Genomic DNA, 72,089 nt, shown 5'->3' with positions numbered 1-72,089 from the left:
TCAAGAAAATAAAACTTGAGATCAATATCCCTGATGAACATAGGTGCAAAAAATATTAACAAAATTCTGGCAAATCACATAAAAACATATTAAAAAGATAGTACACCATGATCAAGTGGGAATTCATCCCAGGGATGCAAGGTTGGTTCAACATCCAGAAATCAATAAATGTAATTCACCACATCAATAGGCTTAAGGTTAAAAATCATATGGTTATTTCAATAGATGTAGAAAATTATTTGATAAAACACAGCACCCCTTCTTGCTCAAAGCACTAAAAAATACTATGGATAGTAAGAACATATCTCAACATTGTAAAGACTATGAATGCTAAGACCAAGGCCAATATATTTGTAAATGGAGAGAAACTAAAAACATTCCCTCTAAAACATGGAACCATAAAGTGATGCCCTCTTTACCACTTCTATTCAACATCTTCCTTGAAACTCTAGTCAGAGCAATTAGAAAAAAGATATTGAAAGGATATGGATAAGAAAAGAAGAACTCAAAATTATCACTATTTGCTGATATCTTCATTCTATAGTTAGAGGATACAATAAATTCCACCAGAAAACTTCTAGAACTAATAAATAAATTCAGAAAAGTAGCAGGATATAAAATCAACACTCATATATCTATTGTGTTTCTATTCAAAAGAGATGAATCCTCTGAAAAAGAAATTAGAAAAACCACACCATTCACAATAGGCTCAAAAAAATAAAATACTTGGGAAACAATCTAACAAAATAGACCTCTACAATGAAAGTTACAGAACACTAAAAGAAAGAAAGAAAGAAAGAAAGAAAGAAAGAAAGAAATGAAGAAGAACTTTTAAGATGGAAAGATCTTCCATGTTCTTGGATAGGCAGAATTAATATTGTAAAAATCACCTTTCTACCAAAAGTGCTATACAGTTTCAATGAAATTCCAAATATAATTCCAATTACGTACAACATAGAAATAGAGAAATTGATCATGAAATTCACCTGAAAGAATAAGAGAACCAGAATAGCCAAAGCAATCCTTAACAACAAGAATGATGCAGGAGGTATCACAATACCAGGCCTTCAACTGTACTAAGAGTAATAGTAAGAAAAATGACATGGAATTGGCACCAAAATAGATAGGCAGACCAATCGTACAGAATAGGAGACACACAAAAAAACTTCACGTATGAATACAATTATCTCATACTAGAAAAAAGTGCCAAAAACATGCAATGGAGAAAAGATAGTGTATTCAACAGAGGGTGCTGCGAAAACTGGAAATCCATATGTAGTAAAATAAAATTAAACGTCTATCTTTCACCCTGCATGAATCTCAAATCCAAGTGGATCAAGAAAATAGGAAGTAGACCAGAGATCCTGCACCAAATAGAAGAAAAGTAGGCCTGAATCTTCATCATGTTAGCTTAGGACCTGACTTCATTAACAATACTCCCAGTGCATAAGAAATGAAAGCAAGAATCAATAAATGGGATGGATTCACATTAAAAAGCTTTATCTCAGCAAAGGAAATAATCAATAACATGAAGAGAGAGCCTACAGAGTGGGAGAAAATCTTTATCCCACACACTTCAGATAGAGTGCTAGTCTTCAGAATCTATAAATAACTCAAATAACTTTACACCAAAAATACAAATAAGCAATCAATAAATGTGCTAAGGAACTGAGCAGACATCTCACAGAAGAAGATATACAAGCCATGAACAGATACATTAAAAAATGGTTAATGTCTCTAGTAATTAGAGAAATCCAAATCAAAACTACCATAAGATTTCATCTCACTCCAATTAGAATGACTATTATCAAGAATATAAACAACAATATGTTTTGGTGAGGATGTGGGGGAAAAGAAACACACATACATTATTGGGGGGATTGTGGATTGTTGCACCCACTCTGGAAAGCAGTATGGAGATTCCTCAGAAAACTTGGAATGGACCCACATTTTAATCCACTTATCCCACTCCTCAGTTTATAACCAAAGGACTTAAAATCAGCATACTACAGTGACACAGCCACATCAATTTTCAGCTCAATTCACAAACAACTAGATTTGTATAAACAACCTAGATGTCTTTCAATAGATGAATGAATAAAGAAACTGTGGTATATATACATAATGGAATATTATTTGACCACAAAGAAGAAGAAAATTAGAGCATTTGCAAGTTACTGGATGGACTTGGAGAATCTTATTTTACATGAAATAAACCAATCCAAAGAATCAAAGACCAAATATTTTCTCTGATAAGTGGATACTCTTACATAATGGTGGGAGGAAGGGTAAGGAAAGAATGGAGGAATATTGGATTGTGTAGAAGAAAATGAGGGGATGGAAACAGGGGCAAGGAAAGGTAGTGGAATGAGACAAATAACATTACCCTTTGTACATGTAAGATTACACAAATGGTATGACTCTACCTCATGTACTACAAGAGAAATGAAAAGTTGTACCCCATTTGTGTACAATTCAGAAAATGCATTTTGATCCAATGACAACCAAATTCATTTAATTATCAGTGGCACATGGAAATTTCTCTAAAATACATCAAATTTTAGGGTCTAAACAAGTGTAGCACATACAATCTATTAGAGATAGTCCCTTGCAGTCTATCAGATCATAATGGAATAAAATTAGAAAACAACAAGATAAAAAATAGAAACCCTTATATACCTTAAAGATTATATAATATATTTTTGAATGGAGAATGAATCATAAGAGAAATCAAGGGGGAAATCAAAAAATTATTTGAAACAAGTGAGAGGAGAGATATCACATACCAAATCCTTGGGAGAGTATAAAGGCAGTTGTAAAAAAAAAGTTTATATCTTTGAGTTCCTACATTAAAAAATAGAAATATCCCAAATAAAAAATTGCAACTTTATCCCCTATAAAATATGAGCAAACTAATTAAAAATCAGTAGAAAATTGGAGAAATTAGGCTCTGAATGAAATTAACAAAACTGGGGATAAAAATAAAATAATACAAATAGTCAATGAAACAAAGAGTTGGTTTTTTGAAAAGATAAGTGAGAATGCTAAGCTCTTAAGACAGACTAACCAAAAAAGAGGGAGAACTCTTAAATCACAAAATTAGACATGAATAAAAGATATCATCACAGATAATTCTGAAATTCAGAGGATCATTAGAAGATATTTTGAAATTTGTATTCTAATAAACTGGAAAAACTGTAAGATATGAACGAATCTCTAGATGCATATTACCTGCCCATATTAAACCAATATAAAAACTCACACTCTAGTATCAAGCAGTGATTTAGAGTAAGCAATTTGTACCTTCTAACAAAGAGAAAACAGGAACAGAGGGATTCTCATACTACTTTTGCCAGACTTTAAAAAGTATCCATGAAATTCTCAAGTTATTCCATGATGTAGAAAGGAAGGAAACTGTTATGGTTTGGATATGAGAAGCCCCCAAAAGCTCATGTGTGATACAATGCAAGAACTTTCAGAGGAGAAATGATTGGGTTGTGAGAGTTGTAACCCCATTAGTGAATTATTGCCCTGATAGGGACTGAGTGGTAACTGAAGTGGAGGATTTGGCTGGAGGAGGTGGGAATTTGGGTCATGGCTTTGAGGTATATTTTTGTATCTGTCAAGTGGAGATTTCTCTCTCTGCTTTCAGATCATCATGTGAGCTGTTTTTCTCTGTCAAACTCTTCCAACATGATGTTATGCCTTGCCTTGAGCTCCAAAGAATGGAGCAAGCCTTCTATTGACTAAGACCTCTGAAACCATACATTCTCAAATAAACTTTCCCCCCTGTATAATTGTTCTGGTTGGATCTTTTAGTAATAGGGGTGAAAAGCTGACTAAAACAGAAACATTCCCAAATTCATTCTGTGAAGCCATTAACACCAATCAGACCAATCAGACAAAGACATATCAAGGAAAGAAAACTTCAGATCAATATCCCTGATAAACATAGATGCAGAATTCTTAATAAAATATTGGCAAACCACATTCAAGAACACATTAAAAAGATAGTAAACCATGATCAAGTGTGTTTTGTCTCAGGGAGGCAAGATTTGTTCAATAATATGCAATTCATTAAATATGATTCACCACATAAAGAGAATTAAGGACAAAAATCAGATGACCATCTAAACAGATGGAAACCAACCTTCAACAGAATCCAGCTCCTGTTCATGTTTAAGCACCCTGGAGAAATTTACCTCAACACTGGTAGGGATAAAAGTAACTTATTTCATCACTGTAATGGGTGTATATGACAAAAATTAAACAAACATCTCACTGAATGGGGAAAACTGAAGAAATTTCCTCTAAAATTAGGAACAATATAAAAATGTCCACTCTCACAACCCCAATTCAAAATAATTCTTGAGACTCTAGCTAGAAAAATCAGACAAGGAAAGGAAATTAAATGAACACAGATAGGATAAGAAGAAGACAACTCATCTCTGTTTGCTAATGACATAATCCTCTATCTAAAAGACCAAAAAACTTCATCATAAGACTTCTACAACTGATAAACGAATTCAGGAAAGTAACAGGACACAAGAAAAAACAAGCATAAATAATTTGTTTCCTATACATAATATTGAATCTGCTGAAAGAAATCAGGAAAAATATCCCATTCACATTAACCTAAAATAACCTTGAATGTTAGTTTAAAAATGAGATAAAAGACCTCTGTAGTAAAAGATATAGAATATTGAAGAAATAATTTTAGGGAGACATTAGAAGATGGAAGGACTTTCCATATTCTATGATAAGCAGAATTAGTATGGTCTTACCACAAAGAACACTATACAGATTCAATGCAATTCACATCAAAATGTCAATGATATTCTTCACAAAACTAGAGAAAATTGTCCTAAAATTCATTTGGAAAAATAAAAGATGCAGAATAGCCAATGCAATCTGGAGAAAAAAAAGTGGTGCTAGAGTCACCACAACACCTGATCTCAAATCTTGCTACAGAACAACAGAGACAAAAACAGCATGATAATGGCATCAAAATAGGCATGAAGACCAATGGAATAAAACAAAAGACAAATCCATGAAGATATAGTCATTTAATACTCAACCAAATGTCAAAAACATGCATAAAATAAGAGAGAGCCATTTTAACAAATGGTGTTGGGAAAACTGGATATTAATATGTAGAAGAATGAAACTCCATTCCTATCTCTCACCCTGCACAAAAGTCAACTGAGGATGGATGAAAGACCAAGAGAAATTTTGCAAGTGCTGAAAGAATATGTAAAGCTCAATAGTCCAACTTATTAGCACAGACACAGACTTCCTTAATGATAAAGTTCAACTTAAGAAATAAAACCAAGATTCAATAAGTGAGATGGCATCAAATTAAACACTTTTGCACATCAAAAGAAACAATCAATGGCATGAATACAGAGCAAAGCAGAATAAGAGAATTTTTGGCAGCTACTCCTCCAACAAAGAATTAATATCCAAAATATATAAAGATTTCAAAAAATATAACACCAGGGCTGGGGAGATAGCCCAGCTGGTAGAGCCTTGTCCCACAAGCACAAGGCCCTGATTTTGATCCCCAGTACCACACACACACACACACACACACACACACACACACACAATATATATATATATATATATATATATATATATATATATATATATATATATATAAAACTCCAAAGAAGCAACCCAAAAAAGTAAATGGGCAAAATAACTAAAAAGACACTTCTCAAAAGCAGAAATACAAATGACCAACAAACAAACAAAAAGATATTCAATATCCCTAGCAGGGAAATACAACTACAATCTACATTGAGATTTCACTTCACTCGAGTTAGAATGGCAATCATCAAGAATTAAAATTTCATGTTAGTAGAATTTCTGACTGGGTTAGTATTATCACAAAAACATCATTTACATCTGATCAGACAGAACATTATATTTGCCATGGCAAAATTTAACTTAGTCACACTCTCCAACAATTTCCTCTGGAAACTGACCAGACTGTAGAAGGTAATTGCTCTTCTTACTAATGTACCTATTATCCAGCAGAGGACTCATAAGTGATTCCTACATCTGGTTGATCCTTAGGTCTCCAATCTACAAAACACGGGGATTTCAGCAACCATTACCTAACACCCCTCACAGCTCTCCATCCTGTTCTGGAATAGCTGGTTCCTCCCTCCTGAGACTAACTCTGGGCAGCAGGCCAGAGCTGCAGAGCTGACCGGGTAGGAATATTTGCTCTAAGCTCGAGCTGAGTTCATGTCCACATCAGCAGTGTCAGGTAAAGTGCCCAGGCTCCTGTGCCTGTGGGCTTGGACATTGGGGATCAATTAGAGGGAAGGGAGGACACATAAGGCCTGCTGGAGGAAGGGTCTGCACACCAGGTGCTGCAGGTCCTCCTTCTGTCCCCCTGTGTGGAACCTGAGTAACTGTGACATGTGTTGCTCTGTTTTGATTGAACAAGGTAATATCCAAGAAAAATGCATGAGAAAGGAATAACAGAGAGAGCCCTGCAGAAGGTGAAGCGCTTTGGATTTCAGCACAAAGACAATGGCAGAGGGGGCAGTGGGCACAGACTGTGTTCTGAGACTCCTTTCTGCTTAGTGGCAGGCCCTGGTGGCTTAGTCTGGGAGACTGAGCACAGACTGGTGTTTAAACATTTTGAAGAGTTCAATAAACTTTCAGCAGGGAATCTTTTAATTATAAACTTAACTTCTCTCAAAATACAAACTCAACAGCTTCAAAGGAGGTGAAGCAAAAGGACATTATTGTGCTGAGGTGCTGATTTGTGTGAACTTACCTAATGGAGACCATTTGGAGATGTAGCTTGCCTCTCAAAAAGGAACACTTGCTCAATGTCAGCCTCAGCAGCTTAGCAAGGAACTAAGCAACTCAACCAGACCTTGTCTTGAAATATACAATAAGAAGGGCTGGGTATGTACTGAATGGTTAAGCACCAGTGGGTTTTATCCCCAGTACTATAAAAAAGTAAAATAAGTTGATGTGAACTTTAAATTTCCACAGTGTTCTGCTCTCCAGGGTTGTGAGCTAAATTGAGATCATGTATTTCTCTGTGTCTGAGTCTCCTCCACTTTTGATGTATGGAAGGAGGAGAGGAGATGGACACACACCTTCAGACCTGCTGTGTGTTGGACACAGAGAGCTCTCTTTTCTCCATCTGCACAGCTCCCACCTGAGGTCATTGGGACTGAGTTAGCAGAGGCTCAAACTGTTTTCTTCTTGTTCCTGAGGTGAATGTCTGCAACACTTTTCAAAGTGTGCATTACTTGCAAACTTTGTAAGAGAAATTTAGGATTCTAGACCTGCTTCACTTACCTGTGTTAGGACCTGTCAAATAAGTTTTTTTTTTAATACATAATTGAGTAACATACCTTGAAAGATATTTAAGGGAGAGACTGATCTTAGTCATACTTTGTACCCATAGACACAATATGTAACTTGGAGAACCAAGTTATAATGTCACTACAAGGTAGTGTTTCATGTAATGCTGGTTCATGAAAATAAGTGCCAACCCCGTGAAGAAGCTTCCTGGTTATCAATGAAAAAAGACTCTCAGGACAAACTCCAACATCCCAGATTTTAACACCTTCAAATCCAAGATGTACAAGACACTGAAAGTAAATATTTTTATTAATTATCTGACAACAGAAAAGTTTTCAATTTTGAGAAAAATAATTATTGTATAACTATCATGTAATGCTTTTATGACACTGAATTATAAGTACTTAGCAGAGAATCTGATTGTCAGCACAGCAGAATGACTGGCACATGGAAGTCATAAACTTACAGCAGATTGTGTTCAGGGCTTGACTGTCAGGACTAATGACTTCTTTCTTCCTCTGAAATTAAACCTGGACTAACAAAGGAGAAAGTACCCTAGTTTCCAGGGTATGCATGGTAAACACAGATTTATAAAATGATCTAGTCACACTTTGTTAGTTTGGTCTATATTACTAATGTTCTCCTAAGGCTATTCTTTGTCTCAGTTAATCAGCAGATCTGCTGAGACTCCTGTGCAATAGCCCCTGAACAAGGGGGCAGAGAAAGAGGATTCAGTGGGTCACCCCAGTTCCTAAGCAGCACCAGCTTTGCTTATGTGCCCAGGCCTCAGGGCTACCTAGCAGGCTTGGCTTCCTCTGCTAAACCAAGGGCAGCCCCACTGTCCTCACTGCCCACTGCTCAGGCTCTGTGGGGTTCCTCCTCTCACCTCTGCTCAACCAGAGCCCCCTGTGGGAGCTCCAGGGGACCTGACCCTTGCCACACCCACTGGCTCTCACCTGGTCCAGAACAGAATCCAGTCCTCTTTCCTCCCACACACCTGCCCTGGAGCCTGGAGCTTGCAGAGCACTCTGTCTCTGTGCTGTGCTGAGGACAGGCAGGCTCCTCCAGGGCTGGTCCTGCTCCTCAGTCTGTGCACAGTGTTCCAGAGCCTGAGGCTACTAGGGCACCTCCTGGAGTGGTTGTCAGTGCCCTGCCCAGCTCTCCCTCTGTCCTTCCCCCTGCTCTCCTGTTCCTGCTCTTACTGATGTCCACGCACCTCACAGCATGTGTGTGAGTTGCTCTTGTCACCCACTAAACATGAACTCCAGATTATGCAATGTTGTGTATTTTAACCACTAAGGTAAGTTGATACCCAGCAGCATTGCCACAAAACAGCAGCACTGAGCATGTTTTTAAGAGATAAATGTATCACAAAAATGGTGGTCTGATGTTTTCTCAATTTCTTTGAGGTCATGTGTTTTTGTTTCTAAAAGTTTTTAGATGCAGAGCTGCCTGTAATCCCATCTGTCTCAAGTACCCAATGCATCCATGCACCTGTTCAATTCCCAAAATCCTGTTTTCACTTCTAATATTTGTGAATTAGAAAACTCTAAAAATGCATTCCATTTTTTATTATGCATTCCATTGTCTTTTTTCAAAATGTCATTCAAGTTTACCACAGTTATCTGAAGCAACAATTATTTTGTTATGAAGTGTAAATTGTGACAAGCTATTAATTACTGTTCTTTAGTGTTGAAAAATCGATAATCCAAAATGACCCAAATTCATATTTAAGACAGAATTCATTCCCAGTGTTTCTTTCAGATGGATGGGTACAGAAATGTAACACAGAGTATCTCATAGTGGGTTCAATATGGGAAGAAGTCCAACACCCAAATGGAAGACGTAAAAATATTATAATCAGTGTTTATGCAAATTTGGGAAAATGAGTGAAAGGGAAAACTTGTCACCAGAGTGAGATGACCTAAAAATAAAAAGATGGAGTATTAAGAGTTGTGTTTCAAATATAAATACCATATTTGATTGTTTTATAAAAATTAATCTACTAAAGACTTGAATATTTTTATCAGTTTGGAAATGTGTGTACCAAATATTAACAGTGGGAATAAATTTGAAAATATTGGGGTTAACTATGAATACCATTTCCTTAACCTTAGACAAAGTACATTATAGAGGAACGTAGACTTCCTGACCCTAGACTACCTGCTTAGCACCTGGGATTTGCTGATTATTAGTAATATGACTTTGAGTAAATTAATCTTTCTGTGCCTCTGTGTTTTCATCTATAAAGTATTAACACCTCTTAGGGTTGTTGCCAGAATTAAGTGAATTAGGATGTATAGTGTACTTACTTAAATATATATATATATATATATCAATTACGAATGGGCATAAAAAGTAGAAAAATTCATTAGGAGTGGAAAGTTACCCATTTTTCCCCTCTCTTTTTGGTTTCTTTACTTTTTCTCTCTTTTCGATGATGAACATCTAATTTTCATTACTTTATATATGCAATTAACTCTGAAGAGAATAATTAAAGATACATATAAGCTATAAATCCTGAATGAACCACAGTTAGGATTCTATGCTAGTTGAACAGCATAGCAGCAGATAAACCCTTCTGCCTGCACCTTATGGAAATCAAACTACAGGACTGGAAAGGAAATAAACATCCTCTCTAAGGTTCATGTGCTTTGACCTGCCTGAGAAGTGCACTTAGGCATGCTCACATAGGAAGGGTTAGATGGATCACACAGGACACACCACACCTTCACAGTTTTCAAACTATGCTTTTGGATGGTGACCCACTTTTAGGAGCAGCAGAGAAACTTCTGTTGAGAAGGTGAGCAGACAGCTCCTGGGAGAAGACCCAGTACTCAGCTGCAGTAGTGCCTGTGGGGAGGGAAGAGCAGGAACTAAAGATGTGGAGCAGGTTCAAGCACACAGGGACCTTCTGAGCCACACAACCAGCTCTGTGGTAAATAGGATTGCTGAGCTGAGGAGGGGAAGCAGGACCCTGGCTCCTCAGGAGCTGAGACTGGTGCTCAGTCCTGAGGAATGTCCTGCCAGCAGTCAGCAGGGAGGAAGGCTCCAGCTACCTCACTGGGTTTGACACCTGTGGTACTAGAGTTTACATATTAAGACCTTACATCTCTCTCCACTTGCTGAGATATTACCAGAGAGAACTGGGGCAGGAACATTCAATTCAGGAATTAACAGCAATTGAACATAGGCTGCAGTGTTGAAGGAAACAATTTATTCTAAACACTAATAAAGGCAACTCCTTTTCATTCTCCTCTTCTGTTTCATTTCATGTTTAGTTCTTATATTTTGTTTTTCTTTTTCTTTCAAGGGAATTAAATCAGTAGGTTTTCATGGGGCAATGGAACCAAACAACAAATGATTTTATTTTGTTGGGGTTGTTACCCCAAAACCAAACGCACTTCCTTCTCTTGCTCTTGATTATCTTTGTATGTTTTTTTACCTGTTTGGGGAACTCAGGAATAACCACCCTCATCCTCTTGGATCCTGGACTCCACACCCCCTTGTACTTTCTCCTCAGCCAGCTCTCCCTCATGGACATGAGGTCCATCTACACCATGATTCCAAGATGGTCACCCACTTCTTATGAGGTCAGAATAGCATCTCCTTCCTGGGCTGTAGTGTGCAAATGTTCTTCTTTGTATCCATGACATGTTCTGAAGTTTAGCTTCTGGCCTCCATGGTCTATGACCACTTGGTGGACATCTGCTGCTCCCTCCACTATCCTATACATATGAGTAAGATGATTGTGTGAAGATGATCCTGGGGTCCTGGAACTGGGGTCCATCAACTCCCTGCACAAACGGTCTATGCTCTTCACCTTCCATACTGCATGTCCAGGGTCAGCAATCATTTCTATTGCGACATCCCAGTTTGATGCCTTTGTGTGTATTGACATCTCGGTGTATGAGTGAGTACATGATTTTTGTGAGTTCATTCCTATATCTCCTCCTCCATTTCCTTGACCACCACTGCCTCCTATGGTGGGTCCTCTTTGCTGTCTTCCACGTGCACTCAAAAGAGGGAAGAAGAAAGGCCTTTATCATATGCTCCACACATTTGACTGTGGTGACATTTTACTATGCTCTTTTTGCCTACAATTATTTCTGGCCCAAGAGTCTCCATTCACCAGGAGAGGATAAGAACCTGGCTGTCTTCTACACCATTTGCACCCCATGTTCAACCCCATCATCTGCAACCTGGGCACCATGAGAAGAATGTGTGGGATGTTCTTCCCCAGGAAGCAATGTAGACCCTGCTCCTCTGCATGGCTTCTTTCCACACTGACTACAACACTCCAGAGCAGAGCTGACCAAAGGATTCACATATGCCATTGAAGGTTTCTAGTGACACATTCATAAGTAAGATTAATTTATTCAATATTACTTAGAACTATAATAATTATAATATAATTATTAATATAATAATTATATTTATAAATATATAATATATTATAAATTTATCGTATATATAATATATTATAATATATTATGAATATATAATATAATAATTATTATATTATATAATTATATAATATAAGAATTATATAATTGATTATTAGTAATTATAATTATTAATATATTTATTTGTGAAAAATATAATTAATGTTAATATAAGCAATATTGATATAAATTTGATACTCTATTGAATACAATAGATCACATACTTGTACATGGAATAATATCAAGATAATATTTTGTGGATATTGACATGTTTTCTTTTGCACATATTCTACATGAAATTATTACTGAACTTGCATGGCTTGTTTTCCTTCCATGTTGTCATAGCTTTGTGGAAGTCTTGGGATTACAGCACTTAATGACTTGCAAGTGCACACATTCCAGTGCCCAACAGTCACAGGGGGCCCACGTCTGCAGAAGTGCAAGACCTGGGGTGAGTAGTGACCATCTCCTCAGTGCCACGCATGCCACATGTACCTATTGTTTTGACCGTGACTCCTGGTCTTGGGACAGAACCCTGCACTCTGAACCTCCATTTCCTTTTCAATTCCAGTTGTGACTCTGGTGGACACACTGCATGTTAAGCAGCCCCTACAGGCCACGGTCACCCCACCTCTGACCATCCTCCTGGCACGTGCTTTGTGACGAAGCCCGCTCGGCCTTGTGGGTAGATGCTGTGCTTTTCGTTCGTTGTTGTTTTCAATTTCTTTGACCATCATGGTGCCTGGTCCTTGACTTCAATGAGAAATTCTCCTTGGCTCTGATCATTGGTGGCCACTCTGAGTTGTTCCTAATATCTGGACAGCCAACATAGTGGGCCCCTCTAAGGGGCATGGCTGTGCCCTCCCCATCCTCACAGGCAGCCCCGTGCATACAGGACCACTGTGTCTCATCCTTTCTAATCTATCCGGCTGGTCAGTTCCATGAGCCATCAGTCATGTGCCCAGCTCCTTCCTGGAGGGAATTCTCAACCACTCTCCTGTCCACATGTTCACAGACCTGTGCTCTGTGCTGTCTTCAGGTCCCTTTACCTGAGTGTCCTGGAAAGAGCTAACAATATATCTGCAGCGTGACCAGGTGACATCTCTGCATTCTTTGTTGTGCATGTGCTGGGCATTGCTCTTGGTGTGTGCACACCACCAATTGCTGTGTGTTTCTGAAGATTTTATGGTACACCAGGTATCTCTCAGTATGCTCCTTTTTTGTCTCCAATGCGATTAGATTTTTTTTCTTTCAATTAAGAACCCTGGCTAATAACAATCAGATCTCACATGTCAGTTTAAATGTGACCAGAAAATCTTATGGAAAATAAGGCAGTGATTGTACTGATGGAGGAGGATAATATATTTTTGAAATATTTAGAGCAAGAAGCATGAATATTTTATGAGTGTTCAGAGTGTGTCCATAGGATGAAGGGGCTCTGCCTACAGACCCAATATCAAATGGTATCTGATGTGTGGGAGGCTTCGGGCACCTCTGTGTCCCCTGCAAGGCTTTAAGTACACAGTATTTAGTGACTAATGAAACATTTGCTCCAGAGGTTAAGACTATTTTAAAAATGAACAGTAGGGTTGAGGTAACTTTTACGACAGGAAGTTAGTCATTTGTAAATTGAACATTACCCCACTATTGAACTACAACTTAGATTAGAAATAGATCCATTCTTCAAAATATGAATGAAAAGCCAGAGTGGTGGTTCATGCCTCTAATCTAAGCAACTTGGGAGGCCCAGGCAGGAGGATCATAGGTTTGAAGCCAAATTCAGCATCTCAGTGAGGCCCTAAGAAACTTGGTAAGACCCTGTCTCAAAATAAGAAAATAATTTAAAAAGGCCTGAGGGTGTGCCTTGGTAGTAAAGCACCCCTGGATTTGTTCTTGAGTACAAAAAAAAAAAAAAAAAAAAAAAAAAAAAACAAAACAGAAAAAACCAAAAAGATTAAGGATAAAATACTCATTTGTTTCCCTAAAGTAAACTTTCCTAAAATGTTATTTTAGAAAATTGTAAATGTACACAAATGCCTTGTAAATCCACTCAAATAGATTCCATGTGTTATAAAATATGAATCTCACCATTGGAGGTAAAAAAGGGAATGTGAATAAATGTGAAATAATGACTGCAGATTTAAAATTGCATGAAGCATGGCCACACAATGAGCAATGAACATGAAACTGGGGCCCCGGTAGGAGGAGGTGGATGAGGTCAATTCTCCCAAAAGGCATCTTTGCAACATGCAAGATTGTCTGCAGTAGTTGCTAATAAAGATGGTAGCAGACTGCAGAGATCTGAACAATGCTTCTTCTTTCTACTGCCCTCCTTGTGATGTGAGGGGCAGGAGAGCCTCCAGGTACAGTTGCATGGCAGGGGCCTCAACTTTATAATTCTCCTGAGCCAGGGCACCTACTAGAATTTCACAAAATCCTTTCTGACAGACTTGGAGTTCTCTATATTTGCTGGTAGTAAAGAACTACTGGCATAAAATATTACATTATCTCCGACCTTTGTAAGAATGTCACTGTGAAAATCAATCAAAAAAACAAAGATTGGGAGATGAATCACCAACAACAATTTTTATCTGGTCATGCATAACAGGGTTTCAATGCAGGATGCCAGCACACAGGCTGGTGTGGACTCTTGCATGTCGAGAACACAAGGAAGGTTGAGGAGTTCATTGCAAACAGCAGTCTGCACACATCATTCAGCAAGCAGGTGGGTCCAGCAGTTATTTTGCAAACCTAGTCTTAAGGTCATGGTTGGCATTTCCATCAACAGTTGCTATGAAGAAAAAGCATAGTCTTGATAAAAACACTGGTACAGAGAAGGTGACTCTACCCACGCTGGCATTGTAGATGTATGAGAACAGGAAGTAGAGAATTACACCGTCCATACAAGAGAATGTGGCATCCAAGGTGACTGATTGATACTCGGGATGAAAAGTTTCAATAGTGTGACTGAAGAAACTGCAGAATTGCTCTAGCAGTCTAAGCTTTGCTCGCCCAGTAGAGAGAATCTTCCTCTATTAATATTTAAAAATGCATCTGGATCTTCTAATTCAAACTTATGTTTATCCAGATATAATTATTGATTCTTAGATCTTTTATTTTTTCTTCTGGTGCTAGAGATTGAACCCAGGACCTTGTGCATGCAAGGCAAGCACTCTATCAACTAAGCTATAAACCCAACCTGATCCTTAGACTTTTTAAAACACTGCATAGATCCAATCAGATAAATACAGGGCCTCTCTTATGGAAAATATAAACTTGTCCCTTTTCCTACTTAGTGGTGAAAGAACTATTGAATCTCAATACTCCATATAGCTACAAATTATCCTTAGTATTAAAAATAGTTTGTATCACATATTTGGAGTAAATTTTCATAAAATAAGCAAAAGATTTGTAAAGTGTGTGGTCGTGGTCTGCCTTATGTGTAAATTATTTTAAAATTAAAAAGATATTTTTCAATTATTCATGGACATTACAATTTTAGTGTAATTTTATGATAATGAACTAAACATGGGAGAAAAAAATACTGTACAACCATTATGCCAAATAATTTCAATAGTTTCTACTTTTTACTTTTTCATTTCAGCGTGTCAACCAAATCCTATTGCCTTCATGCTATTGGAAAATACATGTCCATTATTTTCATGAGAAATAAAATACAATTATTCTGTCACATCTGAGTATTTCTAAATTAATTAATTTTGATTAATTTTAGCTCCTCAGCTAAATTAGATTAATTTAGCTCTGAAGCTGTAGTCCCTGGATAAGGTTATTCTTGGTGCTCAATCACTGCTGAGTGGATGGCCCCTGAGTTGTAAGGATTAGAGCAGAAAACTTTGACTACATTTTCATGGAGCAAGTTCTGTGAAGGACTCTGCTCAGGGCTCCCATCCCCTCCTTGTTCCTCAGGCTGTAGATGATGGGGTTCAGCACTGGAGTGAGGATGGTGACCAAGACAGTCAGAACCCTGTCCTCCTCTAGAGATGGGAGGGACCATGGGCATAGATAAGTGTAAGCAAAGGGCATGTAGTAGAAGGTCACCACAGATAGGTGGGCAATGCAGGTAGTGCAGGCCTTCTCTTCCCTTCCGCTGAGTGCACACAGAACCCAGCAAGGAGAACCCAACCATAAGAACACACAATGCCAATGAATAGAACCATGAGAAAGAAGGTGGTGCTCAAGAACACCATGTACTCATAGACCCAGGGGTCCACACAGGCCAGAGGCAGCATGGTGGGGACATCACAGAAGAAATGAGTGATCATCCTGGATCTATAGTAAGGGATATACAGAGCGCATATGGTGTGAGCATAGGAGTTGACAGAGCCCGTCATCCAAGACCCCAATATCATGAGCAAACACACTCTTTTGTTCATACGGATGGGATAGTGAGGAGGAAAGCAAACCACCACATAATGGTCATACGCCATAGAGGTCAGCAGCAGTCCTTCTGCTCCTGCTAGAGTCAGGAGGAGGAAGATCAAAAGCCCACATCCAAGGAAGGAGATAGACTTGCTACCCAGCATGAAGTGGAAGCCATCTTCAGGACAATGGTGGAGATCAAGTGAGGTCCATGAGGGAGAGCAGACTAAGCAGGAGGTTCACGGTTGTGGGGAGACGGGCATCCAGGAGGATGAGCAGGATCATGGGCAGGTTGCCAACGAATCCAGTAGGAAGACGAGCACAGTGAGAACCAAGAGGAAAAGACCTGTTCTCAATGGCGGAACAATCCCAACAGGATGAAATCAGTCAACGTTTGATTGCAGTTTTCCATCATTCCCTTTCCTAGAAACACACGAGCAATAACTTACATAAAAACTAAGCTATTTTAGGTTTATTCATTTATTCATACTGTTATTTATTGATGAATTACTAAAGCTCTTAAATGAAGAATAAACTATTCTGAAAACAGAATCCCTGTTCAATAATATATACTGTTCAATATAATCCTGCTTCAATAATATATCTGAAGGTATCAAATGGGTCTAACATATTTATAAAACCTGTGAATTCATGAAAATAACACATTTCTGCACTAACTTTATTAGAATATGGATATTATTTCCCTTCAAAATCAGGTGTCAAGATGAGGTCTTATGAGTAGGTGCATAGAAATCAATGTAAATGCCTAAATCACAGACCATATTTGAATACATTTTTGTCACCCCTGGAAGTTAGTTTTCTTCCATATTTCAGTCTTAGGTTTACCTCCAAAAGTGCAATGGCTCACCAATTCATGTTTAAACACTAAATTCCTTTCTTTAGGGTTTATTGCACCATAATGTAGAATCAAGTTCCTCTGAAATCAGGTGCCATTATTTGGTTCATGTCTTCAAACACCTACAATGTGTTTGATCACCCAAAGTCCTGTCTTCTCCTTCCTCCCCCACATTCAGAACATCCTAATAGACCCCTTCCCTGAACGTCTGGACACCACCCCATCCTCGGGTTGCTATGGGGTCTCCCTTCTCTAAAGTGCACTGGATACTAGACCTTGTCTTCTAATGCCTTTCCTTGCTCCTTTTTTTTTCCCTTCTGTTTCTTGTATTTATGACGATTTTCTTTTCAAAATAAGTGTGGGACTTTGAGAACCAGTGCAGTCCTGAGGTTCTCTCCAGGGAAAATGCCATCAGCAGTGAAGCCCTGCTGGCCAGGCACAAAAGTAGCCAGGGCCACTGCAGCCAGGCTGGGGCAGCCTGCAGATGAGAGAGGAAGGTCTCACTCACACTCACACACACACACACACACACAGGCACCTACAGAGTGCCTTAGAAGTGAAGAGGGGGAGGCCAGTGTGGTGGTGTGTGCCCATAATCCCAGAGGGAAAAAGAGGAGGATCACAAGTTCAAGACCAGCCTTAGCAACTTAGTGAAGCCCTAAGCAACGTAGCAAGACTCCTTCATAAATAAAACATACAAAGGACTGGGGATGCTGCTTGGATGTTAAGACCTTCGTGGTTTAATACTTACACCAAAAAAAAAAAAAAGCCAACAATGAGGACATGCAGGAAATTTAATGAAAACGATCAGAGACATGAGAAGTTATTAAGTGCACAGGACAAATAAATGTCATAAAAATGAATAGTAGATAACAAAAACTGGAAATTAAAATGATTATAATTGATATAATGGACTCAATGAGTCTATAGATTTGAGAAAAACTACAAGAAAGAAAACCATAGCAACATAGGAGAACAGGAATGACTGAAGTTTAGAAAAGGGAGGAGAATTAGGGAATTAATAGAAGAGGACCTTCACAGACTTATGGGCATTCCTGATAACACATGTGACATCGTAATTATAGAGTCAATAATGGTCAAATAAAACCAGTTTCTCCAAATAATATGCAGGTTATTGTATTTGAACAGCATGTAATGCTGAAAAATAAGTGAGAAATAATTTATTGAAAGGTACTTTATTAGGAATTATGAATGTCATCTTGAATATAATCCTCATAAATTATCAGTATCAGCTACAGAATAAGTTCCTAGATTTTTAAGGAATCATCACAATAGTGAGAAGAAATGCAATAACAACAAATAAAATATGTACAGGTTTAATAATAATATTATATTTTATCTACTATCACTAAACTCTAAAATATGGAACGATGGTTTTAACTGCTGTCCAGATAGAAAGAGGCTGCAGGTGTTTGGGGAGGCAAGAGACGTGAGGCAAGTGCAGGGGTCCAGGTCCCCCTCAATGGTTTGAGTCACAATGGATGGTCTGGCATTTTAGGTTTAGGAATCAAGCATGAGATGAAAAGCATAGTGTTTAAAATATTAGTGAAATTTTGGGAAAGCAGAGCATTCACTGTGGTGTTGAGGGGACGGTCACGGGATGGTGGTTTCACCCTGTGGGATGTGAATGCTCTGTTTATGCATTAAGCGGGCAACAGGCTGAAGTATATACAACTATGTCAGGGTACACAGCTAGAAAGCTCTCAGAGCACTGCATGTGTGAGTCTGCAGGTGGTGAGGAAGGAACCTGCAGCAGTCCCTGGACCTGCGTGCAACAGTCCACTCCTGAGAACTGTGTGACCTGATGTGGCTCAAGAGAAACCCTGGGAGAGGGATCTACATCACACACCAGCATTTGGATCCATCACAAGACCATCGCAGTAGGTGGACACCAGGGTCTGAAGTTATGTCAACAGTTCAGATGGTCACAGGTCGAAAGGCAGTAGCTGGGATCACCAGTGAAACAGCACTGCCCTTTCACCCACCATTCGTATTTTACATAGGGCCTGACAGCTATGTATGCTGACTTTGATGAAGAGAAAAAAGCATCACAGAGGAGAAATGAGGAGAAACACATCAAATCTGCTGTTTGATGTCACGGCTCATGACTGCAAATGAAGCATCCTTCCAGTTATGTTTTCCTGTTCCTGTGGGATGATAACTTTATTTAAAGAAATATTGCATCTGACAGAAAAGAGCTTCCACCATCAATATCTGTTTCAAACTCCAATATTGAAAAGAATAGTTTTGCTTTTGTAATAAAAAATCCAAATATGCTATTTTCTCTTTTATTTTTCATTCCTCCACTGAAATAACAAATAATCTATTTATAGACCATGCACAAAAGATTTTCGCCTGTCTTGATTCCCCTCCAAGTTTATGGTTTGAGCATTAACATTAATGATACTATAAATATAAGGAAAGAGCAGTGAAAAGAAAAACCTTGGAAACAGCTTCTTAGTTAGTCAGAGAACCAAACACTGGCCCTGGACAAGTTCTGTGCATAGAAGGGAAGACAGAGATGGGAACTTCATGGACAGTCCCAGCAGTGGGAAGCTCATGGGTGCCAAGTTTCAGGTCACATTCAATCCCAACCTCTAGTCCTTGGAGCTGACAGAAACACTATCATTATGTAGATGATAAAGTCAAGTTGAGAGATGTTGAATGACTTTCCTTTGATCCCCTGTTAGTAATTTAGACTTAAGGATGGGCAGACAGATACAGACACATACAGTTAGGCTTATTTAAAAAGATAACCTGTCTTATCCCTCCAATATTTTGAGGCAACAATTCTGAAATAAGGGTGGCTTTCTAACTATCCAAAATTTTAAAAAATGAATTAAGAAAAAAAGAAAGCTAATAAAAGAGAAATTTATTCTAGGTGTTAGAGGGTTCAGAATTTATGGGAAATGTTCCCCTTTTCCCCAGATAAACTTCTATAGTATTGAAAATTTATGCATTTCAAGATCTTGCTTTCTTCTATTTCTTTTGATGCTGTTTGGACCACATTTGCGTTGTTCCACGCAACCAGCCTCCTCGACTAGTGGTCTAGCGACACACACACCTGTACTTGGCGCCCCTACGAGAACTCTCATCCCTGCATTCCTGACAACACGGTACCTCCACCTCTGGGATTCTGCTCAAAAGGAGCAAGCGCACTGACTGTGGCCTTTGCCAACCAGACGGGAAATGCGAGGTCCAGCTTGCTTCCTGGACCTCACGCCGGCGTGTCAAAGGCGCGCTCCAGGGCGCGACCTCACCCTTCGCCTGTCCTTCCTCCTATCCCAGGGGTGTACTGACCGGTTGGCGCCCAGGCTGGGTTCACTTGCAACATTGTAGCCACTTTCTCTCAGACTCCGCTTCCCACCTTACATCCTCTCTGAACTCCGTCTGTTCCTACCTTAATTATTGCACTCACTTCCTAAAACCATCGGTCTAAGTGTGGAGTGGTTTCAGTCCGCCAGCAGCGCGCACTGCCAAGCCGATCGGTACCGGTAACCAGCAGCTGCCGAGGACACTGCGCCGCACACCCGCTGCTGCAGAGCCAGGAGCCCTCACCCAGGGCACAGGAACCCATCCTGCACCGCTGTCCCCACAGCCCGCTCCCCGCCTGGCACACGCCTCTCCTGCCTGCTCGATGACAGTCACCTCCACACCAGGCTTTCCTGAAAATACCAATAACTGCTCACGATTTGAAGCATTCGCTTCACATGAATAACATGGATTTTAAATAAAATTATTACTATTATCCTTAAAGTGATTACAAATTCAAGAAAATGGGATCTTTTACTCTAGGCCTTAATCTTACCATAAACCCAGGAAATAATTTTATAGAGAGTATCAGTCATTGGTTGTATTATCAATTTCACTTTCAAATCACATTAGGTATCAGCAATTACACCAATTCTTACCAGAATCTATAGTAATATGCTTTAGATATAAAAGGAGTTTTGTGGTTTACAATGTTTACAAGTATTTAAGCAGCACATATAGTTTATCTACTTTTAAGAAAAAATGTCTATCATCTATCATAGGTTTATCTGTCTCACTATGGATCTAACTTTTAAGCCCACTTGAGTTAAATTTTTTAGTGAAGGAAAATTCTCAATTTACAAGTTGCTTATTCTAGTACTTTGTAAATGGCAGTTTTTAATTACTTCTAAAAAATTCTAATAAGCACTTTCAAAATAATCTCAATTTTAATGATAATAATAAAAATACCATTAGGATATTTTCGTTTCTTCTCATTCCACTTCCATGAAGTGACTGGATTGGGTAGCTGACAGTACTCCTAGCATGTACCCATTAACTAATGGTCATAGTCATCTCTCATCCCTTTTTTTGCCATTTGTGATGCTCCCTTGAAGACTCAGGAGCAACCATGAGTCACCCAACTTTACATGGAGTGGAGTTGGCTCTCTGTGTGTGGGTGTGTGAGTGTTCAATCGGCAATGTCCACAGAGACTGCAGACAGAGGTTAGTCAAAAACAGCACTGACTGGCCCTTTGCCAAGACGGGAACCAGTTCTGTTTTTCTTTTTTTTAATTTTAATGTGTATCCTAGGTGTGTTAATCCTCAGTTCATTTGGAAGAGAAAGAAATTATATATTCAAGTACCTTATGCATCACTGTTAATTTAGTGCATTTTTGTATGCAATGTCACTCATTTAGTGCATCATCACACTGTGCCCACGTCTGTATTCCAGTCTCAACACCTGTTAGCAAATTTACTTCAGCAAAGCAAAATGCAATAGATTTACCATAAAGAAAATGCTCATAAAACATTAGGTACTGAGGGAACAGTCTTTAATCTGCTTTTGGTAATGTTTAATTTCATATTGTTCTTATGTCAGAAATTACTATTATATCAAAAAAATCCGTCTTGTTTCAAAATGAATAAAAAGGGATAGCATTTCTCAATTTCATGTTATTTAGAAAATATTTGATATTACATTTTTTATTACAGATAATATCTTAAATGTTCTTAGACTTCCTTCCATAGTCTCCTGTAATTGAAGTAATGGTCTTTTTGTATTGGGAAGGAGGTCCTGAGGGTCTGGGCTGAACTTATTTTTTCTTAAGCTATTAATTTTGGTAAAATATACATTAAAAACAATTTATGAAAATAATCAATTTTTGCTTCACTATTCAGTTACACCGAGCAGACTCTCATTTTCTATAGCCATGGACACTATACATCTCCAGAATTTTTCATCATCCAAACTGTACCCTTCCCCACTGTCAACAAAGGAACCCACAAATACGGAAAAGGATAAAATTCCAGAGAAAGATCATAAAAACTGATAATAAAAATGTTCAGGAGCTGAAATAAGATCATCAAAGGAACAAATGAAGATAACAAATACAGAAAGTGAAAAACAATTTCAATAAATAAATAGAGATTCTGAAAACAAATCCTTCAGAATGCCAGGAAATGAAGGACACAATGAATCAAATAAAAATTCACTTGAAAGTATCTGCAACAGATTAGATCACATAGGCAATCAGACCTGAGCACACGATTTCAGGTCCTGAAGGTAGGTGTCTGAGCTTGAACACTCAGTATGCAATGAAAAAATAAAAATAATTAAGAGTCTATGATCAGAAATTGCATGTACAATTTCAGCACACAAAGAAGCAGCATGTAAGAACTCTGGGGCAAAATCAGGAAAACAAATGTAAGAGTTATTGGGATAGAAGAGAAGATGGAGATGCTGGCTTATATCATTAAAAACCTTTTCAATTAAATAATGGCAGAATATCTTATAACCCTTAGAAATGAAATGAACATTCATATGCAGGATGCATACAGAACACCAAACAGTAAGAAACTATCCAAGATATGTTGCAATCGAGATGGCTAACATAGAAATCAAGGAAAGAATATGAGAAAAGCTGTGGGAGAATACCCTCAGATCACTTGTAGAGGTCAACCACTTGGGGCTCACTTGGGGCTTCTTAGGCCCTAAAATGAAGGAGGTGCAATGTCCAAAACCCTAAAATAAAACAATTGCCAGTCAAGATTTGCTATATGTAGCAAAGGTATATCTACCAGGATCTAAGGAAAAATAAAACTTACCTTGGTAAGGAAAAACTAAAAGAATTCACAATTGTCCAGACATCAGTACAAAGAATAAAGATATAATGCATTGACACAGAGAAAAATCCACCTAGTCACAGCCACCTGATACTCACAGAGGTGGTAAAATCATATTCTGGAGAAAAGTTAGCCTTTTTAGCAAATGGTGCTGGGAAAACTGGATATTTATATACAGAAGAATAAATTATATCCCAAACTCTCATTCTGCACAAAAGTCAAATCAATGTTCATTTAAGACTTAGAATTTAGACAAGTCACTTTGCATCCACTGGAGGAAAAAATAAGATCAACATTCCATCATGTATGTGTAGGTACCAATTTCCTCAACAAGACCTTTAAAGCTCAATAAATAAAAATAAGAATCAATAATGGGATGCCATCAAACTAAAAAACTTCTGTGTAGCAAAGGAAATGATTAAAATCATTAATAGAGAACTTACAGAATAGGAGAAGATCTTTTCCAGTTACTCCTCTGACAGGGGATTAATATTCAAATACATAAAGAACTCAAAGAGCTCAACACACAAAAATGCAAATAACCCTATCAATAAATAGGCAAAAGAAGTAAACAGAAACTTCTCAAAAGAAGGAATAGAAGTGGCTTAAAAATATATGAAAAAATGTTCTACATCTCTAGCAATTAGGAAAATGCAAATCAAAACTACATTGTGATTCCATCTCACTCCAATGAAATTTGCAATTATCAAGAACACAAATGATAATAATTTTTGCAAGGATGTGGGGGAAAAGTTATACTCACACATTGTTTGTGAGACTGCAAATTAGCACAAACACTCTGGAAAGCAGTATGCAGATTTCTCAGAAATCTAGGCATGGAACCCCTTATTACTCAACTATCCCACTCCTTGGTATTTATCCAAATGAACTAAAATCAGCATTCTATAGTGATACAGTCATTCAGTGCTTATTACAGCAGCACAACTCAGGGTAGCCAAGTTATGGCATCAGCCCAGATGCCCATCCAGAGATGAGTGCATTAATAAAATGTGGCATATTTACACAATGGAGTTCTACTCAGCCATAAAGAAGAATGTAATTATGGCATTTGGTCGTAAATGGGTGGAATCGGAGCCCACCATGCTAAGGGAAATAGCTCAGGCCCGGAAAGTCAAGGATAGAATGTTTTCTCCAATAAGAGGAAGCTAGGGCAAAGAAGGTGGGAACAAGGAGGTTCGGGTACCATGAAGCTGGAGGGAGCAGAAGAAGGCCATCAGAGGGAGAGTGGAGAAAAGAGCAAGAACCCATTTGACAAAATCACACTGTGCACGTGTGCACATGGGAATCTATTTTTTGTATACCTATAAAGCATCAACTGCAAACAAACAAACGAGTAGAAGACAGACCAGCAGAACAGAGGAAGAAGAATAGCAGAATGGAGAAGGGGAGGGAAAAGGGGTTGTGAACAACCAGACAGAAATTGAGTTATTAAGTTCCATGCATGTCCAGAGAGACCCAGCTACTCTGTACAACTACACTGCACTAATACAACGGGAAATGGGGAGGAGGGAGAGTGGGAGGAGGGAGAGGCGGAGGAGGAGGAGGAGGGAGAGCAGGAGGAGGAGGAGAGGGAGGAAGAAAAGGAGGGAGAGAAGAAGGAAGAGGAGGGAGAGGAGAGAGAACAGGAGGAGGAGAGGGAAGAGGAGGAGGGCAGGAAGCAGCAGCGGTGACGCTGACTAGGGTTGTTTCTATGGATATATAGGGGGAAAAATGAAAGAAAAATTTCGAAGTATTTCCCAGGAGTAAACAGGAGTGGGCAGCTACCACTGAAATGAAAGCGAGCCTCCGAGTCCCTGGCTGTGCTGCACACCCAGGGAGCACGCTCCTTGTCGTCAGTGAGGACTCGAGGGTTGTTCCCAACCTGGGGCCCTGAGCCTCCCAGCTGCTTCCGCTCCCCGGCCAAGCCCAGCCCTGCCCAGCCTGAGGCTCAGGTAGCCGTCGCCTGCACGAGGGCTCCCAAGACCAGCAGGTCCAGCGGAGCCTCCCTGGTGCTCCTCGCATGCGCAGCGGGACTCTCCTCGCACGCTGTGTAGACACCAGGTGTGTAGATGCTGCGAGGCTCCTCACCCACTTCTGTCTGACCTGAGCCCTGCTGGTGTGCTGATAGGGCGTCCCCAAAGCTGCAGCTTCCAGACCCCACGGAAAGGGGGGTGTACACGGGTGTGATCACAGGGGCACCGACCTCGGAGGGCAGAGAGCGCAGTCCATGGGCTGAGGCCTGTGGCACGCATTCCCAGTCTGCTGCCGCCTTGGACTCTGGTCCGGGAGTCCCAGAGCCCCTCACGCGGTCTCCTTCCCCGCTGCCCCAGGAGCTCCTCTCCCTGGGTCCTCCAGCGCCTCGATCCCACTTGTTGTTCGGTTCTCCTCCCCAGGGCACCTGCCGCGTGCACTTGCCGGGTCAGCCCGACCACGCCTCTGCCACGGTGGTGGCGCTTGACTTGGCTGATCACTGGTTCTAGCATCCATCACCCACCTGATTTCAGAATGTGACAGCTTTGAGGTCAGGGCTGAGCCTTATTCCTCACCATTCCGGTAAGAATTTCATGCATAACATAAACCACTTCCCAAGCAGACAATTTGTAGTTACAAAAGCTCTCCCCAGAATTGAAGATAAGGTACTTTAAAGCACAAAGGAACATTTCTGTGTCAAAGCACACACACACACACACACACACACACACACACACACACATGGCCGTCCAGTCGCTCAATTGTTTTTAAAAAACTGTATATGACAATTATACACTTTAACTTTCTTTTGAAGTTGACTCATTCATGAGACATGGAAATTGCAGTTTTCTGTCCCAGGATTTGACAAAAAGTGAATTTTCATAAGTTGTAATCAAAGTTCTACTAATGCATTTGCATGTTTTTCCATAACAATATATGCGGGGACGTCCGGAATTCCATCCAGTGCTTGACAAAGATCCTCTGGAGGATGTTTGCAAAGGCTCATCCTAAAGGGAGTTGCCAGATGTTTTGCTCCGGAGCATGGTGTTTATTCTGCTGTGTTTTTCTGATAATATATTACTCATTTCCGTCTGAACGGATTGCTTAAGGGGATGAGGGGAATACAACAAAAATTCCAGAAAATATTACCTACAATCTGAAAGACAATGGGTCTTTACCACTTACAAAGTTAAAAACAATTTTGCAACCATGCCTTGAGTCCCTGAAAGTCTCTGGAGAAAATAGATATAGATCTGCCTTTGTCTCTAACAGGCTGGTTAAATTCTAATGATGGTTTTGTTTATGTGTGGTGGTAGGGTAAAAGAATAAGGATTCACAACATTCCTTCCTTCCTACAAAGAATAGGTCACCCCTATAATAAACGTTGGTGCACAATGCTCTGTTCTGGAAAAAAGAGCTACATAAGACAAGGTAATCTATTCAGTAAAAAAACTTGGCCACGAGAACCACTGTGGCCGCTGCCCTCCTGTAGCCCTTAACTCAGCAATTTAGATATTAACCAGATGGACCTAGTAGAGATGGTCACATGAGATTACTTGTCTATCACTTTAACTGCGAGAGTAATAAGAATAGTCTTAGGTCACATAGAGTTCTGATATTAAGGAAATAAACATTGTATTAGTTCATTGACATAGTTAGATATTCTTAAAACAATTGTGCTTAGGTAAGGATAATCTGTAAGGTTACTGTTTTCTCATAACTTTTGGTTCCTTGTTAAAAACAATTTCTGCCTTTGCTTTGGAAACTTCTTTAATATTAAGCACAAGACTGCCATTATAGCCTGAAGAAAAATGTATATAAACCCAGCCTCCCCCAGAATAAAGTGGGAGTGATTGCACCAGAACTAGAGTCTGTGTCTTTTGCACCAGAACTAGAGTCTGTGTCTTTCATTCTCCATCCATTGCCGACTCTGTCTCCATGCACCCTGTTACCTGAGTGGAACACATGGACTCCTGCTAGGGCTGGACCCCAGCAAACATATTTGGAACCAGTGCCTCCCTGTCTTCCCGACTGCTGGGTAGTGCCATCATAATCACCTTGGCAAAGCTGTGGAGGACTTCCTGCCCAGAATCCCTTTGATGACACACCTGACACTTCAGAATGGTCGTTGGCCATGCACCTGTTGCCCTGACTCTGGACATCTCTACTGGGAGGCAGTCCTGATGTCTTATTAGTGCTCAGGTGTTGAAGCACCCACGCAGGTACAGGCCCGAGTCCCTGTGCACACAGTCACTTCTGGTTCTTTGCTGTGTGCCAGGGAGTGATGTGAAGAAGGCAAAGCTGTGGAATCTTCATTTAGCAGAGGATAAACCTTGACCTGGCTGCTTGTCAATCCAGATGTGTTTCTGGCACCTGGAAGGGATAAGCTTATTAGTTTTATTTTTTATTCTGTTATATGGAAAACATGGTCTCTTGAGTTCAGATGAATTCAATTACAGAAAAATAAACCAACCCATCAGAACGGTGAGACAGAGGAAGTAAAATATAGATGAAATCAACATGAGCCAAATACAAATAAAAACCTGGATGGCCATAACTTGTCACTGAAGCAATCACCAGCTGTTATGTGTGCATAGCAGCCTCAAAACACAGTAGGTACAGGATTTCTTCACAGAAGCAGAATTTTAAATTCCAGCTTAGAGTTTCCCAAGAAAATGTGGACAAATAACCCCCAGGTGCTAAATTTAAGAAGAATTCATGTTGACTGAGGAGGCTCTCTACATTAAGAAAGGGCTTTCCTGGAACACGTTTCCCTCTCTCTCTCTCTCTCTTTTTTTTTTTTTTTTTTTTTTTTTTTTTTCCTTTTTGTGGTGCTGGGTGAAAGGATAGAACCCAGGGCTTCACACACTAGGCAAGTGCTCTACCACCAAGCTACATCCCCAGTCCCTCTCATTTTTCTTAACATATTCATATGTTTCCACATAAAAGATTTTTACAAGTAGGAGCAATTGAAATCATTAATGTTAGCATGTTTTCCTTAAGCATGTCACACATCTCAGCATTATATTGACTCATTTTTATCACAAGTTAAAAAATTATTAGGATAAATTCTGAAAGTATTTTAAGCATCTTAACTGGAGAAGTCACAGAGCTATCCCAGTGTCTACAGGGGCAAGGGAGCTTGTCCCACGGCCACATTCTGCTGTGGTGGGAGACCTCCTGCTGCCCTGCCATGGCACATTCTGGGATCTCCAGCCAGAGCAGGGCTGGAAGCAACAGAGATGTATGACTGGACACAACACCATCCACAGGGGCCTAGGGTCTGGGTGGCAGATGTATCTCCTTCTGAAGTATCAATTGTGGTACTGAAGGTGAGCATTCCAGGATGGCTGTGACATTTAGGAGAACACAGGGCATTCCTCAGAACCAGCTTGGGTGCAGGTGATTCATACAAAATAAATGGTCCCAGTGAACAGAGTCATGATTCACAAAAGTGGTCTTGTCTTTAGCGGGAAAGGTGGGGTAATAACATTGGATGCTTCTTTTATTCAATTTTATTCCATAGAATTGGTTCAGAATGATTTGTTTCAAAGAAATGATTAAAATACTTAAATAAATATGAATGAAAGAATAAATTAGTACCATAGAGAGGGTCAATAGGGAGAGAATGATTCACAAATAAACACTTTTAATGGAAGCTGACAAGACACACACAGTCAAGACACACACACAGACTCAAGACACACACAGTCTTCATATTCACATCTTCACACATTCGGATCGCTTCCATAGGACTTTTCCCAGGGCTCCCACCACATCCTTATTTCAAAGACTATATATAGATCAATGGGCTGAGCATTGGTGTCAGGATGTTGTAGAAGACAGACATGACTTTATCTTGGCCTGAAGTATGTGAAGAGATCGGCCTCATGTACATGAAAATGATGGCACCGTAGAATAGGCTGACCATGGTCATGTGAGAGGAGCAGGTGGAGAAGGATTTCCACAGAAGCCATGTGAATGACGGTGACCAGGATGAGCATGTAGGAGGCAAGGATGACGGGGAATGGGACAAGAAGCAGAATGGTGGTACTGATCAACACCCCCATCTCAGAGGGCAAGGTGTCCTCACAAGACAGCCGCAGGACACTGGGGAGTTCGCAGTAAAAATGATGGATTTCTCTGGGTCCACAGAAAGGGAAGCTCACGGTGTAGACCATGTGCACCAACACATTGAAAGCACTGCTCAACCATGAGCTCAGTGCCATCTGCCTGCAGAGGGGCCAGTTCATGAGCAGCAGGTAGCCGAGAGGCTTGGAGATGGCCATGTATTGGTCACAGGACATAAGTCCCAAAAGGATGCACTCGGTCCCACCCAAGGCCCATCCCAGGAAGATTTGTGTCCCACAGCCAGAAGCAGAGATGGCAGTCTTGTGCAGAAGGAAGTCAGACATCATCTTGGGGAAAATGGCCAGTGTGAACAGGATGTCGATGAGAGAGAGCTGCCACAGGGAAAAGTACATAGGGATGTGCAGAAGGGGGTCCGCGAGGATCAGCAGGATTGGGAGGCCATTTCCAGTCAGCGTGATGGCGAAGAACATCACGGAGATGAGTGCAAAGACACAGAAGCGAGCTGGCGTGTGTTGCAGCAGTCGCAGAAGAAGAAACTCAGCCACAGTGTGGTTCTCCAAACTCGCCATGCTTGGAAGCTCCACACAGGCAGAGGAAAACACACTTACATGTAAACACTATTTCATGGGAATGGTGGGCTCTCTGGAAATTGACCCATCAAAACAACTTTCATGTTACTTATAATGGTTTCACAAAAAATGTTGACTCCATAGGTGTATGTTGATACAATTATACTGTCTTTTTTAATTAATCCTACATCAGGCAAAGACCCCGGGCAGCTGAATGGAAGGGAGTCTGTCTGTCTCACGAGCACCTCGGGTGGAGACTGGCCAGTGAGTCAGAGCTGCTCCCGTTGACTTCCTGGGGTCCACCTCTGCAGGATCCCCTTGGAGTCATGACTGTGATGTCTACAAGGAAGCAAAGCTCTGTTAGTGGTCTGCTGAAAAGACAGCACTGGGCTTGGTGGCAGCACTCTAGATGTGAGTGGATGCGGGTCCTTATTGGTTAGTGGAAGCTAAGGATTTTAGACTGATTTGTTTTTTCAGATATTTTTTCATTCCAGTACCCTGCAGTTTCCCCAGCAGTACTGACCCTCACTCACCTGAGAGACTGTTCAGCCATCATTAAGAACAAAGGAAGACATGCAGAATGTTCTGGTAGGTGTTTGCTCTTGGTGTAAGACAAGGAGGGCTTCCAAGGGAAGGCTGTGCTCAGACCTCCGTGGCTGCTCAGCACAGGAAGGCCATGCTCCTCCACCTGTGAGCACATTCCTTCAAGAAGTGGCCTGCAGGCTTCACTACCTGGCAAGTCAGACCTTCTCTTGACAGTAAACCAAAAGGTTTTTACCAAACTGGTGGAGCTTTTATTAGGTCAGTCCACCTTGCAATAGCATTGGGTTCTATGTACAATATTTGGTGATGCAATGGTATAATTTGTCTTCCAGTAATCTGTGCCTCTGAATCTCATAAACTTATCTTCTGGGTGATTATATTGTGGGAAGGGTGGGAGTTTCTAGGGAGGACTACGTGGCAAATATATTCTCATGTGATGTGCTCCATCACCCAAGTGCATTTGCATTTGGATAGTTGACAGTGGATGATCAGAACACACAGGCCCTTGAGGAGTAGGGCAGTCAGTGGGTTTCTATGATAATGACAAATCTCATACAGGTAAAGCAGAAACATACAAAGAATGGCAACAGGATTTACCAGTAGTATGAAAGCAGCTGACTCTCTGGACATGAATGAAATAGCTAGATGCTCTGTTGCCATCAGTTCAAGAGTTTGCTCCTTGAGTGAGGCTGCAATTTCCAATTAATCAGATTAAAAAAGAAAACTGCTAATGTGGAAGAAGTACCAGTCAGAGTCTTCTGTGTGGGATAAATACTGATTCTTCACGTGAGTGTACCTTCTTTCAGACATCTTCCCACCTTTCCCGCTCTGTCATCTCCCCAGAGTCCTCTGGAGTACTCCCAGCTGAAACACAACCCTTTCCCCACTGGCCTGCCACTGCCTGGCTGCTGAGAGCCACAGAAGTTGAGGTCACAACCACGCTCTTCCTGCACTTGCTGCGTGACTATACTTCATGTTCTGAACGATGCCTCCTGTATTGTTAGATGTCTGAATTCTACAACTGCATGTGCTCATTAAACAGAGAACCTTCATATTTTACTTGCTCTAACAGAGCACACATGACTAGATCTATCTATAATTGTACTTTTTTGTCAAGTGAGAGTGAGATTTGTAGCCAAGAGTTAGTCATGATAGTTTTTCCTGCACCTACTAGTTATATGTCCTGGAATGAATTATTTAATACAATCAAAGTCTCGATTTCAACCTCAAAAAAATTGAGAACTTTGTTAATCTACCTCAAATATTCTCCACACATGAAGTATGTCAAAAGATAATAGATACTTTTTAAATTGTTAAATAATACTTTGATGTTACTGAATTATCTTTATAACACTTCTCCGTTCCTGAGATCAAAGTCTGTCCCTCTCTTGTGGTTAATTTTCAGGGCCATGTGGCACTGTCCCACATTTTAGACTTTACAGCACCACCACTGTCCTCTCTGAGCACTGGGGGGCACTGCGGGAATCACCTCTGGGTACTGTCCAGGAATGTTTCACGGTAGCTGAGTGGCAGCTTGTGCAACACTGATGGTCACCACAAAGCTGGGATTTCTGTTGAATGAGACTCACACCTCTAAGTTCACTGCCAACCGTGGACTCTGACTAGGTGTGAGTTTGGTTCTAGAACCTTACTCGACTCAGTCACAAAATGAGATTATGATCTTGAAGAGCAAACAATTTATGTGTGAAGCGTTTTAGGGCAGCGGCTGGGACGAAGTTCCCACCGACCCCATGTTCTTTGTATTCACCATCGCCACCCATTCCAATTGTTTGGACTACTTTCTTAGTACTGTTTCATTTCTTCCTTCCAGTTCACTCTCCTATCTTCCCCTGCATCACTCTCTGCTTTCTTCCTTCCTGCCTGCCTTCCTCATTCTGTTTACAAAAGTGCTTGATTTAATTTGAAAACTTATATCGTCTTGGAAATGTTTTGTTATCAAATTAATCTTCATTAACTTAAAATGGAAATGATCTCTAAGTTGCCTGCTCACATTGTATGAGAAGATTCATTATGACAATAAGAAGCTTGAAGATGTATTTGTTAAGTCAGAAATTAGGCAACTGTAGGGGGCACAGCTGAGCAGCTGGAACAAAGATCAGCCCACAAAAAGGTGACCAGAAAGTTCACAGTAAGGTGGATGGAAAGTTCCACTGACCCTTCACACCCACCTGTCACTTAACAGGACCCCCTCCCATCCCAGTCTATACAAACACTGGGCAGCCAGGGCCATGTGCGATTTTCTCTGGGTCCCTATACCCCCGGGGGTCTGGGAATTTTGCCTGAAAGCCAAATTCCAATAAAGCTTGCTTTGGCCACTTTCTGTCTGATTTTATTTGGCTGCTAACTGTGCCCACTGAGCCCAAGGAGACCCGCTGAGCTTACATTTGGTCCTGCCGCGGAGCCTGCCTGAGCTTACATTTGGTACTGAAACCCGGGGGGGGGGGGTTTCGGGCTCCCCCACCTTGGGGTTGAGATCACCCCCTCCTCAGAAGAACCAGGAGATTTCGTCCCATCCCGCTAAGCTCTACTCTGTTCTGCTCCATCCTGCTTCAAAGCACGGTAAGTTCCCTGGGTTGTTTTTTTTTTTTTTTTTTTCACATTTGTCACTCCAATTTCCCTTCTGTTCCACTGAGGATTCTGTTCCATTGGCACACCACAGACCCTCTCCGTCTGTCTGACCCTGGTCGCCACAGAGATGTCTGGGTTTCCAGGTAGCCTCCATGTCCATCTCAGTTCCCCAAGGGTTGAGAGAGGTCTCAACTTTTGGCTCACCCACTGTCTTCTCAGTGTACACAAGTCAGAACTGGGATGCCTCTTCTGCTTCTGTACATCTCTCTGGGTAAAATTGGATGGCTAATGGGAAATACCGGGAGCTTGTTGGACCCCAAGTCTCCTTTGGGCTGTATCCACCGTAATTTTACCAAACTGGGACTTCCCAGAACTTAAGCCATAAGGGGCTAATTTTTAATTCCACCGTAGCCTGGTCCCAGTATATTCTGGATAATGGCTCAAGAGGGCCATCAGAGGGCGCTCTTGACTTTCAAATTCTAACTGACTTGGGTGACCATTGTCCTAAAGCAGAAAAGTAGCTAATTTTTTATTTGACCCTGGCCCAGCCTCATTAGGTTTTAGATCAAGATATCCACCAAAAGGCACTTGCAACCATTCACAAGCTTTCTTTTTGGAATTTGGCATTTATCCCACCCCTTCTTATGCCTCCTCTACCACCCATGTTCTCCCCAGAGTGGTACCAAAAGCTGCCTGCCTCCATGTTCTGGCCAGCACTCCACCTCCTCTTCCTGTCCTCCTCCTCCAAACCCATCCCTCCTCCCATGGATGTAACTCCCCCGTTCCTTCTCAGAGCCCTCCCATTTCCCCTCCCACCTCCTCCTTTGGAACACCTCTCCGCCCAGTCTGTTCCCTTCTCCCCTGTCAGCACTAACAGGCAACTTTATAAGACTCTCCCACTGCCTAACCTAGAGCTTCTTTATCCTCTCTGGGAGGTAGCTAGTACAAAGGGGTTATGCGAATCTAAGTTCCATTCTCCTTTAGGGTCTTTCTCTGCTGATTCCTCTACTTACATTAAGGAATTTAAGTATCTTTCCCAAACTTATAGTCAATATCCTTTCTTCCATTCCGGTATCCAGCTGGCAGCACAGGACCATGCTAACCAAGCCCATTTAACAGACACAACTTCACCCACAGGGGCAGGTTCCAATAACTGAACCAAGCTGAAACCATTGGAAAGACCAGCAAGGCCACGTTACTGTGCTTGCATGGTCCAATACCTCATAGCAGGCATGCAAGCAGTCTCCCATAAAGTGGTAAACTTTGATAAACTGAGGGAAATTGCCCAGAATCCAGATGAGAATCCAGCTCTGTTTCTTAACCGCCTTACAGAGGCCCTTACTAGATATACTAACCTGGACCCTGAATCCCCCCCTGGGGCTACAGTGCTAGCAACCTACTTCATTTTTCAATCAGCTCCTGATACAAGAAAAAAGCTCAAATGAGCTGAGGAGGGCCCTCAAAGTCCTATCCGAGATCCGGTAAAAAATGGCCTTTAAAGTCTGTAATGCCCAAAAAATCAGCCAAATTGGCCAAGCAAGCTTATTTACAGAAAAAGGTGACACTCCAAACCCAAGCCTTGGTAACTGCCCTGCGGTCTGTGGCTCCAGCGAGAGCTTCAATGGGGAGCCAGCAATCCTCTCCGCCAAGGGGCTTGCTTCAAGTGAAAATGCGAAGGTCACTGGGCTTAATGTCCAAACCCACAGCCCCCCACCAGGCTTTGTTCTCCCTGCAAACAAGCAGGGCACTGGAAGACTGACTGCCCTATGGCCAGTCCCTCCCCCACATCTCTACGCAGAGGTGTGGCCAGCCAGGCAATCTCTTCCCATGAGCTTTTGGGATTCACAGAAGACTGAAGGAGCCCAGACTGGAGGACCCCTATAACCCTAGCCAGGCCCAGGGTAAAAGTTCCAGGTAACTGGTAAGTCCATAATTTTCCTTGCGGACACGGGGGCCACCTATTCTATCTTCCTGCACTCTCTAAGTCTTTATTTTCTTCCCAGGTTTCGGTTATGGGAATTGCTGGAAAACCCTCCTTCCCAAGCAGAACAGCTAGATTAGCCTGTGCCCTGGAGGAACATCCTTTTACATACTCATTCATAGTTATTCCCTCCTGTCCAGTCCCCCTCCTAGGAAGAGATCTTCTCCAATCCCTAGGATCCATCCTACAGCTTCTTCCCAGGCACACTGCTAGTGCTCACCTTCTTTCACCTCTGTTTCCTACATTTTCTAGTGCTCCCACACCACCTACCCTACCATTGCCCCCAGACCTAGTCGATCCCAAGTCTGGGACACTTCCAAGCCAGTCATAGCCTCCCACCACAAGCCAGGCCTTATCCAACTAAAACCTCAAACTAAGTTTTCTTCATGTCCCCAGTTTCCAATTTTCTGTATTCACAGGGAAGGACTTAAACCCATTATAGACCAGTTGTTTACTCAGGGACTCCTTATCCCTACTGACTCCCCTTGTAACACCCCCATACTGCCAGTACGTAAACCTCAGGAACATATCGCTTGGTCCAGGACTTCTGTCTAATTAATGAGGCAGTTATTCACATCCACCCGTGATTCCTAACCCTTACACCCTTTGTTCCCACATCCCCCCTTCTACCACCCACTCCAAAGTCCTGGATTTCAAAGACGTGCTCTTTACTGTTCCCCTCCACCCTAACTCCTATTACCTCCTTGACTTCACATGAGAGGATCCTACATCCTTTAGGTCTCAACAGCTGACATGGACAGTTTTTCCCCAAGGCTTCCGGGACAGTCCTCACCTTTATGGGCAAGCCTTAGCTCAGGATTTGACTAGTTGTGACTTGGGAGATAGCACACTTCTGCAATATGTGGATGACCTCCTCCTATGCAGCCCATCCCTCAAGGCCTCCCAGACTCACACTACCTGGCTCCTTAACTTCCTGGAATCTCGAGACTATCTAGTCTCAAGATCCAAAGACCAGCTCACCACCCCTTCAGTCACATATTTGGGCATACTCCTCAATCCTACCTCTAAGAATCTCACAACAGACAGAATACAAGCCCTGCGTGACTTACAGCTGCCAGAAATGGCAGATTACATTCTCTCCTTCCTGGGTTTAGCTGTTTTTTTCAGACACTGGGTCCCTAATTTTGCACTTCTTGCCAAACCCCTATATCAGGCAGCAAAGGAGACTCCACATGGGCCCTTAGCTCCCCCAAGATGATAGCTAACTCTTTTTAGAAGTTCAAGGATGCTCTTACATCCTCCTCTACTCTCTCTCCCCAACCCTAACCATCCTTTCCACCTCTTCACAGATGAAGAACAGGGTGTTGCCACTGGCCTCCTCCTGCAACCAACTGAACCTTCTTACAGACTGGTGGCATATCTCTCCAGGCAGCTTGACTCCATGGTTCCTGGGTGACTACCATGTCTCCAAGCACTGGTGACAGCAGTTGAATTAACTAAGGAAGCTCTAAAACTCACCCTACTTCAATCAATAACTGTTTTCCACCCATCAACTGCAGGACCTCTTAAACCATAAATCACTTCCACTCCCACAGGTGCTAGAGGCGCTATGTTCACCTCATGAAGACCTCTTCAATTACCCACTCCCCTCAACTAACCTAACCATTTTAGTAGATGGCAGTTCTGTGCTGGGTCCTGATGGACGCTGTAAAGCTCCCTATGCAGGTGTCACCACCACTTCAGTTCTGGAAGGTAATTGCCTTACAGAAGGGACCACTTCCCAAAAGGCTGAACTCTTTGCTCTGATCAGGGCTCTAATTTTATCCAAAGGTAAACAGGTCAACATCTACACAGATTCCAAATATGCCTTCTTGATTGCTCACTCACATTGGGCTATATGAAAGGAGTGTGAATTTTTCACCACAAAGTGCTCACCAGACAGGAAAGAAAAATAGAAGATTCTAAGTATGAGAATGTATTCAGTAGAAAGTAAAAGAATGTTTCTAGGGCAGAAAGTTCTTGTGTGATGGAATATATGAGGGTCAAAGTAAGTGCTAAGAAAGTCTGTGTAAGTAAAGGAAAAATTTCAACTAGTTTGCATATAACTAAGTTGGTTATATGTACGTGAGACAGGCTGTGGCTTAGTACCTAGGAATGTTCCTGTGCAGGGGCACAAGATGCCTGGCTGCTGTGGCAGTACCCTCGCCAAGGAGGCTCTGTGCAAGAATCCTATCAGCTCTGACATTGTTCTCAGACACACAGCTCTCAGGCAGGATGGAATTCCTTTGCCAGATAACCAGTGTTTCCTCAATTCCCTTCTCTGGTTCCTGCCTGCCTTACAGTAACTTTGGATAGTGGACTTCCATGAAAGCAACACGAGCTGTTAACATTGCACTTTGCAGCAGTGAAAAGTTATGTAGTTGTCCTAGTCTCTGTAACTTTTGTGAAAACAAAGAATAATGCTTACATAATCTTTAACCTGATAATAAGACATATATAAAGATTGCTGATGTAACTCTTTAGAATTGCATTTCCATCAGAGAACAGAGCTCCATCTGATCTCTGCTTAATCTTCAAAATCTGTGTTTTGTGAAAAGCCCCACCTTATCTGAAATAAAGTTCTGCCCCACCTGGCTGCATGTTAGAAGGGCTCCAAAATAACCCAGACTTTAATTCATTTAAAGTTGTGTTCGAAAGTTTGATGTTCACTGCAAAGATTACTGTGATCTCAAACAGGAGATATAATGAATAGCTCAACCAAAATTCAGGATACCTATTGCACAAACTGAATGGTTTTCTGTTAGTGATTCCATTCTGTATTTTCCTTGTAAACTCTAACTGTTGCCTGATTAATTTTTGCAGAAATACTGCTTCAAGAGCAAACACTGTAAATTAACTTGAAATAGGAAGGCATCATTGATAGAACAGATAATGTAAACCCCAATTAGATAAAAGGAGGTGAGTAACTGTAAAGTCATAGACATTGAAGTTAAAGCCCAACACTCTTATTTTATGACTGGTGAAACTAAATTGCTGGATGGTTTAGATCAAATTTAGAAATTGAGATTAAATACAGAGGCCAAGAAAAGTCAGTAACAGGTCAATGTGACCAACTAACAAAACAGTTAAAACCAAAATATAGCCATTCTTTGGCATTTAAGAGAAACAACAGTTATATGCAACCTAAGGTGTACACTTGTGTTAACCTCCCTAGAATAAAGACTAGAATCTACAAGAGAGAAATTCTTAGGCAGATGTACCTGCTACCTATCAAGAGAAACTGCCAGAATCAGGAGTTTTTAGTCAGTTTAAGGCCTACAGATCCTCCTAAACTATACAGGCAGACTTAATCTATGCTTCCTAGTATGATTATCTAGCCCTAAGTCACAGAAATAGAGAGACCTCTACTAAACACAGGTTATACCAACAAGAGGACTTGGTTATGCAGTCACTGCCAACCAAAAGTTAGAACAGTAACTCCAAAAGGCAGTAGAGGCATCTGCTGCCCCCCTGACATCCCTTCAAATATAAATAACATTTATTGCTCAAGTTTCCTTGCAGAACTGTCCAGCAGTAGATCTGACAGCAGACAAAGGGGGAACACGCATCTTCCTAAGATAATGTTGTTGCTCCATCAATGAAACCAGTCTAATGAAAGCAACATCTAAACTCTCAGATGTCTAAATAAAAGACTGAAGCAAGAAGAATAAAATGACCCCTGGCCAGGATGACTGAAATCCCCTTTTGTCACCTAGCTAAACCCTATCCTTACTCCCCTATTTGTGATAGGATTTCTGCTAATGATTGCTTCCTATCTTCACAGGTTTGCCCGGAACTGCATACATGAGGGTGCCAGAGTGACATACAACCAGATGCTCCTACACTCCTATAACAGCCTCCCCGCTGACCTAGAACCCGAACATTTTTCTCCCCACGATGCCCCCTAACATGCAGAAAGTAGCCAGATGACTCCGGCGCCCTATATCACCAAAAAGATTGGGATGTTAGGTCAGAAATTAGGCAACTGTAGGGGGCACAATTGAGCAGCTGGAACAAACACCAGTCCACCAAAAGGTGACCAGAAAGTTCACAGCAAGGTGGATGGAAAGTTCCACTGACCCTTCACACCCACCTGTCACTTAACAGGACCTCCTCCCATCCCAGTCTATAAAAACCCTGAGCAGCCAGGATCACGTGCGATTTTCTCTGGGTACCTATACCCCCAGGGGGTCTGGGAATTTTGCCTGAAAGCCAAATTCCAATAAAGCTTTCTTTGGTCACTTTCTGTCCGATTTTATTTGGCTGCTAACTGTGCCCGCCAAGACCACAGAGACCCGCCAAGCTTACATTTGGTCCAGCCACCGAGTCTGCCTGAGCTTACAGTATTAAGCTACCTCTTGGATACTTGAGTCATGTACCTTGACTTATATGTTAAATGACGAATCATGGTTATAGCATGTAGAAGAATATAATAGAGACCAAATTAATTCAAAGGGGCAATTTCAAAAAAGATTTGATTTCAAAAAGGATAGGACACAGAAAGAAAACAGTGAAGCATGTAGAATGTTTATGGAAGGCACCCAATACAGGGTGCTTTCCCCGTTGTTCATGCAGAGGGATGAACATGCAACTAGACAACAATTTGGCATTTCCATAAATGATAAATTTCTGGGAATTCCTAAATGATAATTAGTTGCATTCATGACTAAGTCTTTCATAGTCATCTAATCTGTCCTTATTAGGATGAAATTACTCAATTTATTGAAAACTAAAAAATCAATTTATTGAATGAAATATTTTAAAATTTATTTTTATTGTAAACAAATGAATACATGTTGTTTCTGTTTGTACATGGTGTAACAGCAAACCATTTGCATAATCATACATTTACATAGAGTAATGGTGTCTGATTCATTCTGTTATTTTTTCCATCCCCCCACCACTCCCACCCCTCTTTTCCCTGTATACAGTCCTTCCTCCATTCTTGCCCCCCTCCCAACTCCATTATGTGTCATCAGCCACTTATCAGCAAGATCATTTGTCCTTGGTTTTTTTGAGATTGGCTTATCTCACTTAGCATGATATTCTCCAATTTCATCCATTTGCCTGCAAATGCCATGATTTTATTATTCATTATTGTTGAGTAATATTCCATTGTATACATACACCACATTTTCTTTATCCATTCATCAATTGAAGGACATCTAGGTTGGTTTCACAATCTGGCTATTGTGAATTGAGCAGCTAATAACATTGGTGTGGCTGTATCTCTGTAGTATGCTGATTTTAAGTCCTTTGGGTATAGGCTGAAGAGTGGGATAGCTAGATCAAATGGTGGGTCCATTCCAAGTTTTCTAAGGAATCTCCATACTGCTTTCCAGAGTGGCTGCACTAATATGCAGCCTCAACAGCAATGTATGAGTCTTTTTCCCCACATCCTCGCCAACACCTATCGTTGCTTGTATTCTTGATAATTGCCATTCTAATTGGGGTGAGATGGAATCTTAGGGTAGTTTTGATTTGAATTTCTCTTATTTCTAAAGATGTTGAACATTTTTTCATATATCTGCTGATTGCTTGTAGATCTTCTTCTGTGAAATGTCTGTTCATATCCTTCAGTCCATTTGTTGATTGGGTTATTTGTATTCTTCGTGTAGAGTTTTTTGAGTTCTTTATATATTCTGGAAATTAGTGCTCTATCTGAAGTATGAGTGGCAATGATTTTCTCCCACTCTGTAGGCTCTCTCTTCACATTGCTGATAGTTTTGTTTGCTGAGAGAAAGATATTTGGTTTGAATCTGTCCCAGTAATTGATTCCTGCTTTTATTTCTTGTGCTATGGGAGTCCTGTTAAGGAATTCTGATCCTAAGCCAAGAAGTTTAAGATTGGGACTTACTTTTTTTTCTATAAGATGCAGGGTCTCTGGTCTGATTTCAAGGTCCTTGATCCATTGTGAGTTGATTTTTGTGCAGGGTGAGAGATGGGGTTTTATTTTCATTCTGTTGCATATGGATTTCCAGTTTTCCCAGCACTATTTGTTGAATAGGCTTTATCATTTTTCCGTTGCATATCCTTGGCACCTTTGTCTAGTATGAGAAAATTGTATTTATTTGGGTTTGTGTCCATGTCCTCTATTCTGTACCATTGATCTAACAGTCTATTTTGGTGTCAATACCATGCCATTTTTGTTAGTATTGCTTTGTAGTGTAGTTGAAGTTCTGGTAATGCGATACCCCCTGCTTCGCTCTTTCTGCTCAGGATTGCTTTAGCTATTCTGAGTTTCTTATTCTTCCAGATGAATTTCACGATTGCTTGCTCTATTTCTGTAAGGTACATCATTGGGATTCTAATTGGAATTGCATTGAATCTGTATAGCACTTTTGGTAGTATGGTCATTTTGACAATATTAATTCTACCTATCGAAGAACAAGGGAGATCTTTCCATCTTCTAAGGTCTTCCTCAATTTCTTTCTTCAATATTTTCTAATTTTTATTTTAGAGATCTTTTACCCCTTGATTAGATTGATTCCCAAGTATTTTATTTTATTTTATTTTATTTTTTGTGGCTACTGCAAATGGAATTGTTTTCCTCATTTCCCTTTCAGAAGTTTCATTGCTTGCATATAAAAATGCTTTACAGGGAGATCCAAGATGGCGGAATAGAGGGAGGCTGCGTTCCTTGTCGCTCTTTAACTCTGGTTTCAAGCAGAGGATGTCTGTTTCTTGGTGAGGCAGTTTTTGCTACTTATTGATCCCCTGCTGTTTACCCTATTTGTCTTCTGTGACCACCTGCAAACTGCCAGCATATCAACGCCTATTTTGAGTGCAGATTGCTCACTGTCAGGTGCCTATCATCTGCAATTTGACTGTCTCTCCCTGTCCATCACCTGCCTTACACATATCCATCACCCACTGCATGAGGTTCACCTCCCGATCGTCTGACAACAGTCAGCAAACTGATCGCCTACTGTCATTGGACCACCAGCTGCCTGCTGTTCCCTGGAAGTTCACTGTAACAGTTCCTGCAGGTTTGATTTCACACGGCAGTTGCCAATTTGAGACAACAGCCAGGCCCCATAGAGTCCCTGGCCAGACTGACTGAGCCCCATCTCCAGGAGCCTTCAGCCTGACCGATCACTCCCTTCCTCTGGGACCCTCACATTGACTGACTGCTCCCTGCTGCCAGGAAGCCCAGACCAACTGATTGTGCCCTATGACCGGGACCCCAGACTGCCTGCACCTGGCCTCCAGGATCCCACAACCACACCAAACACACCCGAACTCCAGGACCCCTACCTGACCAACCACATCCCACCTCCAGGACCTTGAGCTGAACACATCCACACCCCAGGCAGCAGCTCCCCATTTAGCAACACATTTGGAAGCCAGAGCAGCCATGTTTGATAATCCCAGAAGCCAGAGCTCCAATCTTTAGGTGAGGCAAATACCATCCTGAGAAGACTGCTGGAGACTTGAAGCTAAATGTCAGGTACCTCTCATGCATCACACTACTGAACACTGGAAGGTTTCATTAGTATATGACTGTTATACTGTAGTTTTTTTTTCTCCTTATTGAAAAAATTTAAGTTTTTATTTATTTACTTTTCTTGCTCTCTTTTCCTTTTGTTTACCTGTTCCCTTAGAGTCTCTTTCTCCCTTTTTTGCATGCTAACATCCAATTTCTCTTGATTACACTCTCACACTTTCTATTATCTAGAACTTCTGTATATTCTATTCTTATCCCATTAACAGCCACATTCTACATCCCTCTGCATTCTCTTTATCCTCCATTAGAATCTACAGACCTTATAGCAAATCTGTTTGATATACTGAAGATAATGTTTGAACTCATTCTGTTTATTATGATAATTTTGTTATTGTCCTCATAGGGGCTATTTGGTCTAGGATCACATAGTGTCTGAATTGGACAATGCTAATATTGATCTCAACTTAAAGAAAAGGTTATGGAAACCTATAGGACCACTATAAGCCTATAGGGGGAAATCTGCAATAACCCAGATCTGCATTGCTAGAAGGAAAGATATGTGAACAACATGAAAAACAAGGGAAGAAAATGATCCAAACAAATCTAGATTCTATATTAATGGAATCCAATGACAGAATGGTAGAAGAAATGTCAGAAAAGGACTTCAAATTATACATGATTAAGATGATTCACAAAAAAAGGATGAGATAAAAGAGCAAATGCAGGCAATGAATGATAATACTAATAAGCTGAGAGAACAACTGCAGGAAGCAAAAGATCATTTCAACAAAGGGATAGAGATTATCAAAAAAATAAATAAAATTTTAAAAAAACATGAAATCCTTGAAATGAGGGAAACAATAAACCAAATAAAAAATTCAACGGAAAACATCACCAAAAACTAGACCACTTGGAAGACAGAACCTCAGACAATGAAGACAAAATATTGAATCTTGAAAATAAAGTAGCCCAGAGAAGATGGTAAGAAATCATGAACAGAATCTCCAAGAACTATGGGACATCATGAAATGACCAAATTTAACAAGTATTGGGATTGAGGAAGGCACAGACATACAAACCAAAGGAATGAGCAACCTATTCAATGAAATAATAGCAGAAAATTTCCCAAATCTGAAGAATGAAATGGATAATCAAATACAAGAGGCTTACGGAACACCAAATGCACAGAATCACAACAGATCCACACCAAGGCACATTATGATGAAAATTCCTAACATTCAAAATAAAGATAGGATATTGAGGGTCGCAAGAGAAAAGCATCAGGTTACATGTAGGGGGAGACCAATACGGATAGTAGCCAACTTCTCAACCCAGACTCTAAAAGCTAGAAGGGCCTGGAACAACATATTACAAGTTCTGAAAGAACATGGTTGCTAACCAAGAATCCTATACCAAGCAAAATTGACCTTCAGATTTGAAGATGAAATAAAATCCTTCCATGATAAGCAAAGTTAAAAGAATTTAAAAATAGAAAACCTGCACTACAGAATTTTCTCAACAAAGTATTCCATGAGGAGGAAATGAAAAACAACAATATAGGTCAGCAAAGGGAGGAACTACCTTAGACAAAAATCACTCAAAGGAGAAACCAAGCCAACTTAAAAACCAAAAATAAGCCCAAATGACTGGGAATACGAATCATATCTCAATAATTACCCTGATCATTAATGGACTAAATTCAACAATCAAAAGACATAGACTGGCAGAATAGATTAAAAAGAAAGACCCAACAATATGCTGCCTGCAAGAGACTCATCTCATAGAAAAAGACATCCACAGACTAAAGGCAAAAGGATGGGAAAAAACCTACCATGCACATGGACTCAGTAAAAAAGTGGGGGTTTCCATCCTTATATCAGATAAAGAGAACATCAAGCCAAAGTTAGTCAGAAGGAATATAGAAGGACATTTCATATTGCTTAAGGGAACTATAAATCAGGAAGTCAAAATGAGAGTAAATTTTATGCCCCAAACAATGGTGCATCCCTGTACATCAAACATATCCTTCTCAATTTCAGGAATCACATAGATCACAACACAATAATTCTGGGTGACTTTAACGCACCACTCTCACCACTAGATAGATCTTCTAAACAAAAACCAAGTGAAGAAACCATAGAACTCAATACCACAATCAATAACCTAGACTTAATAGACTTATATAGAGTATTCCATCCATCAATGTGAGGAGTCACTTTCTTCTCAGAAGCATATGGAACTTTCTCGAAAACAGATCATATGTGACCCCACAAAGCAGCCCTTAGGAAATGCAAAAAAATATAGATACTGCCTTTTGTTCTATCAGATCATAATAAAATGAGAGTGGAAATCAATGACAAAATAAACAGCAGAAATTACTCCAACAGCTAGACACTAAATAATATGCTATTGAATGAAACATGGATAACAGAAAACATCAGGGAGGAGATAAAAACATTCTTAGAGGTCAATGAGAATGATGATACAACATATCAAAATCTCTGGGACACTATGAAAGCAGAACTAAGAGGAAAATTCATTACATGGAGTGCATTCCAGAAAAGAACGAAAAGTTAACAACAAAATGACCTAACATTACAGCTCATAACCCTAGAAAAAGAATAAGAGAATAACAGCAAAAATAGTAGAAGACAGAAAATAATTAAAATCAGAGCTGAAATAAATGAAATTGAAACAAAAGAAACAATTCAAAAAATTGACAAAATGAAAAGATGGTTCTTTGAGAAAGTAAACAAAATAGACAAACACTTAGCCACACTAACAAAGAGAAGGAGAGAGAAAACTCAAATTACTAAAACTCATGATGAGAAAGGAAATATCAGGCCAGACACCACTGAGATACATAACATAATGAGAAGCTACTTCAAAAATCTGTATTCTGACAAAATAGAAACTACCGAAGACATTGACAAATTTCTAGGGACATATGCTTCTGCCAAACAGAACCTGGAGGACATACACAATTTAAACAGATCAATATCAACAATGAAATAGAAGAAACCATTAAAAATCTACCATTCAAGAAATGCCCAGGACCAGTGGATTCTCAGCAGAGTTCTACAAGACCTTCAAAGAAGAACTCATTCCAATACTTCTCAAAGTATTCCAGGAAATCGAAAAGGAGGGTACCCTACCAAGCTCATTCTATGAAGCTAATATCACCCTCATAGCCAAACCAGGCAAAGACACATCAAGGAAAGAAAATTTTAGACCAATATCCTTGATAAATATAGATGCAAAGATCATTTACAAAATATTCGCAAACCATATCCAAAAACATATTAAGAAAATCGTGCACCACGATCAAGTGGGGTTCATCCCTGGTATGCAAGGATGGTTTAACATCTGTAAATCAATAAACGTCATCCATCATATCAGTAGACTTAAGGATAAGAATCATGGTTTTATCAATTGACGCTTGAAAAGGGTTTGACAAAATACAACACCCCTTCATGCTCAAAACACTAGAGAAAAAAGGGATAGTAAGAACATACCTGAACATTGTGAAGGCTATTTATGCTAAACCCATGGCCAATATCATTCTTAATGCAGAAAAACTGAAACCATTCCCTTTAAAAATGGGAACAAGACAGGGATGTCCTCTTTAACCACTTCTTTTCAGCATTGTTCTCAAAACTATAGCCAGAACAATTTGGCAGACTAAAGAAATTAAAGTGATACAAATAGGAAAAGAGGAACTTAAGCTGTCACTATTTGCTAATGACATGATTATATATTTAGAGTATCCAAAAAATTTCTCCAGAAAACTTCCAAATCTTATTAATAAATTCAGCAAAATAGCAGGCTATAAAATCAACATGCATAAATCTAAAGCATTTTTATACACAAGCGACGAAACTTCTGAAAGGGAATGAGGAAATCAACCCCATTTGCAAGAGCCTCAAAAAAAAAAATACAAAATACTTGTGAATCAATCTAATCAAAGGGATAAAAGATCTCTAAAATAAAAATTAGAAAATATTGAAGAAAGAAATTGAGGAAGACCTTAGAAGATGGAAAGATCTCCCTTGTTCTTCGATGGGCAGCATTAAAATTGTCAAAATGGCCATACTACCAAAAGTGCTATACAGATTCAATGCAATTCCAATTAGAATCCCAATGATGTACCCTACAGAAATAGAGCAAGCAATCATGAAATTCATCTGGAAGAATAAGAAACCCAGAATATCTAAAGCAATCCTGAGCAGGAAGAATGAAACAGGGGGTATCGCAATACCAGAACTTCAACTACACTACAAAGCAATACTAACAAAAATGGCATGGTATTGGTACCAAAATAGACTGTTAGATCAATGGCACAGAATAGAGGAAATGGACACAAACCCAAATAGATACAATTTTCTCATACTAGACAAAGGTGCCAAGGATATGCAATGGAAAAATGATAAAACGTCTTCAACAAATAGTGCTGGGAAAACTGGAAATCCATATGCAACAGAATGAAAATAAAACCCCATCTCTCACCCTGCACAAAAATCAACTCACAATGGATCAAGGACCTTGAAATCAGACCAGAGACCCTGCATCTTATAGAAAAAAAAGTAGGTCCCAATCTTAAACTTCTTGGCTTAGGATCAGAATTCCTTAACAGGACTCCCATAGCACAAGAAATAAAAGCAGGAATCAATTACTGGGACAGATTCAAACCAAATATCTTTCTCTCAGCAAACAAAACTATCAGCAATGTGAAGAGAGAGCCTACAGAGTGGGAGAAAATCATTGCCACTCATACTTCAGATAGAGCACTAATTTCCAGAATATATAAAGAACTCAAAAAACTCTACATGAAGAATACAAATAACCCAATCAACAAATGGACTGAAGGATATGAACAGACACTTCACAGAAGAAGTTCTACAAGCAATCAGCAGATATATGAAAAAATGTTCAACATCTATAGAATTAAGAGAAATTCGAATCAAAACTACCCTGAGATTCCATCTCACCCCAATTAGAATGGCAATTATCAAGAATACAAGCAACAATAGGTGTTGGCGAGGATGTGGGGAAAAAGATACACTCATACATTGCTGTTGAGGCTGCATATTAGTGCAGCCACTCTGGAAAGCAGTATGGAGATTCCTTAGAAAATTGGAATGGACCCACCATTTGACCTAGCTATCCCACTCTTCAGCCTACACCCAAAGGACTTAAAATCAGCATACTACAGAGATACAGCCACACCAATGTTATTAGCTGCTCAATTCACAATAGCCAGATTGTGGAACCAACCTAGATGTCCTTCAATTGATGAATGGATAAAGAAACTGTGGTGTATGTATACAATGGAATATTACTCAACAATAATGAATAATAAAATCATGGCATTTGCAGGCAAATGGATGAAATTGGAGAATATCTTGCTAAGTGAGATAAGCCAATCTCAAAGAACCAAATGACAAATGATCTTGCTGATAAATGGATGATGACATATAATGGGGGTTGGGAGTGGGGCAAGAATGGAGGAAGGAGGGAGTGTATAGAGGAAAAAGTGGTGGGAGTTTTGGGGGGAAAGAAAAAAATAACAATGAATCAAACACAATTATCCTAAGTAAATATATGATTATGCAAATGGTATGCCATTACACCATGTACAAGCAGAAACAACATGTATCCCATTAGTTTACAATAAAGATAAAATTAAAAAATGCTTTAGATTTATGCATTTTGATTTTATAGCCTGCCATTTTGCTGAATTTATTGATAAGATCTAGAATTTTTCTGGAGGAGTTTTTTTTGGATACTCTAAATATATAATCATGTCATCAGCAAATAGTGACAGCTTAAGTTCCTCTTTTCCTATTCGTATCCCTTGAATTTCTTTAGTCTGTCTAATTGCTCTGGTTAGCGTTTCAAGGACAATGTTGAATAGAAGTGGTTAAAGAGGACATCCCTGTCTTGTTCCCGTTTTTAAAGGGAACATTAAGAATGATGTTGGCCATGGGTATTAATAACCTTTACAATGTTCAGGTATGTTCTTACTATCCCTTTTTTTTTCTAGTGTTTTGAGCATGAAGGGGTGTTGTATTTTGTCAAACGCTTTTTCTGCCTCAATTGAAATAACCGTATGATTCTTATCCTTAAGTCTATTGACATGATGGATGATGTTTATTGATTTACAGATGTTAAACCATCCTTGCATTCTAGGGATGAACCCCACTTGATCGTGGTGCACGATTTTCTTAATATGTTTTTGAATATGGTTTGTGAATATTTTGTTAATGATCTTTGCATCTATAGTCATCATTGGTCTAAAATTTTCTTTCCTTGATGTGTCTTTTCCTGGTTTGGCTATGAGGGTGATATTAGCTTCAAAGAATGAGTTTGGTAGGGTACCCTCCTTTTCAATTTCCTGGAATACTTTGAGAAGTATTGGAATGAGTTCTTCTTTGAAGGTCTTATAGAACTCTGCTGAGAATCCGTCTGGTCCTGGACTTTTCTTGGATGGTAGGTTTTTAATGGCTTCTTCTATTTCATTATTGATTGATACGTTTAAATTGTGAATGTCCTCCAGGTTCAGTTTGGGAGGAGCATATGTCTCTAGAAATTTGTCAATGTCTTCGGTAGTTTCTATTTTGTCGGAATACAGATTTTTTAAGTAGCTTCTCATTATGTTATGTATCTCAGTGGTTTCTTTCATGATATTTCCTTTTTCATCACGAAGTTTAATAATTTGAGTTTTCTCTCTCCTTCTCTTTGTTAGTGTGACTAAGTGTTTGTCTATTTTGTTTTCTTTTTCAAAGAACCAACTTTCTGTTTTGCCAATTTTTTGAATGGTTTCAATTTCATTGATTTCAGCTCTGATTTTTAGTACTTCCTGTCTTCTACTACTTTTGCTGTATGCTCTTATTCTTTTTCTAGGGTCATGAGCTGTAATGTTAGGTCATTTTGTTGTTGACTTTTCATTCTTTTCTGGAATGCACTCCATGCAATGAATTTTCCCCTTAGTACCACTTTCATAGTGTCCCAGAGATTTTGATATGTTGTATCATCATTCTCATTGACCTCTAAGAATGTTTTTATCTCCTCCCTGATGTTTTCTGTTATCCATGTTTCATTCAATAGCATATTATTTAGTCTCCAGGTTTTGGAGTAATTTCTGTTTTTTATTTTGTCATTGATTTCTACTCTCATTTCATTATGATCTGATAGAACACAAGGCAGTATCTCTATTATTTTGCATTTCCTAAGGGCTGCTTTGTGAACCACATATGTTCTATTTTTGAAAAGGTTCCACATGCTTCTGAGAAGAAAGTGAATCCTCGCATTGATGAATGGAATACTCTATATAGGTCTATTAAATCTAGGTTATTGATTTTGCTACTGAGTTATATGGTTTCTTTGGTTGGTTTTGTTTAGAAGATCTGTCTAGTGGTGAGAGTGGTGCGTTAAGGTCACCCAGAATTATTGTGTTGTGATCTACGTGATTCCTGAAAATGAGAAGGATATGTTTGATGTACCAGGATGCTCCATTGTTTGGGGCATAGACATTTACTACCATTATGACTTCCTGACTTATGGTTCCCTTAAGCAATATGAAATGTCCTTCTTTATCCCTTCTGACTAACTTTGGCTTTGTGTCCACTTTATCTGATATAAGGATGGAAACCCCCGCTTTTTTACTGAGTCCATGTGAGTGGTAGGTTTTTTCCCATCCTTTCACCTTTAGCCTGTGGATGTCTTTTTCTATGAGATGAGTCTCTTGCAGGCAGCATATTGTTGGGTCTTTCTTTTTAATCCATTCTGCCAGTCTGTCTTTTGATTGATGAGTTTAGTCCATTAATGATCAGGGTTATTATTGAGATATGATTTGTATTCCCAGTCATTTGGGCTTATTTTTGGTTTTTAAGTTGGCTTGGTTTCTCCTTTGAGTGATTTTTGTCTAAGGTAGTTCCTCCCTTTGCTGACCTATATTGTTGTTTTTCATTTCCTCCTCATGGAATACTTTGTTGAGAAAATTCTGTAGTGCAGGTTTTCTATTTTTAAATTCTTTTAACTTTGCTTATCATGGAAGGATTTTATTTCATCTTCAAATCTGAAGGTCAATTTTGCTTGGTATAGGATTCTTGGTTAGCAACCATGTTCTTTCAGAACTTGTAATATGTTGTTCCAGGCTCTTCTAGCTTTTAGAGTCTGGGTTGAGAAGTTGGCTGCTATCCGTATTGGTCTCCCCCTACCTGTAACCTGATGCTTTTCTCTTGCAACCCTCAATATCCTATCTTTATTTTGAATGTTAGGAATTTTCATCATAATGTGCCTTGGTGTGGATCTGTTGTGATTCTGTGCATTTGGTGTTCTGTAAGCCTCTTGTATTTGATTATCCATTTCATTCTTCAGATTTGGGAAATTTTCTGCTATTATTTCATTGAATAGGGTGTTCATTCCTTCGGTTTGTATCTCTATGCCTTCCTCAATCCCAATAATTCTTAATTTGGTCTTTTCATGATGTCCCATAGTTCTTGGAGATTCTGTTCATGATTTCTTACCATCTTCTCTGTTTGGGCTACTTTATTTTCAAGATTCAATATTTTGTCTTCATTGTCTAAGGTTCTGTCTTCCAAGTGGTCTAGTCTTTTCGTGATACTTACCTTTGAGTTTTTTATTTGGTTTATTTTTTTCTTCATTTCAAGGATTTCTGTTTGTATGTTTGTTTGTTTGTTTGTTTGAGAATCTCTATCTCTTTGTTGAAATGATCTTTTCTTCCTGCAATTGTTCTGTCAGCTTATTGGTATTATAATTCATTGTCTGCATTTGCTCTCTTATGTCATCCTTTGTTTGCGAATCATCTTAATCATGTATAATATGAAGTCCATTTCTGACATTTCTTCTACCATTCTGTCATTTCATTCTATTAATATAGAATCTAGATTTTTTGGATTATTTTCTTACCTTGTTTTTTCATGTGTTTTTCATGTACCTTCCCTTCTAATAGTGCAGATTTGGCATATTGCAGATTTCCCCCTATAGGATTATAGTGGCCCTATATGTTTCCAAAACCTTTTTTTTAAAGGGGAAATCAATATTAGCAGTGCCAATTTCAGACACTATGCAATCCTACACCAAATAGCCTCTATGAGGACAATAAGAAAATTGTCATAATAAACAAAATGAGTTCAAATATTATCTCCAGTAAAACAAACAGATTTGCAATAAGGTCTGCAGTTTCTATTGGAGGACAAAGAGGATGCAGAGGAATGTAGAATGTAGCTGTTAATGGGATAAGAAAAGAATATACAGAAGTTCTAGATAATAGAAAGTGTGAGAGTGTAATCAAGAGAAATTTGATGTTAGCATGCAAAAAGTGAGAAAGAGACTCTGAGGAAACAGGGAAACAAAAGGAAAAGAGAGCCAAAAAAAAGTAAAGAAATAAAAACTTAAAATTGTTCAATGAGGAGAAGATAGAAAATCTACATTATATCAGCCATATAGTATTCAAACCTCCCAGTCTTCAGTAGCCTGATGCATGCGATGTACCTGACAATGAACCTCAAGTCTCCAGCAGGTGTCTCAGGATTGGATTTATTCCACCTAAAGATCAGAACTATGGCTTGCAGGTTTATCTAATATGGCTGCTCTGGTTTCCAAATGCGTTGGCAAATGGGGAGCTGCACCTCGGGGAGTGGACATGGTCAGCAGGAGGTCCTGGAGGCAGGGTGCAGTTGGTCAGGCAGGGGTCCTGGGGATCAGGTTTGTTTGGTGAGGTTGTGGGATCCTGGAGGCCAGGTGCAATCAGTCAGCCTGGGGTTCAGGTGATAGGATGCAGTCAGTTGGTTTGGGGTTCCTGGTGGCAGGGAGCAGTCAGCAAATGTGAGGGCCCTGGAGGCAGGGAGTGATCAGTCGGGCTGAGGGATCCTGGAGACTGGGCTCAATCATTCTGGCTAGGGGTCCTACAGGTCCTGGCTGTTGCATCAAAATGGCAGCAGCCACGTGTAACCAAACCTGCAGGTACTGTGGCAGAGAACTTCCAGGCAACAGCAGGCAGCAGGCACTGGACTAGCAGTCTGTGGTCAGTCTGCTGGCAGCTATCGGGTGATCGAGAGGTGAACCTCAGGTGGTGGGTGATGGGTAGGTGAAAGGCAGGCGATGGACAGGCAAGAGGCAGGCAAATGGCGGATGATAGGCACCTGACAGTGAGCAATCAGTGCTCAAAAAAGGCCTCATATGCTGGCAGATGGCAGGTGATCACATTTGACAAATGGGGTAAACAGCAGAGGATGGATAAGCAGCAAAAACTGCCTCACCAAGAAACAGACATCCTCTGCTTGAAACCAGAGTTACAGAGTGACAAGGAATGCAACCTCCCTCTAGTCTGACATCTTGGATCTCCCCTGAATGAAATATTAAAAGTAAGTTTGAATTTCACTGACACTGTGGTAATGCAACTGGAAGGATTTCTGTAGCCCTTACAGATGCAGCCAATTAGGAAGACACTTTGCCCATGAAACAGGAGCATCCTCGTTGTGAAAGCCTGCAAACAGCAGAAGATTCTAAGTTTAAGCACCAGGATGCTGTGCAGTCATGAACTTCACATGGCACATTTAGAAAGTCCCATTTATAGCTACTCACTTGTCTGCTGCTGAGTGGTTGGTTCACAGTGGCTAGGAAACTAACAGAATGTGACCTTCCAGTTGGCCTGGGCAGGAGTGGGGTGTCCAGGCAAAGGGACAGCACAGAGTGTCTTCATGTGAAGCTGCCTCACTGGCTCCTGGAACACACGAAGCCGGGGCCTGACATCCAAGGATGTGTACACTGGTATTTCATTCTCTCTGGATGATTGCCTCATCTTGAACAATCTCCAATTGGAATTTCACCCCAGAGATCCCTGTACACCTGAGAGGAGACATGCTTCTAAATGTCTCACCACCCTCAGATTCCAAGAGAAGGAGCTTCATGAGTAACCCAACTTGGATAAAGCACAGTAAAAGGGGTTGACAGACATCCACACCATCCCTTGTGTTTCCATAAAGGTCGCAGCTGCCCTCACCGTGTGTGAAAGGTCCTGACGGAAGTTCACACAGACCTTCAGGAAACACAGATGCCAGGATATTTCTGGAAGGCTGCATTGTACATGGTGTTCCTCAATGAACCAAGCTCTGTACTGAGATAGATGCTGGGTTTTACTGATCTGCCCGGCTTTCTCTTGCTGTTGGTTGTAAAGGACTCGCCAGCCGCTGACATGACTCTGAGAGGACTGTAAAGCTGCACCGAGCAGCAGCCTCACAGGGTCAAGAGGACGCCCCGTTGTCTGCACTGTGAAGTGTGCTCCCTGGCTCTGACACCTTCCCCCCACTGCACCTGTGTGGCTCACAGACCTGGAAGCAGGAGCACTGTGTCAGGAGTCCTTAGACTGGTGGAGTTCTGTTCCCCATGACCAGCTCCCTAACACAGAGTGTTCCCAGTTCTCCACTGCTCCATGTATGAAACTCTTGAAGAAAGTTAACAATGACCTACGAAAAATACGCATTTGAAAATATCTCTTAAAACACGCATTATCCTCTGTATTTGTAGGGAATTGATCTCTGTAGCCCAACATGAAGTCTCAAATGCAGTGTGATTTCAAGATTATTACAGCTTTTTATCAACATTATACTCAATGAATTTTAAACACAACTCTTGAAATAAGATTCTGGAAGTGTCTCCTGAAAGATGCCTTCTGCATCCCATTCCCACAGGGGACTCTAGTCTCAGTGAAGTAATGCAATGTTTTCATGATTCTCTGCAGCCTTTACCACCGTGTTTGAAACAACCTCATAAAAAGTTTAAGAAGAAAGAAGAGCTAATGAAAGTGAATGTGAGAATGTACTTTAAAACTACATAAATTGTACACTATTATTATTTCCTATCCATGTTATGATCAGGATTGAATACCAACCAGGTGATAGACTCCTTACTCAGTTCTGGCTAGACCTACCATGATAAACAAAATTAAAGGTAAACACAGACTCACTGTGAAAAACAGGCAAAGCACAAGGATATCTGCATTTCATATAACTGACATGAATATCATTGGGCTCAACTGGAAAATCATAAGAATGTTCACCAATTGTGTCAGACTTCAATACAGAAGACTAATGACTTTAAAAAATTAGAAAGTATTTTTATAAAAATGCATCATTTCATTGATATTTATTAATCATAAATTCACCAAGAAATTAATATATTTATATAAAGAGCTTTTTAGTATCTGGACCTTACCTAAAAAGAGGTGAATAAATGTGTTGTATTTCCTGTGATGAGACATAATGTAAAAAGGATTTTAATTGTTCTTCAATTACTCTGTGTCAATATCCAGACACAAGGCTTTGATTCATCACAAACTTTTCTCATGGTCTTAATTAAAACATGAAGGGAGGGCTCATCAATGTTGTTAGGGTTTGGATGTTAGGTGTCCCCCGAAGCTCACCTGTGAGACAATGCAGGAAGGTTCAGAAGAGAAATGATGGGGTTGTGGGAGCCTTAACCCTATCAGTGAACTGATCCCCTGAAGGGATTAGCTGGCTGGTAGCAGAAGGTGGGCAGTGTGTGACTAGGGAGGTGGCATTGGTGTGGCTTTGCAGTATGTATTTGTATTTGGTCAGTGGTGTCTCTCTTTGCTGTCTGATCATCATATGAGCATCTTCCCTCTGCCACACTCTGCTGCCATGATGGTCAGCCTCACCTTGAGCCCTGAGAAATGGAGTCTGCTGTCTATGAACTGAGACCTCTGAAACTGTGAACCTGCAAATAAATTTTTCCTCCCCTGAAATTGTTCTGGTCAGATCTTTCAGTTAGGGCAGCAAAAAAGCTGACTACAACAGTGATGAATCTCCATGCATCAGGATTCAAACAAGAAGCTTTGAAATATCACATTTCAAAGTTACCAAAACTTTCAAAATTCAAAAACTTTATAAATGATCTCCATGAAGCAGATATTTCCCTGCATAATACCACAGTTGTCATCACATTTTACTTGTAGCCTGTTTTAGTGAACTATTTCACTGCTGTAATAAATGATCCGACCAGCACAATTATAGAGGAGGAAATGTTTATCTGAGGGCACACGGTTTCAGAGGCCTTAGTCCACAGAAGGCCGGCTCCATTCCTTGGGGCTCCAGGTAAGGCTGAACATCATGGCTGGAGAGCGTGACAGAAGGAAGCAGCTTGCATCATCAGGAAGCAGACAGAGAGAGGGTCTCCACTCTCCAGATTCAAAATATATGCCCCAAAGCCACGCCCCAATTCCCACCTACCCCAGCCACACTCTACCACTTCAATTAATCCAGCCACACATCACCACTTCAGTTAATCCCATCAGGGATTAATTCACTAATTGAGTTCAGACTCTCACAACTCAATCATTTCTCCTCTGAACCTTCCTGCATTGTCTCACATGTGAGCTTTTGGGGGACACCGCACATCCAAACCCTAACATAGCCCATTGGCATGGTAAAGCAAACCCCACCCATGCATGGTGTTCTTGCATCAGTGAGCACATCAGTGAAAGCAGCTAACAATATGCAGGACTTGTGCACAGTTACTGTGCCTTCAGCAAGTCTAAAACAACTCTCACGACAATGCAGTCTGACATCTGGTAAAACTGTGATCATCATACACATGTATTTAAAAGTCAGAATCTGAGAGAAGTCCACCTACGGAGCTTGAAAAGTGGGCTTTAATCTGCATTATCCCATTCAGCTTTTTAATGGTACTTGCTCATGAAGGGAGCAGCTTGTCTGTGCTGTGGATATCTCACCTCTGGATTCTGCTGATCCTACCTCCTCGTGCTGCTCAACAAAGCCCTCCTCCCTGGTGCTGCCTACAAGTTATCCAAGCAGGAGAGGGAAACACTCACCCACACTCATGTCTGTATCCACTATAGAGTAGAGAGCCAACGCACACCAAAACCCCAAATAAATCCAATTATATTAAGTACAGTAGCTTATATAGTGAAATTAAACAAGCAGGGATTGTTGTTTTTGTTTTCTTATTTTTTCTAAGAGAAAGGCTACCTTTTTTAACAGGGTACCAAAGAGAAACAGGTGAAGTATTTAAATTCATATTCCAGCTAAGATATTTGGATAATTTATGAAATAATATGCCTTCTAAAACAACTAAAAATATTTTTGAAACATTTGAGAATAAACACAATTATGTACTAATTAAATTAAATTTTTTTTAAATTTTAAGTGGAAGGAATTGCTATTGACCTTTTTTGTATCATCATATGTTATTATACACATGCATGGAGTCATCCCACTGTGCCCATAAGCAGGTGCAAGCAAAATAATAATAATAACAAAAATTAAAATAAATTAAAAAATATATATGGCAAAATATGTAAATTCAAAAATATATATGGCAAAAATAGAATAGGTATGAAACTTCTCAAATCATCATAAAATAATGAATCTGCACAATTGCATGTCAAGACATCCAAGAGGGTATCCCTGCCTTGTTCCAGTTTTTAGAGGGAATGATTTAAATTTTTCAACATTTAGAATAATATTGGCCATGGGCTTAGCATAGATGGCCTTTACAATATTAAGGAAAATTCCCACTATTCCTATTTTTTCTAGGGTTTTGAGCATGAAGGGATGCTGTATTTTATCAAATGCTTTTTTTGCATCTATCAAAATAATCATGTGATTCTTGACTTTAAATCTGTTGATATGGTGAATTACATTTATTGATTTCCAAATGTTGAACCAATGTTGCATCCCTGGGATAAAACTCACTTGATCGTGGTGCACTATCTTTTTAATATATTTTTGTATGTGATTGGCTAAGATTGTTTTGAGAATTTTTGCATCAATGTTCATTAAGGATATTGGTCTGAAGTTTTCTTTCCTCGATGTGTCTCTGTCTTGTTCAGGTATCAAGGTGATATTGGCTTCATAGAATGAGTTTGGGAGGGTCCCTCCTCTTCTGTTTCATGGAATACTTTGAGAAGTATTGGAATGATCTCTTCTTTAAAGGATTTGTAGAACTTGGTTGAGAACCCATCTGGTCCCGGACTTTTCTTTGTTGGTAGTCTTTTGATGACTTCTTCAATTTCATTATTTGAAATTGATCTCCTTAAATTGTGTATTTCCTCCTGGTTCAGTTTAGGTAATTCATATGTCTCTAGAAACCTGTTGATGCCTTTGAGATTTTCTATTTTTTTGGAGTGTACATTTTCAAAATAGCTTCTAATTATGTTTTGTATTTCAATCATGTTTGTTGTGATATTTCCTTGTTCACTTTGAGTTTTAGTAATTTGGGTTTTCTCTCTCCTTCTCTTTGTTAGTGTGGCTAAGGTTTTATCAATTTTGTTTATTTTCTCAAAGAACCAGCTATTTATTTTGTCAATTTTTTGATTGTTTCTTTTGTTTCAATTTCATTTATTTCACCTCTGATTTTAACTATTTCCTGTCTTCTACTACTTTTGGTGTTGCTCTGTTTTCTTTTTTCTAGGGCTTTGAGCTGTAGTGTTAGCTCATTTATTTGTTGATTTTTTTCTTTTTTTATTGAATGCACTCCATGAAATAAATTTTCCTCTAAGTACTGCTTTCATAGTGTCCCAGAGATTTTGATATGATATTTCTTTGTTCTCATTTACCTCTAAGAATTTTTTAATTTCCTTCCTGATGTCTTCTGTTATCCATTCATCATACAATAGTATATTAATTAATCTCCAGGTGTTGGAGTAGTTTCTGTTTTTTACTCTGTCATTTATTTCTAATTTCAATCCATTATGATCTGATAGAATACAAGATAGTATCTCTATCTTCTTGTACTGGCTAATATTAACTTTGTGGCATAAAATATGGTCTATTTTAGAGAAGGATTCATGTGCTGCTGAGAAGAAAGTGTATTCACTCTTTGTTGGATGGTATATTCTATAATTGTCCATGAAGTCTAAATTATTTATTGTGCTATTGAGATCTATGGCTTCTTTGTTCAATTTTTGTTTGTAGGATCTGTCCAGTGGTGAGAGTGGTATGTTAAAATCACCTAGTATTATTGTGTTGTGGCCTATTTGATTTTTGGAATTGAGAAGGATTTGTTTGATGTATATGGATGAGCCACAATTTGGGGCATAGATATTTATGATTGTTATGTCTTGCTGATTTATGCTTCCCTTAAGCAGTATGAAATGTCCTTCTTTATACCTTCTGACTAACTTTGGCTTGAAGTCCACATTATCTGATATGAGGATGGATATTCTGCCTTTTTTGACTGTGTCCATGTGCATGGTATGTTTTTCTCCATCTTTCACCTTTAGTCTGTGGTATCTCTTTCTATGAGATGAGTCTCTTGCAGGCAGCAAATAGTTGGGTCTTTGTTTTTAATCCAATCTGCCAGTCTATGTCTTTTGATGGTGAGTTCAGGCCTTTAACATTCAGGGTTATAATTGAGATATGATTTGTATTCCCTGTTATTTGGCTCATTTTTTTTTTTGACACGTCTTGGTTTCTCCTTTATTTGGCTATTCATTTAGGATCATTCCTCCCTTTACTTATTTACATCATTGTTTTTTTATCTCTTCCTCATGGAATATTTTGCTGAGAATGTTCTGTAATGCTGGATTTCTTTTTGTAAATTCTTTTAGCTTTTCTTTATCATGAAAGGATTTTATTTTATCAAATCTGAAGGTAAGTTTTGCTGGGTATAAGATTCTTGGTTGGCATCCATTTTCTTTCAGTACTTGAAAAATGTTGTTCCAGGCCCTTCTAGTTTTACAGTCTGGATTGAAAAATTTGCTGATATCCATATTGGTTTCCCCTGAATGTATTTGATTCTTTTCTCTTGTGTCTTTAAAGATGTCATTATTTTGTATTAGGTATTTTCATAATAATGTGCCTTGGTGTGGGTCTGTTGTAATTTTGTGTATTTGGAGTCCTATAAGCCTCTTGTATTTGATTTTCCATTTCATTCTTCAGATTTAGGAAATTTTCTGATATTATTTCATTGAATAGATTATTCATTCATTTGATTTGTTTCTCTAAGCTTTCCTCAATCCCATTAATTTTTAAATTTGGCCTTTTCATGATATTCCTTAATTCTTGTAGATTCTGTTCATGATTTCTGACCATCTTCTCTGTTTGGTCAACTTTGTTTTCAAGATTAAATATATTCTCTTCGATATCTGAGGTTCTGTCTTCCAGCTGTTTTATCCTATTGGTTTTGCTTTCTATGGAATTTTTAATTTGGTTTATTGTTTCCTTCATTTCAAGGATTTTTGTTTGGCTTTTTTTTAATATCTCTAACTCTTTATTGAAATGATCTTTTGCTTCCTGTATTTGCTCTTTTAACTGTTGATTGGTGTGATCATTCAATGCCTGCATTTGCCCTTTCATCTCATCCTTCAATGCCTGCATTTGCTCTTTCATCTCTTTGTTTGCTTCCCTGGTCATTTTTATTATGTGCATTCTGAACTCCCTTTCTAACATTTCTTCTGCTATGCTGTCATTGGATTTTATTGCTTTACCACCTAGGTATATTTGGGACATTTTATTTGTTGTTTTCTCATATTGCTCAGTCATCTACCCCTCTAGTAGTGAAACTCTGAGATATTGCCAATTTCTTGTATTGACTAATATTGTCTCTGTAGATTACCAATAACTCACCTCTTAGCCTTCGGTAGCCTGAAGTCTTGGATTAACTTGATACTGCAGTGCTCCAGTAGGAAGGTGGTGGCATTCAGGTGGTGTATATTCCCTTCAGTGGGCAGAGGTGCCTCCACTTGTTGCCTGATGGTCAGTCAAACGGGGACTAGACTGCAGACTGAGGCATGTCTGGTCTGTGTCTGTGTCTCTGGTTCTATTGGCCTGGTGGCAAAGCCTCACCCAGTGGTGAAGACTTGTCTGGTGGGGAAGTTTTGCTTGGCAGCTCTCCTCTGAGAATTTCCCTTCAGTCCAGAACTACCACCTGGACTGGGGAGCACTCCTCTGTGATGTTCCCAGGGGTCCTGACCTACCACCTGGGCTGGGAAGCCTGGCCCTGCAAGGGATTCCCTCACTGTGTGGCCCTCCTCTACAATGGTCCTGGTTGACTGGGCACTTGGCTCCAGCAGGGGAGTCTCACGGGGCCACTCTACTGCATGAAGTTCCCTGCATTTCAGGATTGCTGCCCCATCCAGGGATCCTGACCAGTGGAAGAGATTCAATCCGTGGCTCTGAGGTGGTCCCGAGTCTCTCAATACCTCCACTTCTTGACTCCTTGGTTGTCTTGTCAAAGGTCCTCTTGTCTCCTGTAGGTGTCTCAGGAAGGGAGTTGCCCTTCCAATGATGATGGCCTCACCCTTGGGAATAATTCAAATTGCCTGCACCAGCCTATAAGGTAACCTCTGGCTAGCTCTGTGATGCTGGAGGGCTGACTCGTCTGCTGGCTTGCTCTGTGATGGCAACAGACCTCGGCGTAGTGGTCAGGTGGGATCGCTCAGTGATGGCGTCTGTCTTCAGCCTGGTGGTTGGGCAGGTTGGGTGCCAGCTGCCTAACTCTGCAAGGCAGGTGGGTTGGGTGCCAGCCTGCTATCTCCTCAATGCAGGCGGCCTGACTCAACCGCCAGCTCCAGGTCTGTGTTTTTAAATGATGTGCACATGATTTTAATTAACAGATCTCTCCGAAGTTCATAGGTGGTGTCTGGAGTTCTGGACATCTTTCAGTTCCTGTAAGTGCTGAGGATCACAGCACAGAGGGCCGGATGGACACTCAAAATGAAACAGGCTGGACAGGCAGGAAAACCTGCCTGACTGACTTAGAAACATGCATTCCTGCCATTCATGAAGACATAGTAGCTATTATCTTCCCAGGGAAAAAAATGACAGCTGTTCTTTACTTGTGAAACAGGGAAAAAAAGATAACACAGAGATTCATTGTTTTTTCTTTTCCATTTTATATGGGAAGCTACCTCTGAGCAGGTTCTTCATGGCCATCAGGATGTCTTTGTTCCAGAAGCTGTAGATGACAGCGCTGAGGGTGGGTGTGACGATGATGTAGAATATGGCCAGGAACTTGTCCTGGCCTGGGGTGTGGTATGACTCGAGTCTCATGTAGGTGAAAATGAAGGGCCCATAGTACCTTAGGACAAGGACCATGTGGAAGGAGAAGGTGGGAAAGGCCTTCTTCCGTGCCTCCAATAACTTCATCTGCAGGACGGTGAGAAGAATCTGCACATAAGATGCACAGATCATGGAGAGAGGGATCAGCAGGAAAATAATGGCACTCACATCAAACCCTCATTCATAGCATGAAGTGTCTGCACAGGACAACTTCAGCATGGCAGGAAATTCACAGAAATAGTGATCGATCACCCTAGAGCTACAGTAGGGCAGGTGCATTAAGAGCCCTGTGTGGACAGTGGAATTGAGGGTCCCAACCAGCCAGCACCCCTCAGTCAGGAGCACTCTGACCCCCTCACTCATGAGCACTGGGTAGCGCAGGGGGTGACAGATGGCCACATAGCGGTCACAGGACATGGCGGCCAGGAGAAGGCACTTTCTGCCCATCATGAGGGACAAAAACAAGTGGGTCCCACAGCCTGGGAAGGAAATCGCACTGCTGCCTGACAGGAAGTCAGAGATCACCTTGGGAACGATGTTGGAAATGTGCAGGATGTCCATGAAGGAGAGGTGGCTGAGCAGGCAGTACATGGGGGTGTGCAGGCGCGAGTCCCTGCAGATGAGCAGAATCATGAGTGTGTTTTCCATCAGGGTCACAATGAAAATGCCAACCAGGAGGAGGAGACCAGGCTGGAATGGGAAGCAGAGAAAAACTCCAGGAGGATGAAGTCGGTGCTGGCAGTGAGGTTGTCAGGTCTCATGCTGAGGGTTCATATTTAACTGAAACATTTTGTAAAAATGGCAGTAGGGTGAAACACACTTTATGACCTCATGAACATATATGACTGCCTGGACCCTGTGACCTGCAATATGTATGATCAGAAAAATGAGGGATTATACTCTATTCATGTATGATTTATGAAAATATATAAATGCCTTCTGTCATGTGCAACTAAATAGAACAAATAAAATACAAAATTCAAATAAAATGATTAAACAAATGCATGATCACTGAAGTATGAAGGCCAGGAAGGAAAATTAGCTGAATCCAAGTGACTTCCACCTGTGTTTCGGAAACACCATGAGAGCTAGTGAGGCTCCTTTCCTAACCAACATGGAGGGCCTTTCTGCCTGCTCTTGGACTGGGCCCATTTTGCAGGATGGACATTTACTTGCTTGAATCACATGATGCTGTCTTCCATCATGGAAGGGACCATTGACCATGTTGAGACCCAAAGTGTTTCCTCGAGTCTAGTCTTCTCTCAGGTCACCTTCTCAGGAAGTCCACCCCTGCAGGCCCTTCTGGAAACATCACCTCCCTTTGAACCCAATCTCTGCCGGCCCTCCTTACCTGATGCCCTTCACTTCCTCATGCAGACGTCTTTCCTCTCTGGCATGCTAAGCAGTGGTCAGCAGTGTGCATGTTGTCCACCATGACCTCTCCCCCTAGAAACCCGACCTGCTGCGGGGTGTTTGTGGGCCGTGATGCCAGGGCCCAGCAGTCCAAAAGCAGTGAAGCTACTCTGGGCCCAGTCCAAGAGCGAGCAGAAAGGCCTGAAATGTAAAAAATGAAAGATTTGCTCTGGCAAATGGGGGATGCAACTTTAAGAAAATATTCTACGTTTGCTTGTTTTGTTGCTCATAGAAATTGAATCATAATTTACTAATTGTATTTAAAGTGATGATATCAGCGATCCAAGATGGTGGCCTAGAGGGTGACTGCACCCCCAGTCGCTCCAGAACCCAGGAGTTAAGAGGGGAGGCATTGAGAGACTCGGACTGAAATAGAGCCACGGGTGAGTCTGCCCACTGGGTAAAGCTCGGCCCGGGTGGCAGGCCCAGATAGAGGTGGCTTATCGGAGCCAGGCAGGGCAGCTAGAGTCATCCACAGGCAGCCCTGCGCACTCCGGCGGTGGGCCCCGCCCACACAGCCAACTTCTCCAGGTTCTCAGAACGGGCACGTTAGTGAGAGCCTTTCTGACCAGAACAAGCTCCAAGTCCCGGAGCCAGCACAGCACAGTGTACTCCAGCACGCAAGCAGCTTCAGGAACCAGGATAGGGCAGCCAGAGACTTCCCCAAGTAGCCTGGACCCCTGCGGTGGGAGGTGCATTTCAAGGCTAGCTTCTCAGACCAGAATGCCCAGTGAGAGGTTTTCTACATAGAACCAGCCACAAGCCCCCGAACCAATGGAGAACTTCAATCTGCAAGTAGCCTCTGGGATCAGGGCAGGGCAGCCAGAGACCGCTTCAGGTGGCTCTGCCCACTCCGGCTGCAGGCTCTCTTCACGGGGCGGCCTAGAGGGTGACTGCACCCCCAGTCACTCCAGAACCCAGGAGTTAAGAAGGGGAGGCATTGAGAGACTCGGACTGAAATAGAGCCACAGGTGAGTCTGCCCACTGGGTAAAGCTCGGCCTGGGTGGCAGGCCCAGATAGAGGTGGCTTATCGGAGCCAGGCAGGGCAGCTAGAGACTTCCCAAAGTAGCCTTCCACACTCCGGCAGTGGGCTCCTCCCACACGGCCAGCTGCACGGTGCAGGCCCCCAGTGAGAGCCTTTCCGCACAGAGCCAGCTCCAAACCGTGGAACCAGTAGGGGGCTAGGGGCAGTTTTCTTCGGATGCACTGCATTATCAGATTCCTCCAAGACATCAGGCTACTGAAGGCTGGGAGGTGATACACTGGAAATCTACAGGGACACTATAAGCCAATAGCGGAAAACTGCAATATCTCAGGGTCCCACTGACAACTGACCAATATGAGAACACAAGGGAAGAAAATGTCCCAAACAAACCTAGATACTACATCAATAAAACCCAATGACAGCACAGCAGAAGAAATGTCAGAAAGGGAATTCAGAATATATGTAATTAAAATGATCAGGGAAGCTAATGAGGAGATGAAAGAGCAAATTCAGACATTGAAGGAGGAGATGAAAGAGCAAATGCAGGCATTAAATGATCACACCAATCAACAGTTAAAAGACCAAATACGGGAAGCAAGAGATCATTTCAATAAAGAGTTAGAGATACTGAAAAAAAAAAAAAAAAACTGAAATACTTGAAATGAAGGAAACAATAAACGAAGTTAAAAACTCCATAGAAAGCATAACCAATAGGATAGAACACCTGGAAGACAGAACCTCAGACATTGAAGACAAATTATTTAATCTTGAAAACAAAGTTGGCCAAACAGAAAAGATGGTAAGAAATCATGAATAGAATCTACAAGAATTATGGGATATCATGAAAAGGCCAAATTTAAGAATTATTGGGATTGAGGAAGGCTTAGAGAAACAAACCAAAGGAACGAACAATCTATTCAATGAAATAATATCAGAAAATTTCCCAAATCTGAAGAATGAAATGGAAAACCAAGTACAAGAGGCTTATAGAACTCCAAACATACAAAATTACAACAGACCCACACCAAGGCACATTATAATGAAAATAACTAACATACAAAATAAAGACAGAATTTTAAAGGGCATGAGAGAAAAGAATCAAATTACATTCAGGGGGAAACCAATAAGAATATCAGCAGATTTTTCAATCCAGACCCTAAAAGCTAGAAGGGCCTGGAACAACATATACCAAGCCCTGAAAGAAAACGGATGCCAACCAAGAATCTTATACCCAGCAAAACTTACCTTCAAATTTGATAATGAAATAAGAACCTTCCATGATAAACAAAAGCTAAAGGAATTTACAAAAAGAAAGCCAGCATTACAGAACATTCTCAGCAAAATATTCCATGAGGAAGAGATGAAAAACAAAGATGCAAATCAGCAACAGGAGGCACTAGCCTAAAGGAATAGCCAAATAAACGAGAAACCAAATCATTTCAAAAACAAATATGAGTCAAATGACTGGGAATACAAATCATATCACAATAATAACCCTGAATGTTAATGACCTGAATTCATCAATCAAAAGACACAGACTGGGGGAGTTTCAAGATGGCGGCCTAGAGGGCGGCTGCATTTCACTTTGCTCCAGGATGCAGGATTCAAAGGAGGAGATAGTGAGAGACTTGGGACCAACTCAAAGCTGCCGGGTGAATCTCTCCCGTTGTGGAGGCGTCCCGGATGGGGCGGTAGCCCCAGAATGCAGGGAATTTGTGGAGTGGAGTTGCTCGGTGAGATGCCCCTCCACCCACTGGAGCGGTAAGCATGGACAACTGGGATCATCGTAGAGGAGGCGGCTCAGCACAGCGCTTGGACTCGAAGCAACCACTGGGGCTCCGGGCGGGTGCCTGAGGAGGAGCTGCATGGTGAGCTGTTTAGACTCAGAGTAATCGCTTCTGAACACCGGGGGGTTGCCCGGAGGAAGAGGAGAAGCGCGGCGGGTCGCTTGGTCTAGGAGTGACTGCATCAGAGCCATAGGTGGTTGCCAGAGGAGGGGGCGAGTGGTGAGCTGAGTGCACTCAAAGCGACCGCTCCTGTACACCGGTGGCCTGCCTGGAGGAGGAGCACGGTGGGTCACTTGGTCTCGGAGCCACTGCCCCAAAACACCCGCGGGGCTACCCCGAGGGGGAGGAGGAGGAACAGCGCGGGTCACTTGGGCTTGGAGTGACTGCCTAGGGCTATGGGAGGTTGGCGGGAGGAGGAGACCCAAAGTGAGTTGTTTGAACTCCTAGTGACTGTGTCGGAAACCGGGCTGCTGTCTGGTGGAGGAGGTGTGTGGCAGGTCTCTGGGTTTCAGAGCTATTGTACAGGGCTCCAGAGGAGGGGCCGCATAGCCAGGCAATTAGGTGCAGAGTAGGGTCCCAGGAGCTAGGTGGCTTCTTGCTGGAAGAGCCGCACAGAGACATGCCTAGGGGTGGAGCAAAGTTTCCAGGACTGCGGGCAGATTATCTGGGAGAGGCAGCCTAAGGAGACTCGCCTGTGGAGGGTGAGGCTCCCAGGCCCAGGAGGTACGTCCGGGCCCCTGGGAACATTGCAGAGGAAGACAGCCCAGCCCAGGCGGTAGTTGTAGATTGAGGGGAACCTCTAGGAGGGGAATTGACCAGCGAGACGTTCCCACCGAGTGAGTCTTCCCTACCGGGAGATGTTTTCCCACAGGGACAGTTAAACCAGAGACACAGGCAAAAATAGGCCTTGCCTCAGCCCGCAGCCTAGTTCCCCATTGGATGACCTTTGGTCAACAAGTGGAGATATTTCTGACCACTAGCAGGGAATATACGCCACCTGAGGGTCACCACCCTAGAGAGGCAGCTTCTTCATGGAGCTCCGCATTATCAACTTCCTCCAAGCCTTCAGGCTACTGAAGGATAAGAGGGGATATACTAGCAATCTTCAGGGACATTATAAGTCGATAGAGGAAATCTGCAATATCTTAATGACCCACTGATTCCTGAACAATATGAGAAAACAAGGGAAGAAAATGCCCTAAACAAATCTAGATGTTACATCAATAGAATCCAACGACAGCATGGCGGAAGAAATGACAGAAAGGGAGTTCAGAATGTACATAATTAAAATGATTAGGGAAGCAAACGATGAGATGAAAGAGCAAATGCAGGCATTGAATGATGAGATGAAAGAGCAAATGCAGGCATTGAATGATCGCACCAATCGACAATTAACAGAGCAAATTCAGGAAGCAAAAGATCATTTCAATAAAGAGTTAGAGATATTGAAAAAAAACAAACAGAAATCCTTGAAATGAAGGAAACAATAAACCAAATTAAGAACTCCATACAAAGCATAACCAATAGGATAGAACACCTGGAAGACAGAACTTCAGATATTGAAGACAAAATATTTAACCTGGAAAACAAAGTTGAATAAACAGAGAAGATGGTAAGAAATCATGAACAGAATCTCCAAGAACTATGGGATATCATGAAAAGGCTAAATTTGAGAATTATTGGGATTGAGGAAGGCTTAGAGAAACAAACCAATGGAATGAACAATCTATTCAATGAAATAATATCAGAAAATTTCCCAAATCTGAAGAATGAAATGGAAAATCAAGTTCAAGAGGCTTATAGGACTCCAAATACACAAAATTACAATAGACCCACACCAAGGCACATTATAATGAAAATACCTAACATGCAAAATAAGGACAGAATTTTAAAGGCTGTGAGAGAAAAGAACCAAATTACATTCAGGGGCAAACCAATACGGATATCAGCAGATTTTTCAATCCAGACCCTAAAAGCTAGAAGGGCCTGGAACAACATTTTTCAAGCTCTGAAAGAAAATGGATGCCAACCAAGAATCTTATACCCAGCAAAGCTTACCTTCAAATTTGACGATGAAATAAATCTTTCCATGATAAACAAAAGCTAAAAGAATTTACAAAAAGAAAGCCAACATTACAGAACATTCTCGGCAAAATATTTCATGAGGAAGAAATAAAAAACAAAGAAGCAAATCAGCAAAGGGAGGAATTATCCTAAAGGAACTGTCAAATAAAGGAGGAACCAAGATGTGTCAAAAAATAAATAAATAAATAAATAAAATTTTAAATATGAACCAAATGACCGGGAATACAAATCCTATCTCAATAATAACCCTGAATGTTAATGGCCTGAATTCATCAATCAAAAGACATAGACTGGCAGATTGAATTAAAAAGAAAGATCCAACAATATGTTGCCTGCAAGAGACTCACCTCATAGAAAGAGATACCCATAGACTAAAGGTGAAAGGATGGGGAAAAACATACCATGCAGATGGACTCAGCAAAAAAGCTGGAGTATCCATCCTCATTTCAGATAATGTGGACTTCAAGCCAATGTCAGACAGAAGGGATAAGGAAGGACATTTCATACTGCTTAAGGGAAGCATAAATCAGCAAGATATAACAATCATAAACATCTATGCCCCAAATAGTGGCTCATCCATGTATGTTAAACAAATCCTTCTCAATTTTAGAAACCAAATAGACCATAACACAATAATACTAGGTGATTTTAACACGCCTCTCTCACCACTGGACAGATCTTCCAAACAAAAATTGAACAAAGAAACCATAGATCTCAATAACACAGTCAATAATTTAGACTTAACAGACATTTTTAGAATATACCATCCAACCAAGAGCGAATACACTTTCTTCTCAGCAGCACATGGATCCTTCTCTAAAATAGACCATATATTATGCCACAAAGCTAATGTCAGCAAATACAAGAAGATAGAGACACTACCTTGTATTCTATCAGATCATAATGGATTGAAGTTAGAAATAAATGAAAGAGTAAAAAACAGAAACTACTCCAACACCTGGAGATTAAACAATATGCTTTTATATGATGAATGGATAACAGAAGATATTAGGAAGGAAATTAAAAAATTCTTAGAAGTAAACGAGAACAAAGAAACATCATATCAAAATCTCTGGGACACTATGAAAGCAGTACTTAGAGGAAGATTTATTTCATGGAGTGCATTTAATAAAAGAAGTAAAACTCAAAAAATAAATGACCTAACACTACAGCTCAAAGCCCTAGAAAAAGAAGAACAGACCAACACCAAAAGTAGTAGAAGACAGGAAATAGTCAAACTCAGAGCAGAAATCACCGAAATTGAAACAAAAGAAACAATACAAAAAATTGACAAAATAAATAGTTGGTTCTTCGAAAAAATAAACAAAATTGATAAACCTTTAGCCACACTAACAAAGAGAAGATGAGAGAAAACCCAAATTACTAAAATTTGGAATGAACAAGGAAATATCACAACAGACACGACTGAAATACAAAACATAATTAGAAGCTATTTTGAAAATCTATACTCCAACAAAATAGAAAATTTTGAAGACATCAACAGGTTTCTAGAGACATATGAATTACCTAAACTGAACGAGGAGGACATACACAATTTAAATAGACCAATTTCAAGTAATGAAATAGAAGAAGTCATCAAAAGCCTACCAACAAAGAAAAGTCCAGGACCAGATGGGTTCTCAACCGAGTTCTACAAAACTTTTAAAGAAGAGCTCATTCCAATACTTCTCAAAGTATTCCATAAAATAGAAGAGGAGGGAACCCTCCCAAACTCATTCTATGAAGCCAATATTACCCTGATATCTAAACCAGACAGAGACACATCGAGGAAAGAAAATTTCAGACCAATATCTTTAATGAACATCGACCCAAAAATTCTCAACAAAATTTTAGCAAATCGCATACAAAAACATATTAAAAAGATAGTGCACCATGATCAAGTGGGTTTCATCCCAGGGATGCAAGGTTGGTTCAACATCAGGAAATCAATAAATGTAATTCACCATATCAATAGACTTAAAGTCAAGAATCACATGATTATTTCGATAGATGCAGAAAAAGCATTCGATAAAATACAGCATCCCTTCATGCTCAAAACACTAGAAAAAATAGGGATAGTGGGAACATTCCTTAACATTGTAAAGGCCATCTGTGCTAAGCCCATGGCTAATATTATTCTAAATGGTGAAAAACTGAAAGCATTCCCTCTAAAAACTGGAACAAGGCAGGGATGCCCTCTTTCACCACTTCTATTCAATATCGTCCTTGAAACTCTAGCCAGAGCAATTAGACAGACCAAAGAAATTAAAGGGATACGCATAGGAAAAGAAGAACTCAAACTATCCCTATTTGCTGATGATATGATTGTATACTTAGAGGAACCAGGAAATTCCACCAGAAAACTTTTAGATCTCATAAGTGAAATTCAGTAAAGTAGCGGGATATAAGATCAATGCACATAAATCTAAGGCATTTCTATACATAAGCGATGAATCTTCAGAAAGAGAAATTAGGAAAACTACCCCATTCACAATAACATCAAAAAAAATAAAATACTTGGGAATCAATCTCACAAAAGAGGTGAAAGACCTCTACAATGAGAACTACAGAACACTAAAGAAAGAAATTAAAGAAAACCTCAGAAGATGGAAAGATCTCCCATGTTCTTGGATAGGAAGAATTAATATTGTCAAAATGGCCATACTACCAAAAGTACTATACAGATTCAATGCAATTCCAATGAAAATCCCAATGTGTACCTTACAGAAATAGAGCAAGAACTTATGAAATTCATCTGGAAGAATAAACAACCCAGAATAGCTAAAGCAATCCTTGGCAGAAAGAGTGAAGCAGGGGGTATCACAATACCAGATCTTCAACTCTACTACAAAGCAATAGTAACAAAAATGGCATGGTATTGGTACCAAAATAGAAAGGTGGATCAATGGTACAGAATAGAGGACATGGACACAAACCCAAATAAATACAATTTTCTCATACTAGACAAAGGGGCCAAAAATATGCAATGGAGAAAAGATAGCCTCTTCAACAAATGGTGCTGGGAGAATTGGAAATCCATATGCAACAGAATGAAACTAAACCCATATCTCTCACCATGCACAAAACTAAACTCAAAATGAATTAAGGATCTCGGAATCAGACCAGAGACCTTGCATCTTATAGAAGAAAAAGTAGGTCCAGAGCTTCAACATGTCGGCTTAGGACCAGACTTCCTCAACAGGACTCCAATAGCACAAGAAATAAAAGCAAGAATTAATAACTGGGATAGATTCAATCTGAAAAGCTTTCTCTCAGCAAAGGAAACTATCAGCAATGCGAAGAAAGAGACTACAGAGTGGGAGAAAATCTTTGCCAATCAGATTTAGTACTTCAGATAGAGCACTAATCTCCAGAATCTGTAAAGAACTCAAAAAACTCTACACCAAGAATGCAAGTAATCCAATCGACAAATGGGCTAAGGAAATGAGTAGACACTTCACAGAAGAAGATGTACAAGCAATCAACAAACATATGGAAAAATGTTCAACATCTCTAGTAATAAGAGAAATGCAAATCAAAACCACCCTAAGATTCCATCTCACCCCAATTAGAATGGCAATTATCAAGAATACAAGCAAGAACAGGTGTTGGCGAGGATGTGGGGAGAAAGGTACACTCATACATTGCTGGTGGGACTGCAAATTAGTGCAGCCACTCTGGAAAGCAGTGTGGAGATTCCTCAGAAAACTTGGAATGGAACCACCATTTGACCCAGCTATCCCACTCCTTGGCCTATACCCAAAGGATTTAAAATCAGCATATTACAGAGATACAGCCACATCAATGTTCATAGCTGCTCAGTTCACAATAGCCAGATTGTGGAACCAACCTAGATGTCCTTCAATTGATGAATGGATAAAGAAACTGTGGTATATATATACAATGGAATATTACTCTGCCATAAAGAATGATAAAATTATGGCATTTGCAGGCAAATGGATGAAACTGGAGAATATCATGCTAAGTGAGATAAGCCAATCTCAAAAAACCAAAGGAAGAATGGTATCGCTAATAAGTGGATGAGGACACATAATGGGGGGTGGGAAAATTTAGTGTTAGGATTAGAGTTAGGTTTAGGGAGGGGGGCAAGAATGGAGGAAGGAAGGACTGTATAGAGGGAAAAGAGGGGTGGGAGAGGTGGGGGGGAAGGGAAAAAATAACAGAATGAATCAAACATTACCCTATGTAAATTTATGATTACACAAATGGTATACCTTTACGCCATGTACAAATAGAGAAATGACATGTATCCCATTTGTGTACAATAATAAAAAAAAAGAAAAAAAAAGAACCCTGGAAAGAGGGAAAAAAGAAAATAGAAGAGAAAGAATTGCAGAAGTAGCCATGGACCACTTCCCAGAGCTGTAGGGCAGACAGGTGACGTTGAGAGTGAGATAGTGAGTGT

General features: G+C 40.4%; 1 protein-coding gene and 2 pseudogenes across 1 annotated transcript; all 3 read right to left on the bottom strand.

The window, feature by feature from the left end:
* Positions 1–15,641: 15,641 nt before the first annotated feature.
* LOC124973553 (olfactory receptor 2L5-like) lies at positions 15,642–16,575 on the bottom strand (annotated as a pseudogene).
* Positions 16,576–28,961: 12,386 nt separating this feature from the next.
* Positions 28,962–29,768, bottom strand: LOC124973492 (olfactory receptor 2AJ1-like). The gene has a single exon (XM_047537400.1). The coding sequence runs from the start codon at positions 29,766–29,768 to the stop codon at positions 28,962–28,964; it is 807 nt and encodes a 268-aa protein (XP_047393356.1).
* Positions 29,769–38,750: 8,982 nt separating this feature from the next.
* LOC124973491 (olfactory receptor 2AJ1-like) lies at positions 38,751–62,153 on the bottom strand (annotated as a pseudogene).
* Between the last annotated feature and the right edge of the window lie 9,936 nt (positions 62,154–72,089).

Source organism: Sciurus carolinensis, assembly GCF_902686445.1.
Source record: "Sciurus carolinensis chromosome 19 unlocalized genomic scaffold, mSciCar1.2 SUPER_34, whole genome shotgun sequence".
NCBI classification, from domain to species: domain Eukaryota; kingdom Metazoa; phylum Chordata; class Mammalia; order Rodentia; family Sciuridae; genus Sciurus; species Sciurus carolinensis.
Note: the sequence above shows the minus strand (reverse complement) of the source record. Positions and strands in the feature narration are given on the sequence as shown.

Excerpts from the sequence above, each read along its gene's own strand:
- LOC124973492 (XM_047537400.1), bottom strand. The coding sequence starts at position 29,768 with ATGGCGAGTTTGGAGAACCACACTGTGGCTGAGTTTCTTCTTCTGCGA.